This window comes from Pantherophis guttatus, chromosome 3, assembly GCF_059756535.1.
Source record: "Pantherophis guttatus breed Tessera chromosome 3, ASM5975653v1, whole genome shotgun sequence".
In the NCBI taxonomy this organism is placed as follows: domain Eukaryota; kingdom Metazoa; phylum Chordata; class Lepidosauria; order Squamata; family Colubridae; genus Pantherophis; species Pantherophis guttatus.
Genome location: NC_142065.1, coordinates 4,405,882 through 4,457,751, shown reverse-complemented (window position 1 = coordinate 4,457,751; position 51,870 = coordinate 4,405,882). Strand labels below are relative to the sequence as shown.

General features: G+C 43.5%; 1 protein-coding gene across 1 annotated transcript; it reads left to right on the top strand.

Moving 5' to 3' along the window:
- The first annotated feature begins 9,949 nt into the window (after positions 1-9,949).
- LOC117659384 (signal-regulatory protein beta-1-like) lies at positions 9,950-51,071 on the top strand. The gene is made up of 5 exons (XM_087888987.1): positions 9,950-10,038; positions 18,240-18,581; positions 33,188-33,508; positions 35,452-35,778; positions 50,715-51,071. The coding sequence occupies exons 1-5, from the start codon at positions 9,954-9,956 to the stop codon at positions 50,843-50,845; spliced, it is 1,206 nt and encodes a 401-aa protein (XP_087745113.1). The 5' UTR covers positions 9,950-9,953; the 3' UTR covers positions 50,846-51,071.
- Positions 51,072-51,870: the final 799 nt, after the last annotated feature.

The window sequence follows — 51,870 nt, the reverse complement described above, 5'->3', positions numbered from 1 at the left end:
CCAATTTAAAATGCTTTTAAAAGGCTCTGACGATCCCAGCTGTCTTGCCTGATCGTCAGAGGCTTTTGTTTTCTTCTAAAAGTTTTTTTTTTTTTTTTTGCTTTTAAAAGAAAAAAAAAGCCTCTGACCATCAGGCAACTCAGCTGGAATCATCAGAGCCTTTTAAAAGCATTTTTTCTACCAAAGGCTCTGGCGATCAGGCAATTCAGCTGGGATCGTCAGAGCCTTTTAAAATCATTTTTTCTACAACCTCTTCGGGTGATGAGGTTGTATAAAAAATGCTTTTCAAAAGCTCTGACGATCCTATGTTGTGTATAAATGCCCACCGTTGTCCATCCCCAGGCATGATAAGGGTTAACACCACATCCACTTAGATCCTCCCCTGACCCCTCCTTACCTCAGCTCCGCCTCCTAGGTACTTAAGACATGGTCCAGGCATCCAGAGGTCACTTCCATCACATACCTGTAATTGAAACATTGATTAATAAAGAGAATTGATTCACTGCATCCTGTGTTTGGAGTTATTGGGTAAGATCCTAGAAATAAGTCACAAGTTGGTAGCAGAGGATGGTTTACCCACAACTCACATAGATGGCAGAATCAGGAACCCAGACAGAGTCAGAGAAAAGAATGGCCACCAGAGCCTACACCAAGCAGATGAAAGAACTGCAGGCGCTCGAAGGTGCCACAGCGAGGATCGCCACAACCGAAGATGATGAAGACCACAACCCGAGTCCACTACTCAGAGACGAAGGGCCAAGAGAAGAAATCCACTACTGCGAAAGGGCAGAGCCACCGAGCAATGAAGAGTTCCAATCCACCATCCTGGAAATGATGGATGAGACTGCCAGCAAAGAGGAGCTCATCGTGAAACTCCGTAGCCTACTCAAAAGCAATAGAGCAGCGATGAGCATCCAGGAACAAAGAAAAGAAAAGAAATCCCCAGCCCAGCAAGGGGAAGGTACCCCCAAGCTGAAGCTCTGGACATGGAGGATTTCATTTCATGCCATCTTGGAATGGCCAACAGCCAATGGGAACCTGAGATTCAAACCGAATGGCACGAAACAATGGTAACCCCAACTTTGATGAGGAAGAACCCGAAAACAACACCGAAGCAAGATCGCAAGCCTGCGGGGGCTCGCCCATCGAGCCCGAAGTAAATGAAACAATCGAGAACCTGGCTGCAGCACTCGGCTCAGCACTCAAGCCTCCAGCAACCAGAAGGAAACAAACCGACGCTCAACAACCCCAAAAGAGCAGCAGGGTAGCCACCGGAACCCTTGCAACACCCCAGCAGAAACCACTGGGACAACGCACCCAAAAACTACAGCCAAGACCCGGCCGCCTGCAGGACTGAATAACCGCAGGAATCGCACTCGCCACCTGCCGCACCAACTTCCATAGGCCGCGGAATAAGGAGAAGAAACAACATCTCACCAGCCACGCGGCCTCCACCAGGCTTCCCGACCCATCCGGAGGTCCTCCAATGTCGCCCAGGGTCCGCCGCCTTCACCGCCTTCACCGCCGCCTTCGCCACACCCAAGATCCCCGAAGGTCCCCGACTTACATCTGCCGCCGCGCCGCCGAGCTCCAGGAATCCTCGACCTACGACCAGCTCGCTGCCCCAGCTGTTCCTGATCTTCGCCCAAGATGCAGGGGCCCAGCCATGACATCCAACGTCCAGGGAGGGCTATGGGCCCACCAGGAGCGAGCCCAGCCTCCCATCGGCAGGCCTAGGCCTAGGCCTGAGAGCAGCAGCAGAGAGCTCCTCACCCGACGACCTCCGGCGCGAAATGAGCTTCGCACATGTCCAGTCGCCACCTACAGGAAGAGAGAGGAACATAGAGATAAGTACAAAGAACATAGAGACAAATCCATTCAGACTAGCAACAAGCATTCCCCCAGCATATTGCGAGTTCCCTCACATAAAGGACCATGGACAGCACCAGACTGTAAGTAACATAATTTTTACTGCTGACAACCACAAGTTGAAATTAGATGTGTCTAACTTCTTGGAGTGGAATCATCAACTCCAAATTGTTTTTCTAAAGGAAAATATGTTGTATTTATTTGATGACCCACCAAAGAAACCATGGACTTTTGAGATTGACTGTTTACACCACAGGGCTTACTATCTGTTAATGTCTAGCTTGTCACCCAGCATTTACCCCAGTCTTGGCCGCCACTTAACCGTGGCAGAGATGCTACAGAAAATATTTAATTTGTTCTACAGCAAAAGTGCAGCCACAACAACCAAAATATCCAGGGAATTTTACTCAGCCAGGCATAAGGCAGGGACACCCATGGGGGAGCACATACTTAAGCTAAACGCCACCAGGGCAGAATTCATACAAAGGGGGGAAACCATATCTGATGATAGCATGAAAAGCATCATCATAAACTCTCTAGACCCCAGTTGGGAAAACTTTATTATGCAACTGGATAGTCTCAACATAGAGCACCTCTCTTTAGAGACATTATCCAACAGGCTGATAGTGGAGGACAGCCTAAGAAGGGACCGCTCATCAAGCTGTAGGGAGAACAGACCAATAAAAAGGGTAGACTTTCAGACCAGGGACCAAGACAAACCAGAATGCTTTAACTGCGGCTCTAGGAACCACTATAGGAGAGATTGCCCCAGAAACCAGAGGGACAGAGACTACAGCTATCGTAGGGAAAGACAGGGCCGCAAACCAGGACACTCAGATAGGCGCTCCCCAGAGAGCAGGTTCAGGCTCAGGGACTCACCCAACCCCAGGGATAGGAGAGGATATAGGGATAGCTCCAAGGATAGTCAGACTGGGTCACTATACGAACTTAGAGACCACCAACACTCACGTACCCAGACAAAAGGAAAGAACACATGGCTCATTGACTCAGGGGCCACCAACTACACCACCAATAACAGAAACATACTGAAGACATTCACGCCTAAGGAATACCACATCAATGTAGCCAATCAGAACAAGGTATTGGTGACAGGAGAAGGAAGCGCACACATAGATGGGATAGGGAAGATAGAGGGGGTGCTACTCATCCCTGAAATACCCCACAATATATTAGCCACGCTCAAACTCAGTAAAGACTTGGGCTTTGAGACAACCTTCAAGGAAGGGAAAGCATACATGACTAAAGGAAGGAAAAGCATAGGAAAAATCATCATAGAAGGGGGACTCACAAACTTAGTACCCCAAAAACACACAAACACAAACACTAACCCAGAAAGTAAGGAGAAAGAGACAAGTACGCCCACAGAAACTAGAGGGGGTGAGGGAGAACACACTGCAGAAGGCAAACCCACCTCAGACACAACACACAAAGAGAAACCACACATTGGCAAATCCATTCACGATGAGTGCGCCCACCTACTGCATAGAAAATTAGGCCACGCTAGTTTTCCAACGGTACAAAAAATGAATGAATGTTCAAATGGCTTACCATTAAAGAACTGTAAAAATTATTTGGAGTGTTCTGTGTGCAAATGCTCAAAGATCAAAACCAAACCAAGGCCCAAGAAGGCCTCCCGCACCACCAATTCAATATTCCAATTAGTTCACATGGACGTGGTGGGACCCATGAGACCCTCTATTAAATACAAGAAGAGGTTCTTCCTAACTATAGTCGATGACTATAGCCGTTACGGGTTTGTGTACACCCTCAATCACAAAAGTGAGGTGTTCCAAAAATTCAAAGAGTTCTACAAGAGGGTAGAAACTCAACATAACATAAAAATAAAACAAATTATGACAGATAGAGGCTCAGAGTTCCTATCAAGGGACTTCTCCAATTGGACAAAGAAACACAGGATACTACACTTCTCCTCTTCGCCTTTTTCGCCATTCCAGAACGGAGTAATAGAACGCAGGAACTGTGTGTTACAAACAATGGTGAGGTGCGTGCTAGAAGACGCAGGGGTAGGGCAACACTTCTGGGCAGAGGCACTCACATATTCAAATTACACACTGAACAGAATATGGTCAAGCGTAGTGAACAAAACTCCCTATGAGGTCATGTATAATAGGAAGCCCCAGATAGCTCACCTACACATATTTGGGGTAACTGCAGATGTACATATACTCAGACAGTTAAGGAGAAAAGGGGACAAAGTGTCGAGGAGACTAAGGTTCATGGGGTACGAGTCTGAAACCAAGGGGTACAGATTCATCGACAAGGACAACAGATTTGTCGTGTCCAGATCAGCTGTGTTCCACGAGAACACAAACTGGTCAAGAATACACCTCAACGAGGTACTACCCGGACAAGGAGCCAATGACAATGTTAGAACCAACAACAAACCAGACACAACCGAAAGCGAGACACACAAGAAACAAAAACCCAAACACAAAGGGGTAACCACCAAAGAATGGAAGGAGAACCACCCCATCATAAAGGTAAAAGTAGATGCACTCACAGAGAGGGAAGCCCAACACATGCACGACTCAGAAACAATGCCCAGCAGACCCATAAGACACAACAGAAACAAAATGCCAAAAAGATTCGATGATTACATACTTTTAATACACACAGGCACCACAACCTCCAACTCCTACGAGGACATTCTTAGGTTACCACGAGAGGAAAGGGCCAGATGGGAGGAGGCCATAGATAAGGAAATGAACAGCCTGAAAGAGTTAAATGTGTATACCCCATCCAGAGTACCAGAGAACAAGGTAGCCATCGGGACTAAATGGGTTTTCAAAATCAAAGAACTAGAGGACAATAAGAAACTGTACAAAGCTAGGCTAGTAGCACAAGGGTTCGCACAAAGGTACCCGGAGGACTACACAGATACGTACTCACCCACGGTCAGGGCAGAGAGTGTAAAAAGCGCCCTGGTAGTAGCCACAATCCTAGGACTAGAAGTCTACCAGTTCGACGTGCAGACAGCCTACCTCCACGCGAAGCTAGATAAAGAGATCTTTGTCAGGGCACCCCCGGGGAGAAACACACAAGGGGAGGACACGTGGTTATTGAACAAAAGTCTGTATGGTCTGAAACAGTCCGGTAAGAGGTGGTACGAGTGCCTAGCTAAGATCCTCAAGGACATGGGGTTCACAGCCACCTCCGCCGACCTATGCTTTTTCACCAAGAGGGAGGGCACATCCATAGAGTACGTACTCATCTACGTGGATGACGTTTTGTACTGTGGTCAGCATAAACAAAATTGTGACAAGTTTGCCAATCAGTTGGGGAAACATTTTGCCCTAAAGACTCTGGGAAAGGTGAACAAATACCTGAGTGTCCAGATTCATAGAACCCAGAAGGGATTCAGGATCTCCCAAAGGGAAAAAATATTGGACCTGTTAATTAAATGCAACATGAAGGAAGCCAAGCCATGTGATACGCCCATACACATTGACTTCCTGAAACACATGAACGAGGAAAGTGAGACTTTCAAGGACAATACCCTCTATAGGTCTGTTGTTGGGTCACTACTGTATATAGCTAATTGGACTAGGCCAGACATCCTCCTGGCAGTCAACCTGCTATCCAGACATGTCAGCGATCCAAGGATGTACCACTGGGAGGGTGTGAAATGTGTGCTCAGGTATCTAAAACACAGCATGGACGCATACCTGAACCTAGAGCCAGAGATGTCCAAAGAACCCATCCTAACCTCCTATGCCAACGCTGACTGGGCAGGCGACACAAAAAGTAGGAAGAGCAAATCCGGCTACGTGTTTCTCATCAACAGCTGCCCAGTACATTGGTACACCGGGAAACAAAACCTGGTAGCCACCTCCACAGCCGAGGCGGAATACATCTGTCTCTCCAAAGCAGCTAACAACCTGACATGGTTTGACGACCTGCTTACCAGCATCTGGACTGAACCGGCCTACCCGATAGTAATACATGAGGATAATAAGGCAGCCATAGACATATCCATGGCAGAAGCTGTAGGCCAAAGGTCCAGACACATAGACATTAAGCACAAGCATGTCTGAGAACTAACGAACATTGGTTTCATTAAGGCTGTACATTGTGAGACCGCCGAGCAAGCCGCAGACATCCTGACCAAACCTCTACCAAGTAAACAGCATGCTTACCTTACGTCTAAATTAGGGGTACAGGTGTGAAACACACAAGCAGGCCCAACTGTTGGGCATTTAGAGGGGGATTTGTTGTGTATAAATGCCCACCGTTGTCCATCCCCAGGCATGATAAGGGTTAACACCACATCCACCTAGATCCTCCCCTGACCCCTCCTTACCTCAGCTCCGCCTCCCAGGTACTTAAGACGTGGTCCAGGCATCCAGAGGTCACTTCCAGCCACATACCTGTAATTGAAACATTAATTAATAAAGGGAATTGATTCACTGCATCCTGTGTTTGGAGTTATTGGGTAAGATCCTAGAAATAAATCACATCCTAGCTGAACCGTGCGATCATCAGAGGCTTTTTTTTCTTTTTACTTTTAAAAGCATTTTTTTCGGGTGAAGAAAAAATGCTTTTAAAAGTAAAACAAAAAAAGCCTCTGATGATCCTGCGGCTCAGCTGGGCATGGGGGGGGGGGCAGGGATTTTTGCTACCGGTTCTCCGAACCACCAGCTGCCATCGCTACCGGATCAGGCAATCCGGTCCGAACCGGGAGCATTTCACCCCTGTCTTTGAGGCCTTTGACATGAGGAGAGGCCAGGCAAGGCACCCTTTGACGTGAGTGACGTCAAGTTGGTCATGCCCACCCAATCAAATGCCCATCCAGCCACGCCTACCCAGTTACATGCCCACCCAGCTATGCCCACCCAGTCACATGACCACCAAGCCACGACCACAGAACCAGTTGTTAAAAAATTTGAATCCCACCACTGCTTTGAACCATCTAACTACAAGCTGCGCCTCCCAGGTACTTAAGACGTGGTCCAGGCATCCAGAGGTCACTTCCAGCCACATACCTGTAATTGAAACATTGATTAATAAAGAGAATTGATTCACTGCATCCTGTGTTTGGAGTTATTGGGTAAGATCCTAGAAATAAATCACAGTGATCTGTCCCCGTCCCCACACACACACAAACACAGCCAGCCGAGGGTTAAGGAAACACTTTGGAACGCACCCAGGTCTTATCTCCAACTTGGCAGCGATAGACACACCGTCTGCCAAGTGACTTTATTTTCAAAGTAAAACAGAAAGATAAATACTCAAGAGTCCAAATGTCCAACACTATAAATCTTTCTCTCAGCAGTTCCGGACGAGGCTTTAGTGACTATCCAAGGTTTGCTTTGTTCGTCACAAAGATCCTTGACCACCACCCTCTATTATATAGTCTCTGGGGTGTGGTCAAGTGACTCAGTTCTAATCCCTAGCATGCCTCCTAAGCTGCTGCAAACGTTTATCACGCCTTCGGAGGCGTGCGTCCAGGAATGATGTTTCTTCATCACTCTGATCCGAACCAGCTGTCTCCTCTCCCTCGACCGGCACTTGAGACAATGCCAGAGGGGAGGGGCCTGGAGAGGGAGGCCTGGCTGACTCCTCTTCCTCATGCTCGGAGCTTTCTTCCTCCGATGGGACAGGCTCAGAGGGCGGGGCCACAACACACAGAGTCTTCCTTCGCTTCTCCCCAGCTACCTCCCCCACGGGCCAGCCATTCTTGCCTGCCTTCCCTGCAACCTTCCCAGCGGTCCCCATGGCCAGGCCCGCTTTCCTGCCTTCCCTACTCCCTTCCACGCGGCTCGCAGGCTCGCCATCTTTTCTTTACCTGCCGTTCACCTTTCCCTCATGCCGGCAGCTCCCTTTCTCATTTCCCTATTGAGCACAGCGCCAAGGATCCTCTTTGATAGGTCAAGCGCCTAAGGTTTACCCCCTTGCAGCCCGGGGCTGTGATGAAGTAGAGGAAAACATCGGGAGAGGCTTAGGGCTGAGAAAAACAAGCATTGCAAAAAAAGAGAGTTTTCATTAGTTTGCTCTTTGCAGCTTACCATCACAGAAGTTTGTGTGTGTGTGTGTGTTGGGTTGAATAAGCCGGATGGCAATAGCTGGTTTCATCCAAAGGAGTTTTTGTTTCAGGTGGGTCTCCTAGCCTTAGAAGGAGAGAGGGAAGGAGGGAGGGAAGGGAGAGAAAGAGAGAGAGAGAGAAAGGAAAGAAAGAGAGAGAGAGAAAAGGGAGAGACAAGAAAGAAAGAAAAAAGAAAAAAAGAAAAAAGAAAGAAAGAAAGAAAGAAAGAGAAAGAAAGAAAGAAAGAAAGAAAGAAAGAAAGAAAGAAAGAAAGAAAGAAAGAAAGAAAGAAAGAAAGAAAGAAGAGGGAGGGAGGGGAAAGTGAATGACATATAGTTGCATGGATGGATGGATGGATAGATAGATATATGAAGGGTGGGAGGAAGAAAGGGAGAGAGAGAGAGAGAGAAAGAAGAGGAAGGAAGGACCACAAACCCTGGCACTAGACATGGCTTCAGAAGACACTTTGAAACAGCACAGCTGTTTTAAATGGTTTTAAAAGAAAAAAAATTAGCCTCACCCACCCAGTCACATTACCCCCACCACCAAGCCACGTCCACAGAACCAGTAGTAACAAATTTTAGATTTCACCACTGACGTTTATGCTATTAAGTGAAATATCAAAATATCCCAACACAGTCAGGAAGTTTTAAGATTGATGTTGATTCCTCATTAAACAACTTCAGTTAAAATTGGAAGTTTATTTTTTTTTCACGCACAATAAACTTCCTGAAATAACCACTTATAAAAGTCTTATTCAAAAAGAGCAGAGAACAAAGCAAAGTCAAATGTCTATGGACCTTCTCAGTCATCCAGGTCATGGTTGCCCCAAAGGTGCTTTTTAAAGAACCTCTTCAGCTTCTTCGATGAGAAGAGAAACATCTTCAAAGAAAAAATGAGAAAGTCCAGTTGCCTCTTGAAAAAACACCTTTGGGAAAAGTAAAGTTCTCCAAAGAAATTTAAATGCTTAAATTTCAAAATTTCAAAAATCTAAAAAGCGGTTGCAGGCTTTCCTTATACTGGCACAATTTCATCTTTTTTCCCCCACTTGCCATTTTAGAATCACGGAGCCTTCAGTTTCAAACAAAACAAAACAAAACAAGAAGCTTGTAGGTCTGTCTGTTCTATAGATCTTTTCCTGCAACCAATGAACTTTAGGCTTAAGAGAGCTCCTACCACTCTGTGGTGGCCCAGTGGTTAGAGTGCAGTACTGCAGGCTACTTCTGCTGACTGCCGGCTGCCTGCAATTTGGCAGTTCGATTCTGACCAGATCAAGGTTGACTCAGCCTTTCATCCTTCCGAGGTGGATAAAATGAGGACCCAGATTGTTGGGGGCAAGAGGTTGACTTTGTAAACTGCTTAGAGAGGGCTGTAAAGCATTGTGAAGTGGTATATAAGTCTAAGGGCTAGTGCTATTACTATAAAGGGGCACGGTGGCTCTATGGTTAGAACCCGGGCTTGACGATCAACAAGCCCGAGTTCAAGACCCAAATACTGTGTGATGGGGTGAGCTCCCACCACTTGTTCCCGCTCCTGCTCACCAAGCAGTTCAAAAGCATATCAAAATGCAAGTAGATAAATAGGTACCACTTTGGGGAACCCATGCGGGGATGATAGGAGAGCCCCCATTGGGTGCTCCCAGGCAATGGTGACATCACCAACTTGGACATGCCTCTGAGTCCCATCAGCTGCCAAACATCTACTGCCTCCGACACAGTAGGCTCCTGGCTTTCTATAAATTGTCATATGCTAAATACTAATTCCAAACCCAGGTCCAACCGTTATTTGGCCAAACCTTCAACTCACTGGAGTCAACTAATCAGCCACAGAATGCAACTCCTGTGCATTTTTATGATCTCCTTTACTGAATATTGATCACTTCCTTAGTAACTCAAACTCGGGAAATGGTCCGAATTTACAAGGAGGAAATAAGAGTTCCTCTTTTGCTCCTTCTGCTGTAGGAAAGATCTGTTGGGCAAGACACAAAGTCACCCCAGATGTTTCTCCTACTGCTGTCGGCATGGCTGCCTTGAGGTCTTTCAAGAGAATCCCTGGTCCTCTTCATCAGCTGCTGCTGCTACTGTTGCTTCTTCCGCGGGATCTGGGTGAGTGCTGATAGTTGAGATCGGGCAGGTTCAATTTTCAGATTTAAAACTAGAGTAGAATCCAGTGCAAGAGGAATGTGAAGGCTGCTTCAAGTTTGCTGTGCTCTTCTGAAGAGTGCGATGACCAGATTCCCCTGAAAAGGCCAGTCCCATATGTTAAATTTGGGGGAGGAGAAGATTTCTTTCATTGGTTCCACCCCAAGTGGTTACGTGAGGAACAAGTGAGGAAGAATATCAGAGTTCTGGGATCAACTGGGACCACCTGGTTTGATCTGATCCTTGGGGTGGGGACTTCAAGATATTGGATCCACAGTCATTGTTTTCCAAGTCATCCTTCAGGCCGGCCCACACACAACTTTGTCAAAGGAGAATTATGAGCAGTGGCCGAGGCAGGGGAGAACAGACAGGAAGGCAGGATCATCAACAGATGTTGCTCATCCTTCGTTTGTTAGTAATTTGTTATTTTAACAAGTAATTTCCTTGTTACCTTCTTGGAGGGGGCTTTGTGATACCCAAAGCAGAACATCTAGCTTCAATCCCAATTTTGTTCCATAAAACATCAACCTTGAGAATTCTCAGGTTTCCTCTTTTTGCTATGTACTCAAAATGGACAGGGATTAATACCTTTATTATCTATCTTTCTCTAAATCCCCTTTAGGGAGGGAGGGGAAAGTAAATGACATATAGTTGCATGGATGGATGGATGGATGGATAGATAGATATATGAAGGGAGGGAGGGAGGAAGGAAGGGAGAGAGAGAGAGAGAGAGAAAGAAGAGGAAGGAAGGACCACAAATCCTGGCACTAGACATGGCTTCAGAAGACGCTTTGAAACAGCACAGCAATCTAGGGCTGGAAGGGATCTAGAAGGTCATCTAGTCCAACCTCCTGCTACAGCAGGAGATCCTTATGGAATCATAGAATAGCAGGGTTAGAAGGGACCTTGGAGGCCATCTAGTCCAACCCCCTGCTCCAGCAGGAAACCTTATATCGTCTGGATTATTTTGGTGCCTCTAACAGAGAGGAAAATTGCCAGAAAGGAGAAGGAGTTTATTAAGACAAGGCTGCCATGCAGGAGAAGGCAGAGACAATCCTTGACTTATGACCGTAATTGAGCCCAAAATTTTGGTTGCTAAGCAAGAGCGTTGTTAAGTGGGTTTCACCACATTTTACTCAATCCATGACCTCTCCTGGCTCTAACAGTCATGTGCAGGCTACGGAAGTAAATCTGAAGGCGTGTGTAATGTTCTAATGTACAGACGTTATAGTTCAATGTGTGACAGAAAGTGGACTCTGGATGTGTAATCCTATACATAGGATTAAATAGTGTATTTTGGATGTTCAGTAGTAATAAATAAATAGACAGGGAAATTGTATCTCTCTGAGCAGGAGTAAAATATAAAATTTGTTACTATTTGTGTGGGCATGGCTTGGCGGGGGGGTAATGTGACTGGGTGGGCAATTGAACATTTAAAAATATGTCACAAATACCATTGACTGGTGCTAATGGTTGATACGGGTTGCTGCCAGCCTCCCAGGGATCAACCAAGTAGCTTCTTAAAATATATAATGTTCTGAGTAGCGGAGTCTTTTGCAGTTCCGCTGGTGTTATTGCAGGAAGCTGCAATTTCTTGATGCGTTTTGTGAAATTCTTGGACATGGTACCAAGTGCCCTGATGACAATGGGTATCATTGTTACATGTTTCATCCATAATCGCATAGTTTCGATGGCCAGGTCGCGATATTTCATGATTTTTTCCAGTTCTTTTTCTTCGACTCTGGCGTCTCCTGGCACCACGATGTCAACAAATTGTACTTTTTGGTTTTCAACAATTGTGATATCTGACGGGTTGAGTTCCAAATGATGATCCATCTGTATTCGAAAGTCCCACAAGATCTTCATCTTCTCATTTTTGACAACTTTTTCCACTTTATGTTCCCATGACTTTTTGGATACAGGTAAATCGTATTTTTTACATTATGACCAGACTGGGTTTGGCATTTTTATCTACCTACTAGCTGAATACCCATGCTCCATTATGAAACTATGTGATCAGGCTTGATAAATCGACATTTACAGCTTGAAAATTAATGAGTGGTTATGATTGGCCTCTCCTCTCCCCATCTCTCCCTCAGCCTTGCTCCACAGAAGCCTCCCCTATCCTCTCCCCTTCTCCCCCTCAGCCTTGCCCCACAGAAGCCTATCCTATCCTATCCCCCTTCTCTCCCTAAGCCTTGCCCCACAGAAGCCTATCCTATCCTATCCCCCTTCTCTCCCTAAGCCTTGCCCCACAGAAGCCTATCCTATCCTCTCCCCATCTCTCCCTAAGCCTTGTCCCACAGAAGCCTATCCTATCCTCTCCCCTTCTCCCCCTCAGCCTTGCCCCACAGAAGCCTATCCTATCCTCTCCCCTTCTCCCCCTCAGCCTTGCCCCACAGAAGCCTATCCTTCCTATCCCCCTTCTCTCCCTCAGCCTTGCCCCACAGAAGTCTATCCTATCCTATCCCCCTTCTCTCCCTAAGCCTTGCCCCACAGAAACCTATCCTATCCTCTCCCCTTCTCTCCCTCAGCCTTGCCCCACAGAAGCCTCCCCTATCCTCTCCCCTTCTCACCCTCAGCCTTGCCCCACAGAAGCCTATCCTTCCTATCCCCCTTCTCTCCCTCAGCCTTGCCCCACAGAAGTCTATCCTATCCTATCCCCCTTCTCTCCCTCAGCCTTGCCCCACAGAAGCCTATCCTATCCTCTCCCCTTCTCCCCCTCAGCCTTGCCCCACAGAAGCCTATCCTTCCTATCCCCCTTCTCTCCCTCAGCCTTGCCCCACAGAAGTCTATCCTATCCTATCCCCCTTCTCTCCCTAAGCCTTGCCCCACAGAAACCTATCCTATCCTCTCCCCTTCTCTCCCTCAGCCTTGCCCCACAGAAGCCTCCCCTATCCTCTCCCCTTCTCACCCTCAGCCTTGCCCCACAGAAGCCTATCCTATCCAGGGGTGAAATCTAATTTTTTTTGCCACCGGTTCTGTGGGTGTGGTTTGGGGGGGCATGGCTTGTTGGTGGTCATGTGACTGGGTGGGCGTGGTCATTTTTTTTTACTTTTTAAAGCATTTTTAACTAGTAAAAATGCTTTAAATAGTAAAATAAAAAGTTTCCGATGATTGGCACATGATCAGCCTGACCCCCCTCGCCAAGCCAGATCCACCACCTCCTAGCCCCAAAGATTGCAAGCCTTTCTACCTTGGCCACCCCATATCGATTCAATATTTCTGATATGGCGTAGGGTTCCCGTTGTGTGACACACTGAAGCAAGTTAAACAACGGATTAAAAATATACATGGGCAAATGGACATGGCAACTCTTTCAACTAATCACTCCCTTAAGCTTCTGACAGCAGTTAAAACAACTTTCACCCTGGAAAAATATTTACATCTAGAAATGCCATCAGTGGAGAGAGAGCTATTTGTCAAGTTTAGATTTGAACTTTTAGATACCAACGTTAAATTCAGCCGTTACCGGAAAATCCCGTATGACGAAAGAACATGTATATGTGGGGCAAACGTTGTGGAGGATACGGCGAAGTAAGAAAGCAATATCTGTCCCCAATTATAAACAAATTTCCCCACTGGAATATAAGGCATAAATTATCATTTCTATTGAAGGCAGGCTCTCCTCCCCTGTAAGGGCTAATACTCGCTATCTTAAAAGGATGACAGCAATACGAGCCAGTTGTATTGAAAAGAATTTCATTGATTGTAAGAAAGATGAGCTGAGTTAGAGAGGAGCTATCTTATTTGGGTTATCTAGTTTTGGAAATTTAGTTATTGAACTTTGATATTGTTAAATTTTAATGTCATATATCATATTTTTAGACTGTTATTTCTGTAACTGTTTGTTATATCTTTTTCTTTCTTTCTTTTTTTTTTTTTTTTGAAAAGGCCTTTCAATAAAAGATACCTCGGCCACCCAGTCTGGGAGATGAGGAGGGAGCAGAGAGAGAAACAAATTGCTCAGCTGCTCCCCCTTTTCACTCACCCTGAGCTTCCTGTTGTGGATTTTCACGCCTTGCTTCATGTGCCCGGGATTGTCACCCTCCTCTTCTTCTTCCTCCTCTTCTCCAAGTGGAAAAATGCCAGGAGCAAGTGCAAAAAGAAGTGTTTGCTTGATCCTGGCGTTTTTCCATTTGTAAGGAAGCTTTTGTACCTTGTGAAGGCAAGTCGGGCTTCCTATAATAATAATAATAATAATAATAATAATAATAATAATAATAATAATAATGATGATGATACAGCAGCAAGAAAAAATCACAAAGTACTGGGACTTACAAATTGAAGTTGAGCGACTGTGGAAAAAGAAATCGTGTGTTGTCCCGATTGTAATTGGAGCCCTCGGAGCAATACCCAAAGGGCTACCCTGCTATTTAGAAATTCTAAATTTGCCAGACTTGAACATTTTGACTCTACAAAAAAGCACCTTACTCGGAACAGCTTACATCCTCCGACGATACCTTAACAGTTCCTAGGTCCTTGGTTAGGACTCGAGCTGCTGAGCTATTAACCAGCCACAAAGGCTGTGAATCTCACTAAAGATTAACCAATAAATAATAATACAGCAAGAAAAAATCACAAAGTACCGGGACTTACAAATTGAAGTTGAGCGACTGTGGAAAAAGAAATCGTGTGTTGTCCCGATTGTAATTGGAGCCCTCGGAGCAATACCCAAAGGGCTACCCCGCTATTTAGAAATTCTAAAATTGCCGGACTTGAACATTTTGAGTCTACAAAAAACCACCTTACTCGGAACAGCTTACATCCTCCGACGATACCTTCACAGTTCCTAGGTCCTTGGTTAGGACTCGAGCTGCTGAGCTATTAACCAGCCTCAAAGGCTGTGAATCTCACTAAAGATTAACTAATACATAATAATAATAATAATAATAATAATAATAATAATAATAATAATAATAATAATAATAATAATAATAATAATAATAATAATAATAATTTTATTTCTATACCGCCCTTCTCCCAAAGGACTCAGGGCGGTGTACAGCCTATTTAAAAACACAAACAAACAGCAATTTAAAATTTAAAATAATTAAATCAATTGGCTCAGATTTAAAACCCCCAAAAATTTAAATACCCCAATTTAAAACTATTATGTCGATAGTCCGGCCTGGCGGAACAACAGGGTCTTCAGTGCGCAGCGAAACACCCGGAGGTCGGAGATCTTACGTATTTCCGGGGGCAGTTCATTCCAAAGGGCAGGGGCTCCCACAGAGAAGGCCCTCCCCCTGGGTGTCGCCAGCCGACATAACTTGGCCGAGGGCACCCTGAGGAGACCCTCTCTGTGGGAGCGGACTGGTCAGTGGGAGGCTATTGGTGGCAGGAGACGGTCTCGGTGGTACCCGGGTCCTATGCCATGGAGCGCTTTAAAGGTGGTAACCAACACCTTGAATCGCACCCGGAAGACCACTGGGAGCCAGTGCAGCTCGCGCAGGAGGGGTGTCACATGGGCACAACAAATCTCACCAGTATCGCTGTGCACGTGGCTTGTGTGTGTGTGAATGTCGGGCATAGGCTGCTGTGAAGACCAGGAGCAAAGACACACACACACACACACAGGCTTTAAAAGACCTTTGAATGAAGGCGGGGGTGGATTGGAGGGGTGAATTCCCCAATTCTGGTTCAGTCGGCTGGGGATGGGACAGCAGGCACAGGCTGCTGCGAAAGACCAGGAGCAAAAAGACACACCTACACACACAAGCTGCGTGCACAGCAGTACTGGTGAGGTTTTTAGCGAGCAGCACAGGAAGCCAGACTTGCCTTCACGAAGGCTTCCTTACAAATGGAAAAACGTCAGGAGCAAGCAAGTGCTCCTTTTTGCGCTTGCTTCTGGCGTTTTTCCACTTGGAGAGGAGGAGGAGGAGGAGGAAGAAAAGATGAGGGTGACAATCCCGGGCATGTGAAGCAAGGCATGAAAATCCGCAGCAGGAAGCTCGGGGTGAGTGAAAAGGGGAAGCGGAACCGGTAAAAAAAATGCTTAAAAAGTAAAAAAAAAAAAAAAAAAAGTTCCCACAATCGCACATCGCTCAGCTGATCGTCAGAACTTTTTTTTTAACTTTTCAAGCATTTTTTTACTACCGGTTCTCTGGAAGTAAAAGCAGGAAGTAACGACAACTGGGTGGGTGGGCGGAGCCTCGGGTTGCAATTGCTACCGGTTCTCCGAACCACCAGCCATCATCGCTACTTACTCGCCCGAGCTGGTCCGAATCGGGAGCATTTCACCCCTGCTCCTATCCTATCCCCTTCTCTCCCTTAGTCTTGTGTTGTGACCTAGGCCCAAGGAGTTATTACCAGACACAATCAGTCCTAAACAAACATATTTTATTAGAACAGCTGAGAATTACTTCATTCTCATCTTAATCCAAATTATTTTCAAAACAAATTCTTCATAAACAAGCCTTCGGCCTTATCACCAACCTTTGTCTTACTTGGCACTCTGCCAAAGGCTTTTCTTGGCAAAAATTCAGAAGCAAGAGAAGCTGACAAGAAATAAAATGTAGCAACGTTGCTTTCCTACAAAGATCCCAAGAGCCTTTGCTGCTCTTTTAAGCCTTCTGGGAACAGCCAATCATCTCCTGGCCTTACTCCCGAGTTGTCCTTTTTGTTTTAGCTGCTCTTGCCTTCTGGCAGCTCTGCACATGCGTGCACTAGGAACAGGCTCCTTCCTCTGCCTCTCTGCTGACTGACTCTGGAGGCTCCGGAGTCCGCATATCACTCCCTGATGGCCCTGACCCCATCTCTGCCTCCAACGCAGGGCCCTCATCCGGGCCTTCCCCTGACTCCAGGACTGGCCCATTGTCCTCGCCAGCCTCCCCATTGTCTGACTTTGCTGCCAGCTCTGCAGGCTGTTGGCAGACCACAACACTTTGCCCCACAGAAGCTTCCCCTATCCTATCCCCTTCTCTCCCTCAGGCTTGCCCCACAGAAGCCTCCCCTATCCTATCCCCTGCTTGCTGCTGTGAAAGTAAAACTGAAACTGAACTTTGGAAAGTGAAACAGTATTTGCTGTGTGAGCAAGAAGGAGACAGGAAGGAGCCTGGCTGTGACTTTGTTCAACTGTTCTGCAGTAAAGCTGCTTGCTGCTGTGAAAGTAAAACTGAAACTCCTCTCCTCTGCTTGTGTTTTACATTTGGAACAGATTTCTTTTCAGGTGGGTAGGGTGAGTTGAACTCCTTAGCATCAGAGCATATTAATCATACTATAGGAAATACTAATGCTCTGATTATCATTTTGAACAATCCTTTCTTAGTGAGCATCTAGAAGCCAAGAGGAACATACATGGCAAATTTCACGTTTATAGGCTTTACGGTTCCGGACATTTTGTGATGATGCATGAGTGGTATTTCACTTTTATATATATAGATTGAGTCCTTACCAAGGACCTGGGATAGAGAAATCTGGATGTTTGACCGTGTTACAGATATCGTCACAGGATGGAAGCTGTTCCAAGTAAAGCTGCCTTCTGCAATTGACTGATGGCAAATTTGTCAATGCCGATGGTATTCAAGTGGTGCTCCAGTTGTTTTGCGATTGCACCCAAGGCGCCTATGACTACTGGTCCTACCCTTGCTTGCCTTTGCCACAGTCGTTCTATTTCTATTTGTAGGTCTTTGTATTTTGTTATCTTCTCCAGTTCTTTCCCTTCTATTCTGCTGTTTCCAGGCAGTGCCACATCCACTATTGTTATTTTATTTTATTTTATTTTATTTTATTTTATTTTATTTTATTTTATTTTATTTTATTTTATTTTATTTTATTTTATTTTATTATTTTATTTTATTTTATTTATTTTATTTATTATTTGTTTTGTTTTGTTTTGTTTTGTTTTGTTATTTATTTTATTTTATTTTATTTTATTTTATTTTTGAACATTTTAAAACTGCCTAGGAGCTGAAAGTTTGTACTAAAACACACTAGAAAGATACAAGTTGAATAAAAGCGAATAAAATGCAAAACTCGCCCACTGTATAAATGAGCCCTCTGCATTCAAGAATGGTCAGATCATAAGCCAGAAGGTTGGCATTCAGGAAATGCAAATAATTCTTCTGTCCGAAGGAGACCACCAATGGTCCTTTTGCCCCAGAAGAGTGGTAACCACTTTCTAGAGGAAACCCGGTTACAAAAGTGTCTCTTTTTTGTTTCAGTTGTTACAGGACAGAACGTAGAGGTAACCCAACTTCCGGAAACCGTATCGGTGAAAGCTGGAGAGGCCCTCACTCTAAGGTGTACATTGATTGGAGGAAATATACCCGGAGGCGTGCGGTGGTACAAAGGGCTGGACAGAAACCAGACCCCCATTTACAGCGATAAACAAGGATCTTCGAACAGGGGAATCAGGGTCATCCCAGGATCCATCACGGACTTCAGCATCAACATCCGAAACGTCCGTCTTGAAGATGCCGGGACCTACTATTGTGTGAAGTTCAGGGCAGGGAACCCAGAGAGAGAGCTGGCTTCGGGGAAAGGCACTCTGGTCTCCGTGATTGGTAGGTGGCCCTCTACATTTGATTTCTGGGGATGGAGGGAGATGTTTATTTATTTTTTATTTATTTTTATTTATTAAATTTCTATACCGCCCTATTCCCGAAGGACTCAGGGCGGTGAACAGCCACGAAATAAAACACATACATACAAAAAAATTAAAATCAAATAAAATGAATTAAATAAATTTGGCTGAATTTAAAATACCCTTAATTTAAAATACCCATATTTTAAAACACACTAAAATTTAAAATTTATACTTAAAAGGGAGAAGATTTGGCCAGGCCAGCTTGATGAAATAAAAGAGTCTTAAGCTCACAGCGGAAGGTGCGCCGATCCGGGATCCTCCGTATCTCTGGGGGGAGCTCGTTCCAGATCGTAGGTGCCCCCACAGAGAAGGCTCTCCCCCTAGGGGCCAACAGCCGACATTGTTTGGCTGACGGCACCTGGAGGAGCCCCTCTCTGTGGTCGGTGGGAGGCTATTGGTGGTAGCAGGCGGTCCCGTAAATAACCAGGTCCTAAGCCATGGAGCGCTTTAAAGGTGGTGACCAGAACCTTGAAGCGCACACGGAAGACCACCGGGAGCCAGTGCAGCTCATGCAGGAGAGGTGTTACATGGGAACTCCACGCCGCTCCCATAACCACCCACGCAGCCGCACTCTGCGCCAGTTGGAGCCTCTGAGTGTACCTCAAGGGGAGCCCCATGTAGAGAGCGTTACAATAGTCCAGACGAGAGGTGACGAGGGCATGAGTGACTGTGCGTAGGGAGTCCCGATCTAGAAAGGGACGCAACTGGCAAATCAGGCGAACCTGATGAAAAATCCTCCCGGTCACGGCCATCAAGTGCTCTTCTAAAGACAGCCGTGAATCCAGGAGGACGCCCAAGTTACGAGCCCTTTTCATGGGTCCAATGATTCACCCCCAATAGCCAGCGATGGCACCAGCTGACTATATCGGGACGTCGGAAACCACAGCCACTCAGTCTTGGATGGGTTGAGCCTGAGCCCGTTTCTCCCCATCCAAATCCATACGGCTTCCAGGCACTGGGACATCACTTCAAGGGCATCGTTGGGTTGGTCCGGGGTGGAGATGTACAGCTGGGTGTCGTCAGCGTACTGATGGTACTTCACCCCGAAACCACGGATGATCTCGCCCAGCAGCTTTACATAAATGTTGAACAAAAGGGGCGAGAGGACCGATCCCTGCAGCACCCCACATATAAGGGGCCTCGGGGTCGATCTCTGCCCCCCTGTCAACACAGACTGCGACCAGTCAGAGAGAAAGGAGGAGAACCACCATAAAGTGGTGCCTCCCACCCCCAACCCTTCCAACCGGTGCAGCATGATACCATGGTCGATGGTATCAAAAGCCGCTGAGAGATCTAACAGGACCAGGACAGAGGAGCAACCCCTGTCCCGAGCCCTCAAGAGATCATCAACCAACGCGACCAATGCCGTTTCCGTGCTGTACCCAGGCCTGAAACCCGACTGGAACGGATCCAGATACGACGCTTCATCCAGGTACTGCAGAAACTGTCGTGCAACCTCACTCTCAACAACCTTCGCCATGAAGCAAAGGTTGGAGACTGGACGATAATTAGCCAATACTGCCGGGTCCAGGGAAGGCTTCTTTTTTTTTTTTTTATTGAAAAAGTTTTTCAAATACAAATTTTCCCCCTTTTTCCCCCCCTCCTCCCTAACCCCCCTCCCCCTCCCCTTCCCCTTTGACTTCTTCATAATAAAACCCAAATTCATAACAGATTATATCATACTTTACCATCCACTTATTCCATCTCCATATGCTGACCCTTTCTTTCTAATAAAATTATCATATCCCCCTTATACTATACTATAATATACATTTCAAAGTGACATTCTATTATAACATTATCTAATAACTCCTAATTTAACATAATAATATTATTATATCTCCCAATTTAACGATTTCCGCTCATGATCTACCCTTTTACTACCCCCCAAACAATATAACAATATAACATTTCAGAACATACTTCCACTATAAGACTATACAATAAATCCTAATTTAACATTTAATTTAATTTAATTTAATTTAATTTCCAATTTATATACCGCCCTTCTCCCTGAGGACTCAGGGCGGTGTACAGCCAAGATAAAAAACATAGAATACAAATATTAAAACATTTAAAAATATATATAAATTTTGGCCCAAATTTAAGAATCACAGACTAATTAAAAGAATTTAAAAATTTCTTCTAAGCCAACCCGGCTTGCTGAAAAAGATGGGTTTTCAGGGAACGACGGAAGGCATTGAGGTCCTGGATTCTTCTTATCTCCGGGGGCAACTGATTCCAGAGGGTGGGAGCCCCCGCAGAGAAGGCCCTCCCCCTGGGGGCCACCAGCCTACATTGTTTGGCTGATGGCACCCTGAGGAGGCCCTCTCTGTGGGAGCGCACGGGTCGATGGGAGGTCGTTGGTAGCAGCAGGCGGTCTCGAAGATAGCTAGGCCCTATGCCATGGAGCGCTTTAAAGGTGATGACCAACACCTTGAAGCGCACCCGGAAGACCACCGGGAGCCAGTGCAGCTCGCGCAGGAGCGGTGTTATATGGGAGCGCCATGTTGCTCCCATCACTACCCGCGCTGCTGCATTCTGGACCAGCTGGAGCCTCCGGGTGCTCTTCAAGGGGAGCCCCATGTAGAGAGCGTTGCAGTAGTCAAGGCGAGAGGTGACGAGGGCGTGAGTGACTGTGCACAAGGAATCCCGATCAAGAAAGGGCCGCAACTGGCGAATCAGGCGAACCTGATAAAAGGTCCCCCTGGTAACAGCCGTCAGATGTTCCTCCAAAGACAGCTGCATATCCAGGAGGACTCCCAGATTGCGAGCCCTTTCAGTGGGGGCCAAAGACTCGCCCCCAATAGTCAGCGATGGAGTCAACTGACTATATCGGGATGCCGGGAGCCACAGCCACTCAGTCTTGGAAGGGTTGAGCTTGAGCCTGTTCCTCCCCATCCAGATCCGCACAGCCTCCAGGCACTGGGACATCACTTCAAGGGCATCGTTGGGGTGGCCTGGGGTGGAGATGTACAGCTGGGTGTCATCAGCGTACTGGTGGTATCTCACCCCAAAGCCACGGATGATCTCACCCAGCGGCTTCACATAAATGTTGAACAGAAGGGGCGAGAGGACCGATCCCTGCGGCACTCCACAGATGAGAGGCCTCGAGGTCGACCTCTGCCCCCCTGCCAACACAAACTGCGACCGGTCGGAGAGAAAGGAGGAGAACCACCGCAACACGGTGCCTCCCACCCCCAACTCTTCCAGCCGGTGCAGCATGATACCATGGTCGATGGTATCAAAAGCCGCTGAGAGATCTAACAGGACCAGAACAGAGGAGCAGCCCCTGTCCCGAGCCCTCCAGAGATCATCCACCAACGCGACCAATGCCGTTTCCGTGCTGTGCCCAGACCTGAAACCCGACTGGAACGGATCTAGATAGGATGTTTCCTCCAGGAATTGCAGAAACTGTTGCGCGACCACACTCTCAACAACCTTCGCAATGAAGCGAAGGTTGGAGACAGGACGATAGTTGGCCAATATTGCTGGATCCAGGGACGGCTTCTTGAGGAGAGGCCTCACCACCGCCTCTTTCAGGGCAGCGGGGAAGTGACCCTCACTCAACGAAGCATTAATGACGCCCTGGAGCCAGCCTCGTGTAACCTCCCGGGAAGCCAGTACCAACCAGGAGGGACACGGGTCCAGTAAACATGTGGCTGCACTAAGTCTCCCCAAAATCCTGTCCACATCATCGGGAGTCACAGCGTCAAACTCCTCCCAGATAACATTCTCAAGACTGTTCCTCGTCACCCTGCCTTGATCTACCCAGTCATAGTCCAGATCCCCCCGGATCTGAGCGATTTTGTCATACAGGTATTGTCCGAAATCCTCCGCCCTGCCTTCTAAGGGATCCTCCCGCACTCCCAGATGGAGCAGGGCGCGGGTCACCCTAAACAGGGCAGCCGGACGATTCCCTGATGACGCAATAGAGGCGGAAAAGAAGTTAGACTTTGCCGTCTTTATCGCCACTAGGTAGGCCTTAATATGCGACCTTACCAGTGTTTGATCAGATTCAGCGAGACTGGCCCTCCAACCGCTCTCCAGGCGTCTTTTCCGGCGCTTCATTTCCCTCAGCTCCTCAGTAAACCAAGGAGCCGCACGGGATCGGCATCGGGTCAGAGGCCGCAAAGGCACAACTCGGTCCAAGGCCCCACCAGCCGCCCGATCCCAGGCGGCTACCAGGTCCTCGGCCGAGTCATGTGCTAGATCCTCAGGAAATGGCCCAAGCTCCGTCTGGAACCTATCAGGATCCATCAGGCGCCTGGGGCGGATCCATCTAATTGGATCCGCCTCCCTGCGGCGAGGGGTTGCGGTTCGAAGATCTAGGCGAAGGAGTGAGTGGTCAGTCCATGACAAGGGTTCCATGTCTATATCCCCTATAACAAGACCACTCAACCACTGGCCAGAGACAAAAATCAAATCCAGAGTGTGACCTCCCCCGTGAGTAGGGCCATGAACTAACTGGGTCAGGTCCATGGCCGTCATGGAAGCCATGAACTCCCGAGCCACCTCCGACGTTTCACCGACGGATGGCAAGTTGAAATCACCCATGACTAAAAGCCTGGGTGTATCTACTGCCACCGTGGCTATCGCGTCGAGTAGCTCAGGTAGGGCTGTTGCCACGCGGCAGGGAGCCAGGTACGTAAGCAGCAAGCCCATCTGAACCCCACGGCCCCACCTCACAAGGAGGGACTCACATCCGGCTATCTGAGGCACAGTGGTCTCCCTCGGACCCAGATCCTCGTTAATAATAACCGCCACCCCCCCGCCCCTCCCCTGGGCCCTCGGCTGATGGAATGCTCTGAAGCCTGGTGGGCACATTTCAACCAGAGGGACGCCACCCTCCGGGCCCAACCAGGTCTCCGTAATACCCGCCAGGTCCGCTCCTCCCTCTTGTATAAGATCGTGAATGAGGGGGGCCTTATTGACCACGGACCTGGCATTGCACAGCATCAGCCGAAGGCCCAGCTCCTGAGTATCTAAGCCACCTAGTATCCGAGCAGAGCCTTGGGGACCGGGGCAAGCAATTGCTTTCAGACAGCAAGTGCGAGCCCCCAGCACCTGATGTGGTCCCCTGCTCCCGCCATATCTGCCCCTCCCATTCACCGTGCCGATGGTACAGCCCTCATAGATATCGTCCCCCATCCCTTTCCCAATCCCTCATCTGGTGCCCCCCGGATCGTTACCCTGTGCCGGGCACGGCTCTGACCCTGGTGGATTTCCCCCCCCCCATCCGCCATAGTCGTCTTCCCAGTATCTTTAAAAGAATAATTACAAACCCCCCCCCAGAACCCCTTAAAATCTTTAAAAATTTCCCTAAAAAGCCCCATAAATTCTTCCTTGCTCCATGCCATCTCTCCGGACTCCAAAGTCCGTCATCGAGATAGGCCCTCGATAATGTGGGGGGCCAAACCTGCGAGAGGGGAGAATCTCACAGGGCGAGGAGTTCCGACACCGAATACATATAGCTATCAGGGGAAACAGTCCAAGGGTGGGGGACCGCTGATGTTATAAGCGTAGGGAAAATTCCAGTCCATGGTCAGGCTGCCAAGCTCCACTGTCCTCTCACGACAGTGGCAAGGAGGTGCATATCATTCGACCCCGAAAGTTTCCAGGGTGGCCATCTCTCACCAGGCCAATCCATGGAGACTTTGGTAGAAAGCTCAAGGGTGAGGATAGCCATATTCCGCCTCCTCAGGCCTCATGTCCATAGAACCAGTATCCCTCCTGGGATTAGCAGCATCAGGGAATCCAATATCCAGCTCAAAGGAGGTTTAAGTTCGTAAATGTTCGTCAAAGAAGTTCTACATGGTAGGGAATCCAGACAGGCCAGATGGAAATGGGGAAAAATTAGGAGTAGTTCAGCAGGCCAAGATGGATGGGAAGCTATGATCGTAATAGGCCAATAGGCCAAAACTCAGTCCGAAGGAAGGAGGGGGGGGGAGATTCAAACCGCATAAGTTTGTAGTCATTTTCCGGCCCCAATAACTCTCAACCTTCCATTCTAGAGGATGAAGCTCCCCAATTTCATCCCCCCCCCATCCAGCTCACCCTGGGGGGGGGGGTCTCTAGGTCTCCCTGGAGGTAACCCTTCCCTCAAGGGTCATATACTCTCCAGTCACCCCAAAATCAGACCTAAAACCACTGCAGAAGAGTCCTGGGCCGTCCGTTTGGAAGTCTGTAGGCCCTCGGGAGCCGCCCCAACCTTAGGCGCCCCCGTCACGACCACCGCTGCGGCCTCCGCAGTCCCCATCGCCATCGTCGCCATCGGCCCCCCCACGGACGTCCCCAGCCGCCCCCTGCCTCCAAAGATCCACCTCGAGGCATCCAGGGGCGTGGGGAACCTCCGTAGGGGCCTCACAGCGCCGACGTCGTCCAGGAGCTGCCGCCGCCGCCATGACTGCCATGATTTATTCAGTTCAGCTACCCATTTCCTTCCCCCCTCCATCATTATGTCTCTTAGCTCAGATCTTTTACATATATTCACATCTAAACATAATATCCCTTTTTTTTAAACTAAACAATCAATAACCTAACCTATCTCCACCCACTTTCCTACAAAACTACCGTAATTGTTCTTAATATCTTTATTCTTCTGCCCACTCCACTAAAAAAATATTCCCTTTTGTAAATAAAATCCTAAAAAAAAAAACTGTTTGGGGGGAAAAAAAGTTTGCTGGCAGGATGGCGTGACTAATAAAGCCTGATAGACAAGAAGGGGGGGGTGCTCCCCCACTCACAACTGTTTGAACAAGCTCTGAGCTTACAGACTCTGCAGAATGGTTTTAATTTAAAAGAATTTATTCAGGAGGAAATGGCAAAATATCATGAGACTGTGAACCAGAAATTTGAAAAATTAAGGCAGGAAATTAAAGAAATGATACAACTAAAGTATGATAACTTGCAACAAAAGATTGTAACAGTGACTAATGGTTTTTCAGAAGTTGTTGTAAAGTTGGATACAAATATCAAATTGCTAGAGTCTAAAATGGAGAAAATTGATGATAAGATTTATAATTTGGACAATAAAATATTAAGAATTGAAAAGGATTTAATAAATACTCAAGACAATAGTTTAGAAGTAAAGTCTAAAGAGGAAGCTGGTCACGAGACTTATAATGCAGAAGATATAAAGCAAGGAATTGAAAGAGAAGTTGTAATGATGCAATACAGGCTTACAGAATTTGCGATCAGAATCAGAGGCTTACAGGAAAATAACAGTGATGATCTAAGAAAAGCATCTGCTCAAGTTCTGGCTGGGATCTTAAAGGTTCATCCTGAGGAGGTATTCTGTAAAATTGATAAGGCTTATAGAGTAAATTCTTGGATTGCAAAGCAAAGGCAACTGCCTAGAGATGTGGTGATTTATTTTACAGATACAGAAATAAGAAATGATATTGTGCAAAAATCCTTTAATTCTAATTTACAACTGTTTGGGAGAAAAATTTGGATATATAAAGAATTGCCGCCTAAGATGTTAAGAGATAGAAAGAAATTTGGACTTTTGGTGACTGAGCTAAGAAAACAAAATATTTCATTCAGGTGGGATGTCCCAGTGGGTATAATATTGAGATATCAAGGAGTAAGATATCAGTTAAATACTGTTGAAAAAGCGGAAGAATTTTACTACAAGGTCCTTAAAAAGCAAAATCAACAAGAGACAGAAACTCAAGAAAAGCAGAAGGAGATGGAAGTAATGAAAAAACAACAAGTTATAGAGGTCTCCACAGATGAGCCGCTTTTGGATTCTCTCTTAGAGGTCTCAGCTGGATTATTTAATATAAGAGAGGCAGTTCCGGACCCTAACGCAATGATTTATCAAGCCACAAACCAGCATGGAAGTCAATCAGTCGATATACAATCTACAGAACCAGAAAGATTTCAGCCACAAAAACAAAACCAACAAGATCAAGTTATAGATCAGCATGAAAACCAAATAGTCGATACACAATCTACAGAAAGGAATTTAGGATGGAGATCCAACCCACAAAAAGTCAAGAAAAGAAGAAGTAGGTCTCACAAAAACAAAAACTTTTAAACTAAACAACAGAGTAATGCCAGTTACTTATGAGAGGACTGAATATACGAAAAGATAATGGGCAAAGTATTGGTTTATTTTATCCTGAGGAGAGTGACAGATCTCTGCAGTGCTGAATTTTTTTGGGATGTGAAAAAGGCCTTAAATCGAATGGTTGGAAATATCTTGTTTGTTTTTTGGATTTCCTGATAAATATATTACGTGTATGCTGAGTTACATGGCAAGAGATCTACTGGATTGGGGCACGCAGAAGATCTGGTTGTTACCCTATTATGGTGGTTGGAATTAATAATCTGGATAAAAGACACCTCTATAGACATTATATGGAATATAAATATAAAGTCACTCGGGTGGTTGTTGTGTTCTTTTTTTTTCTTTTTGCAATATGAAGATATTTGTTACTGATGGGGACAGATGGTAATTGAAGATACTGAAAATACTGTTGGAATTAGAATGCGATGTTACCCTAACATGGGCGATGGAGTTTATCATCCAGTTGAAAGACATTACAGAAGATATTATATGGATTACAAGCCTAAAGTTTGTTTTTTTTTCAGGGAAGGCTTCTTGAGGAGGGGCCTTACCACCGCCTCCTTCAGGGTGGCGGGGAAGACACCCTCACCCAGTGAAGCATTTATAATCCCCTGGAGCCAGCCTCGCGTCACCTCCCGGGAAGCCAGCACTAACCAGGAGGGACACGGGTCCAACAAGCATGTGGTCGCGTTCAATCTACCCAGAATCCTGTCCACATCATCTGGGGTCACAGGATCAAACTCATCCCAGATAACAGTCTCAAGCCCTGCCTCAGTCACCCTTGCTGGATCTACCCAGTCAGAGTCCAGACCTGCCCGAATCTGAGTGATTTTGTCATGCAGATACTGAACAAAATCCTCGGCTCTTCCCTCCAAGGGGTCCTCCTGCGCTTCCTGGTGGAGCAGGGAGCGGATCACCCTAAACAGGGTGGCTGGGCGATTATCTGATGACGCAATAAGAGCAGCAAAGTGAGTACATTTTGCTGCTTTTATCGCCACTAGGTAATTCCTAATATGAGATCTTACCAGTGTTCGGTCCAATTCAGATGTTGGATCGCCCGGTCGCCGTTCGGTTACCCCGCCCACTCCCAATCTATTGCTGCCTCCGGAGTCCCAGCTGGTGGCTAGAGGGAAAAAAAACTTTAAATTCTTGCCGCGGGGCTTCAAAGAGCTAGCTGCAAAGAGGTAAATTCCTGGAGCAGATTTTTTCCCCTCTATCTATGCTGAAAAGCGAAATTGAAACTAAAGAAGGGTCTTTATTGCAACGTGACAAAATGAGGCAGAGAGATTTCTTTTTCTTTTTCCTCACCAAAAAAGGTAAGTGCAAAACTGCAAACAATGGGAAATTTAGGGAAAAAGAGGAGAGTTCAAGATTTTAAAACACAAAAGAAAAAAAGCTCTATTTAACTAGGGAATTGTAATAATTGAGATACTATTAATTGTATACTGTGTTGAAAGCAGAAATGGTTAAGTTGTGGTTTGGAGGAATATATGGGGGAAATTATTTGGTTTATTATTATTGGTAAATATAATTAATTGATTTGTAAGAAATTGGATTGCATGGAAATAATTGGAATATTCATGTTCATATTGATTAATATACAAAAAAGATAGTTATATAACTAATTGATTTATATTAAAATGTTGAATTTGTATTAAACAACTAATATTACATAATTAACCAATGTGAGGATGGATATAAAAATAGATGACAATGGGAAGGGGTATAATATAGAATAGAAGGGAAAATTGAATTTGATTAAGATTAGAGATGAGGATGAAGGGTAGTATTGTTTTTTTACAAAAATAGATGAGGAATAAATATGGCAAAAAGGAAATATAGAAATTGTAAATTTAATTGAAATGACTAAATACTGTGTTGGAAGAAATATCCTTCTGGGTTCTGCTCCAAGTGGGGAAAAAGACACTGGAAACATGGAGACTGCTTGGAAAGATGGTTTAATGGTGGACAGGATCACATGGCTTGATGGGACCCATTGTGTTAGTTTCTGTTGCTATTGTGTTGCAAATGTCCTTTGACAAAGGATTGACTTTCTGCCTCTGGCCCATTAACAAAGGGTGGGGGGCAGGAAGGTGGGAGCTGCTTTGTCTGTAAAATATGCTTCTCCATTTCTCATCCAGGGAAATATAATATTCTGCCTTTTTAATATTTCCCAAAATATTTCATTCTTCTAGGAAAGGGGTGGGTGCTAACCTCCTACAACTGTTTAAATTTGTGAACCGGCCAAATACTCTGTTCAAAGAAAATACGTTGTATGTTTGTATGTGTGTTTCTAATTATTGCTATTTATTGCTATTTGTTCTCTTTTATTCTTTAAAGTTTAACAATTCATTCTTTATCTTAATATCTTAATATTTGTTTGGGGTTGGCTTTCTTCCCTTTCATCTTTTTTACTGTACAGCAATCTTTCTCCTCAAAGCTACCACCTCTGTCTTTTCTTTCTTATTTACTTTCTCTTCCCCCCCTCTTCTTCTTCTCCGTACTTCCTCTTTCTCCTTCTCCTCCTCTCTTCCTCCCTCTCTTACCTTCACTCCTCCTCTAATTTCCCTTCCCTTCCTTCATCCCTCTCTATTGCTGTATCCTTTTATGCATATGGACTACTCAGAGGGCTGAAAAAGTTATTTTTGACTGGTCCTCGCACTTTTGACCAGTCCTCGAACTTACGACTGTCCTCACAATTTATGTTTTTGCCCTATCTTGTCACCATGGTGAAGAGAAGCAGTTGTGAAATGAGTGACACAGTTGTTAAGAATGGTACAATGGGCATAAATGATGACCAGTCATAACTGCGAAGACCGGTCAAAAGTGCGAGGACCTGTCAGAAATCACATTTTTCAGCCCTCTGGGTAGTCCTTTTGTGCACAGGGACTACTCAGAGGGATAAAAAAGTTATTTTTGACTAGTCCTCGCACTTTTGACCAGTCCTCGAATTTACAACTGTCCTCACATTTTACGTTTTTTGCCCTATCTTATACCATGTTGAAGAGAAGCAGTTGTGAAATGAGTGACATGGTTGTTAAGAATGCTGCACAGGCATAAATGTGAGGATGGTCATAAGTGTGAGGACCAGTCAAAAGTGCGAGAACCTGTCAGAAATGACTTTTTTCAGCCCTCTGAGTAGTCCCTATACACATAGCCATGGCCAACCGGTCACATTACCAGCTAGCCACCCAGTCACATGACCTCCAAGCCACACCCACAAAATAAGCCACGCCCACAGAACTGGTAGTAAAAAAAAATAGAACCCACCCCTGGTTGGAGGTCACCGCAACATGAGGAACTGTATTAAAGGGTCGCAGCATTAGGAAGGTTGAGAACTACTGATCTAATTGGTTCCGCCTCCCTGCAGCGGGTGCCGCGGTTCGAAGGTCAAGGCGAAGGAGAGAGTGATCCGACCATGACAAGGTCTCGATGACTATATCCCCTATCTCGAGATCACTCAACCACTGTCCAGAGACAAAAACCAAGTCCAGTGTGTTTCCCCCGATGTTCGTAGGGCCATGAATTAGTTGGGTCAGGTCCATGGCCGTCATGGAAGCCATGAACTCCCGAGCCACCTCAGACGCCTCACCCACAGATGGCAGGTTAAAATCCCCCATGACCATAAGTCTGGGGGTATCAACCGCCACCGCAGCGATAACATTGATTAGCTCGGGCAGGGCTGCTGCCATGTGGCAGGGAGCCAGGTACGTGATCAGCAAACCCATCTGAACCCCGTGGCCCCACTTCACAAGAAGGGACTCACAACCGGCCGTCTGAGGAACAGTGGTCTCCCTCGGCCTAAGGCCTTCTCTAATAATAACCGCTACTCCCCCGCCCCTCCCCTGTGACCTTGGCTGATGGAATGCGTGGAAGCCTGATGGGCACATTTCTACCAGAGGGACCCCTCCCTCTGGGCCCAACCAGGTCTCCGTAATACCCACCAGGTCTGCTCCCCCCTCATGAACAAGATCACAGATGAGGGGGGCTTTATTTACTACGGACCTGGCGTTGCACAGCATCAGACGAAGGCCTGGGCCCTGAAGGTCTGTACTACCTGGAGAACGAGTGGAGCCTTGGGGGCCGGAGCACCCTACCGCTTGGAGACAGCGGGTGCGTCCTCCCTTAACATGATATGGCCCCCTGCTCCCGCCATATCTACCCCTCCCACTCACAGTACCGATGGTAAAAACACAGTCTGGACAAGCTCGACCCCCTCCGGATCCCCCCCCCACCGAACGTCATGGCCTGGCCTGACCCTCCCCTTGGTGGGTTATCCCCCAAACCCACAACCCTAATTCCAATCCCACCCCCCTCCCCCCTCCCCAGACCCCTTAAAAGATTAGACAAAGACAATTTTAAAAAACCCCGCAGCCCCCTCTTTGCGGCATGCCACCTCTTGGGGTTCCAAAGCCTGTCATCGAGGTAGACCCTCGATAGAATGGAGGGCAAAGCCTGCGAGAGGGGGGAGTCTCGCAGACCAAGAAGCTCCGCTGCTGAGTACATTGACCATAACGGGTAGCACGACCGTATTCTGAGGGTCTATAAAAAAGGGACCAGGGAGAAGACAAAGGAATGGGGGATCTCAAAGACATATTCACAGGACCGAGTCCACTGTCCCCTCACAACAGAGGACATAGTCCAAAACCAAGACGACCACAATCCAAGGGGGAAATAGATCCAACCACCCTCTCACGGTGGTTAGGTCAGCTGGTCAGCCCCCTCATGTGGTGAGATGGCAGTGATGAACCGATGCGTATAGACAGCATCTGGGGGTCAGGTCCAAAAATCGCCCTCTCACGGCGGTTAGTCCGATGGTCAAGTCCCCACCGCTGGCAAAGTGCATATATGTAAAAACCTCCCGGTTCAGCCCCCAGGAGGCTCCGACACCCGGCCACCCTCTCACGGTGGTCGAACAGATGTCTAGCCCCCCTCAGCCAACGGGATGTAGCCATGTACCAGCCTCCCATTCAGATGGAAATAGCCCTCTCCAGAGTCAGGGAAGGTTCAAAATAGTGATAGAACATAGCACCAGTGAGTCCCACAGGCTGACAGTTGGTCCAGATGGGCCCAGTCCTAAAAGGGGAACGCTGGAGGAGAGAGAAATGAGGCAGAAATGGGGCAGTTGTCTCGAGCCCCCGGCCCCCGCACAACCACAAATTGAGGCCTCCCAAGGCCTGGGAAAAAGTCACTCCAGGTCCTTTCCGCCCCAACCGTGGTTGCAGGTCTCCCAGTCCTGTTGATTCGTTGCCCCCCCAACTCCAACTCCAAGGGGGGGGTCACCAGCACTTTCTGACCGCCAGCCAGCCTCCACTGCAACCGCCATCGCCGCTGCCACCACGCCATCGTCGCCAACACCGAAAGAACCTGGCGACGTCCCAGAGATCTTCGGGGTGGGGGGGCAGCATGTCTTGCAGCTCTTCGGGCAACCCCCCCCCCAGGCTTAGAAACTCGCCGTGTGGCGGGCGCCCCCGGCACAACGCCGCTCCGATTATCCAATGGTCTCCGGCTGTGAAAAATGCTGCCGATGCCCAGCTGAGAAGCCTGTCACTCCCAACATCGCGCCTTCCTCCCTGCTCAGTCACGGAGGGAAAGAAGACCCTCTCCGTGCTGGCAGGGAGCTCCCCTGACTGGTCCTGGGGTCATGGATCTTCAAAACGACCCCCGAAGGACCCAAAAGGTAGGTCGGCGCCCCATCCTCAGATCGCGATCCCAGCGGAAGCCGCCATCTTGGAAATGCACAAAAGTTAGATGTCCCCAGTCAAAAGAGAGACATGTGGGAAGCTGAGTCTCTCTGTCCAAGATAAATCTTGGAGACTCCTGTATTGAAAATATTTACAGACCCCTCACATCCTGGACATAAATTGTTTCAACTCCTACCCTCAAAATGACTCTATAGAGCTCTGCACACCAGAACAACTAGACACAAGAACATTTTTTTCCCAAATGCCATCACTCTGCTAAACAACTCATTCCCACAACACTGTCAAACTATTCACTAAGTCTGCATTACTATTAATCTTCTCATCGTTCCTATCACCCATCTCCTCCCACTTATGACTGTATGTCTGTAAGTTTGTTGCTTGGATCCTTACGATTTATATTGATATTGTTTCCTGATTGCTTATTTGCCGACTATGACTATCATTAAGTGTTGTACCTTACGATTCTTGACGAACGTATCTTCTCTTTTATGTACACTGAGAGCATATGCACCAAAGATAAATTCCTTGTGTGTCCAATCACACTTGGCCAATAAAGTATTCTATTCTATTCTATTCTATTCTATTCTATTCTATTCTATTCTATTCTATTCTATTCTATTCTATTCTACTCTACTCTACTCTACTCTACTCTACTCTACTCTACTCTATTCTATGCAATTCTATTTTATTGTCTCTGAGAAACATCAACTGATATCTCTCTCTCTCTACTTTCTCCCTCAGCCAAGCCATCCCAGCCCTTGATTCATGGCCCCACAAGAAGAATCACGGTGGGGTCTCTGGCCTCCTTCAACTGCTCCTCAGATGGATTCTCCCCCCGAGAGATCACAATCAGCTGGTTGAAGGATGGGAAAGAGAAACAGGTTGACGAGATTAGCAACCTGGACTCTGATGGAACAGAGAGCATGTCATACAAAGTGGAGAGCAGTTTGATAATCCCACTGGAGCAAGGAGACGTGAAATCTCAGCTGACCTGCCAGATCCAACACAGATCATTGGACAGTCCTCTCCAGCAGACCTTCGCACTTCGTGATGTCATAAGTGGTAGGTGAACCTTGGGTTGCAGAGAGGGATGAGGCCATGAGGTCCCAACCTAGTAGAGGGCCCTTCATGTAGAAGGAATACCACCAGGAAGAATAAAATTCTCGACCCATGGATGCCCATCAAGACCAGTCATGCTTTCTCAACTGAAGCTCCCTCACAGGGCTGTGGTTCTGGGGAACAGGTTTTTAGAATGTCCTTCTACTGTGTTTCCTCCAAAATATGGCCTACCCTGAAAACAAGCCCTAGTCCAATTTTCACGTCTGCACCTAATATAAGCCCTACCCCTTCCAAATTAAGCCCTAATTAAATCCCGTCCGCCGTCTGGTTGTACAAGGTGGGGTGAGGCGTATGCATAAAAATCAAGCTGATGGCTCAGCAGACTGATAGCATTGTGATTAACACCAGCTGTCTGCAATTACTGTAAGTTCGAATCTCCCCAGGCTCAAGGTTGACTCAGCCTTCCATCCTTTCTAAGGTTGGTAAATTGAGGATCCAGTTGTGGGGGCAGTAAGCCGACTTTGTATAAATATACAAAAAGTATGAAGGCTATTGCTTAATGCATTGTAAGCCGCCCTGAGTCTCCGGAGAAGGGCGGCATATAAATCAAATTTAAAAAAAAAAAGCTAGGGCAGGGGTGGGGGACTGGAGCTGCCCCACGTGCCCTGCACACACTTACCTTAGGACCACCGCAGCCAGGCCTCCCACGTCCTGACACCTGTTGCGCTGCTGCCTGGCTTCTGTGGCCACTTATGGCCACTTGTGACTGGATGTCACATGGTGCATCACGCCAGTGTCACCGCTCACGGCAGAACGCTGCTTGGCACATCACACCAGTTCATGCATGTAATGGCACAGCACACCATGCAGCCTCCTGCCATGAGCAGCCGAACTGGTGTGATGAGCCTTGCGGGTCATGCCATGAGCCGTGGCACCGGTATGACAGGCCATGCGGTGTCCTGCCATACGTGGCGGCACCAACCTTAATGGTCCTAAGGTAAACGGGTAAGACATCCCCTGAAAATAAGACCTGGTGCTTATTTTGAGGCCCAAAATAAAATAAGATCGGGTCTTATTTTTGGGAAAACACAGTATCTCTGGCTCTTTCCCCAGAGACTTACCGTATTTTTTGGAGTATAAGATGCACCTTAGTTTTTGGGGAGGAAAATAAGAAAAAAGATGATTGGCGGATGGATCGGCCTCCCAGAATACCCCCAATCAGCTGTTTTCAGAGGTGAATTTTAGCAACAGGTTTGTTGGTTATGAGCTCCGTGCCTTGTTTTTTTTTTTTCTGCATTCTGAAACTTTTGAAATTCCGTTTCAGAAAGAACTTTTTTTTCTGCCTCTGAAAGTCTACAAAACAGAGCTTCAGAAAAAAAAAGGCTTTTTTTTCTGAAGCTCTGTTTGGAGGCTTTTTTTCTGAAGCTCTGTTTGGAGGCTTTTTTTCTGAAGCTTTTTTCAGAGGTTTTTATTCTGAAGGGCTATCTGTACTCTGTTCAATCTCCTTTCTTTGGTATTGGTATATAGATTAACCTCTTCCGATCTGTTGGTTATTGTTTCATTCTCCAGATTTGTTGGCATAGTTTGGTTAGAACCTTTACTGATTCTTCTTTTGTTGCTTGCCATATTATTTTAGATAAAAACCTTTCAGAGGCTTTTTTTCTGAAGTTTCTTTCAGAGGCTTCTTTCTGCCTCTGAAATCTCTGTTTGCGAGGCTGGGTGGGGCTACATTCGGAGTATAAGACGCACCCAGATTTTCACCCTCTTTTTTGGGGGGGGGGGAAGGTGGGTCTTATACTCCGAAAAATACGGTAATTGTCCTGGAATGATTTCCCCAATGCCACAATGGGAGAGCAGAATCACTTTGGACTTCCACCCCATTTTCCTTGGAGGAAGCAGGAGTCCGAAGCTCTTTTGATTGATCGTCTTTGGCTTTCTTTGCTCAGTTCCTCCCAAGGTGCATCTTGAGATCAACCCACCTTCTCCCATCCAGCTGAACTCCTCAGTGACGGTCACTTGCAATGCAGAAAGCTTTTATCCAGAGGACGCAAAAGTGGAGTTGTTTCCCAAGGATGCCCCAAGCAGAAAAGGAACGGTTGCACCAAGTATCTTGAATCCCGATGGGACCTTTTCCCTCAAAAGCAACCTAGAGATGATGGCCACCAAAGACAGGGAGTTCTCCATGTTCCTTTGTCAGGTCCAGCATGATTCCCAGCCTCTGGTCAACAAAACCACCACGCTCTTCATTACACAGGAACTTGAAGGAAGTAAGTGTCTTTTGCTTTCTTCTGAGAATTTGCTGATTTACAGTTTGCAGCTTTTCCATTTGTTTTTCAGGTCGTTTTTTAAAAAGATTTGATTGTATTACTCCTTAATATATCATGATTTAAATAGTCTTTCTTTAATATACTTAAGGTTTTGAAATAGGGGAGCTTCAGAAGGAAGGGCCTTTCATATACGGAGCCCCTTCCCAGGAATATTTGTGTTTTCTGTTGCATTTTCTCTTCCTGTCGCATGAGCCTTGGTGGCGCAGTGGTTAGAGTGCAGTATTCCAGACTACTTTTGCTGATCACCAGCTGCCAGCAGTTTGGCAGATCGAATCTCATCAGGCTCAAGGTTGACTCAGCCTTCCATCCTTCCGAGGTCCGTAAAATGAGGACCCAGATTGTTGTGGGGGGGGGGGGGACAATCTGCTGAAGAGGTTGTAAAAAAAATGCTTTCAAAAGGCTCTGACGATCCTAGCTGAACCGTGCGATCAGCAGAGGCTTTTTTTTTTTCTTTTTACTTTTAAAAGCATTTTTTCGGGCGAAGAAAAAATGTTTTTAAAAGTAAAAAGAAAAAACCCTCTGATGATCGCATGGCTCAGCTGGGCATGGGGGGGCAGGGATTTTTGCTACCAGTTCTCCGAACCACCCACCACCATCGCTACCAGATTGGGTGATCCGGTCCGAACCTGGGAGCATTTCAACCCTGGTCTAAGTGTTAGTGCTATTGCTGTCAATATGCTGGACTGCAATCCCATCAAAGAATCAAGATGTTAGAAAAGGTTCTTCTCTGGAGATCTTGTCCACTGAACCATTTTGGAACGAGGTCAGAGTTATAAAGATAGGAGAAAACAAGAGAAAGAAGGAAGTGTGGATTTTTTTGGAAGCAAATTATGGATTTAGAAAGAAGCAATATTCATTCTAAGTAGTGAAGACTGCAGAATGAGTCAGTTTCCAATAGGAAAGGGTTTATAAATATCAGTCTTTTCTTTTTTAAAAAAAATCAGGTATCATTTCTTTTCCTTGTGGGATGTAAGCAAAAATAGGTTTTGAATGGGATGAAGACAAGTTTTGTAAGATGCCTTGAAATGAAGAGGTCGGGTTTTTTAAAAAGAGAGAGAGAGAGAGAAGAAAATCAATATGTTGCACATCTGTGTAAAAAAAAAAATTTTTTTTTAATTTACATCTACATCTAAGATGTGATGGTGATGTGATTAGAATGCAGTATTGTAGGCTAACTCTGTTCACTGCCAGGAGTTCAATTCTGACCGGCTCAAGGTTGACTCAGATCCCACAGTTGTTTTTGTCATCATCCATAAGAGCCTCAATGGCGCAGTGGTTAGAGTGCAGTACTACAGGCGACTTCTGCTGACTGCCGGCTGCCTGCAATTTGGCAGTTCAAATCTCACCAGACTCAAGGTGAGATTTGAACTCACCAATTCAAATCTCACCTTGAGTCTGGTGAGATTTGTCTTCCATCCTTCCGAGGTGGATAAAATGAGGACCCAGATTGTCAGGGGCAATATGCTGATTCTGTAAACCGCTTAGAGAGGGCTGTAAAGCATTGTGAAGCGGTATATAAGTCTAAGGGCTATTGCTATCTGTAGATGGAATGAAGATAGCTGATCTCCTGTAGTGAAATTGATAAAAAATATAGGGGAGTTAAAAGTATCTGCCATTTTCATGTTTTTTTATCGTAGCGTGATGAAACCCTTAAATAGGTATTATTATTATTATTATTATTATTATTATTATTATTATTATTATTATTATTATTGTTAGATATAAATGCCTTATTCTCCAATGTGTAAATATTATGTATATAGAACACCAAGGGTTAACTTATTTATTATTTCCTAATGTATTCATGACTCACCACTCCCACTTATAGCTCCACCCATTGTATATATAAGGAGCTACCTTCCCCTTTTTGCTTGCTTCTATCTGTGAATATTCAGTGAATATAGAATGCCTATTGTAAATAAAAGGATATATGTTTAAACCTTTAACATTTAATGATATTATTGAGTCAGATCCTAAATATTGCAACAATCTGGTAGCAGAGGATGGTTAATTGACTCAATAAAGAAAAAGAATTAAAATGTCCAAAAGAGATAGACCCAACACCAGGGCCTACAGCAAAGAAATGGAAACAGAACAAGAAATAACCAACGAATCGACAAATGCAATTTCAAGAGAAAACGAAGAATACAATACTGAAGATGAAGAAGTAATAAATGAGAATGATGACCAGGAGGAAATCGAAATAGAGAATAACGAACTCAGGTCAGAAATATTAAAATTATTAAAAAGCCAAAAGAATTATGAAAGCCTCATCGCGAACCTCCAAGAAATGCTGAAGACCAGCGGAGCAGCGAGAGAAAAAAACATCACTAATGAGAAATCTAAAGAACTAAAAATAGTGAGTAATATGATTACAGAAGAGATCGTTAAAAAGAAAAAGAAATGTGATCCCACGCGAAATTTTGAACGGCAGCCATCTTGGTTTCAACAGGCCTCCAAGGTGAGCGAAGCAGAGCCAATTAAAATGCTCAGTTCAAAATTTCTGGCACGAAATGCGTTATCAGACAGCGAAGATGAGAAGGAGGATTCAAAATCCTCAGAAAAATCAGAATCGGAGAGTGAAGACGATTCAACAAAGTCCCAAATAAAATCTGCAATGAAAACGCTTTTTGCTGCATTTGGACCAAAACTAAAAATCATCAAAGAATCACCAAAGAAGCAAACGAACAAACTGATGCTTCGAGATCTGCATGCCTCCACCCCAACTTCGAGAACGATGACACCAGAACCCAGAGAGCCTTGCCGATTCCGCCCTACTCCTAAGACCGAAGCAAGTGACAGCGCTCACAAAAGAAGGAGAAGAGTAGCAGCCACTGTCACCAGGACTCCAAAGACCGAGCCAGAGACCGACTCGTCTGAAGAGGAGCAGAACGAACGAGCCAGCCAGGAGAGAACCTTCCACGACGACACCAAAGAAGAAATGGACAACGCGCATGCGCGAAACCTTGCTGATGATCCGGGAAAATTTGAACTAATGAGAGAACCGCGCAGACTCGTCGCAGACATCCCCACGCCGTTTTGCAATTTTCTACACTTGCGAGACCACGGACTGCCTCAGGTTGTAAGTAACGGACAAAATAATGTGGGGAACCTACCCAGTGACTTCCCAAAGCTAAGGGTTGACGGTATTAATTTGCAAGAATGGTATCAGCAGCTCCAGGTCGTTTTCATGAAAGAGAATCTGTTATTCTTTATCACTAGTCCCCCAAGAAGACCTTGGACTTTAAAAATAGACTGTTTACACCATAGAGCTTTTTTCTTAATAATAGCTAGTGTATCTCCTGCAATGTATTATAGCATCAAACCTAACCTGACTGTTTCAGAAATTATTCAATGCATGTTTAATTTGTTTCACAGTGACAGTGTAGCTACTACCACAAGAATGTCTAAAGATTTCTTTTCATCTAGAGTGAAACCAGGGGTTTCTATAAGTGAGCATTTAATATCTTTAAACAAAATAAGAGCTGAACTACATTTAAGGGGGGAAGTAATTTCAGATCAAACAATGAAAAGTGTTATTATTAACTCACTTGATTCATCATGGGACAATTTTATGTCACATTTAGACACTATTAACCTAGGATATCTATCCATAGAAAGTCTATCCAACAAATTGATAGCAGAAGATAATTCAAGAAAAAATCGTTCTAGCAATCACACAGAACACAAACCTCTTAGAAAAGTAGCTTTCCAAGAAAAATATAATGAGCCATATAAATGCTTTAATTGTGGATCCAAGGAACATCGTAGTAGAGATTGCCCCAGATTCTCAAAAGAAAAACATAGATCAGAACACATGAACAGACACAATTATAGACATTCTTCCATAGATAGACGTAGATATAGAAGCCCACCAAATTATAGAGAAAATAGAGGGGGCAGAGAAAATTCAAGAGATAGAAAATCTGGTTCACTGAATGGACTAAATAAACAAAACAACACAAAACCACAACAAAATGAGAACAATAATTGGCTTATTGATTCTGGAGCAACAAATCACACTACTAATAACAAAAATATATTGTCTTCTTTTGCAGAAGATAAATTTGTGATAAAGGTAGCTAACCAAGATAAGGTTCAAGTATTAGGCAGAGGGAATGTAACTTTGCCTGGTCTAGGAAAAATAGAGGGGGTATTGTTAATACCTGAAATACCTCATAACATATTAAGTGCCATAAAACTAAGTAGAGACTCTGACATTAATATAACTTTCTCAAAAGGAAAAGCAACTTTGGAGAAAAATAAAAGTAATATAGGTACTGTAATGATTAAGGGAGGGCTACCTTACCTAATAACAAAGGAAGAATGGTTACACAATATAGATTCAAATGTAGAAGACTGTGTAGAAATAGATGATGAAAATGTTAGCAACAGTGACAATGATGAATGTAAAATATCTAGTGATCATACTGATACACACAATGTAGAAAAACCAAAAATAGGTAAGCCAATCCATGATGAGTGTGCTCATATCTTACATAGGAAGTTAGGACATGCAAGCTTTCCTGTAGTACAAAAAATGACTGAACACGCAGAAGGTGTCAAAATAAAAAATTGTGAAAACTATTTGGAATGCTCAGTATGTAAATCTACAAAACTGAAAACTAGTCCCAGACCAAGAAAATCCACTAGATCAACTAACAAAATTTTTGACTTAGTACATATGGACCTAGTAGGCCCACTAACTCCATCAATTAATTATAGGAAACGTTACTTTCTGACAATAGTGGATGATTATAGTCGTTATGGGTTTGTTTATACACTGAAACACAAAGATGAAACTTTTCAAAAATTTAAGGAATTCTATAAACGCATAGAAACGCAACATAATATCAGAATAAAACAAATTATGACAGATAGGGGATGTGAATTCATGTCCAAAGAATTCTCCCAATGGTTGAAAGATAGGGGAATGCTACACTATACGTCCAGTCCATTTTCTGCGTTCCAAAATGGAATTGCAGAGAGAAAGAATTCCACGTTACAAACCATGATTAGATGCACATTAGAGGATGCCGGCTTAAGCAAACAATTTTGGTCAGAAGCCCTACATTATTCAAATTACACACAAAATAGAACCTGGTCCAGTGTTATAAATAAAACACCATACGAAATAATGTATAATAGAAAACCAAAATTAGCACATATGCACATCTTTGGAGTCACTGCAGACGTACACATACCTAAACAGTTGAGAAGAAAGGGAGAAAATGTATCCAGAAGACTTAGATTCATGGGATACGAAACTGGTACTAAAGGATATAGATTCATTGATAGCAACAATAAATTTATAGTTTCCAGAACGGCCGTGTTCCATGAACAGGCCAACTGGTCTAAACTACATCTTAATGAAGTATTCCCAAATAAACATAAAGAAACAAGATATCATGAGGAAGGAACTGTAGATAAACAAAATATCAGCAAACAAAACAAAACAAAAACCTGGACAAATAGTAAACACAAAATAAAGACTGATACACTAACAAAAAAGGAGGCAAGATATATGCATGATAACAATAGCAAACCTGAAAGAATTATTAGGAACAACAGGAATAAGATGCCAAATAAATATAAAGATTACGTAATGCATATGGATGGTGAACCCATAACACCTAATACATACGAAGAAGTACTAAAACTTCCTCGTGAAGAAAAAGAAAAATGGGAACTAGCCATGGAAAAAGAAATGAAAAGTTTACGAGGATTAAATGTATTTACACCTACAACTGCACCTAAGGATAAAACAATTATTGGTACCAGGTGGATATATAAAATTAAAAATTTGGAAGAAGGTAATACCCTGTACAAAGCTAGGTTAGTTGCCCAAGGTTATGCACAAAAATATCCAGAGGACTACACTGACACATATTCTCCCACAGTAAGGACAGAGAGTGTCAAAACAGCTCTAGTGGTAGCATCAGCACTCAATCTTGATGTATTCCAATATGACATACAGACTGCGTATCTACACGCAAAGCTAGACAAGGAAATTTATGTAAGGGCCCCTCACAGCCAATACACCAATAAAAATGAAATTTGGTTATTAAACAAAAGTCTATACGGATTAAAACAATCCGGTAAAAGATGGTATGATTGTCTAGTAGAAGTACTTAAAACCATGGATTTCAATGCTACCTCCGCTGATAACTGTTTTTTTGTCAAAAAAAGTAATGATCATATTGAATTTGTATTAATTTATGTTGATGACATTTTATATATTGGAAAGCATAAAGAAAAAAGGGAAACTTTTGTAAACAAATTGAATGAACATTTCTCACTGAAATCATTAGGGAAAGTGAACAAATATCTTGGTGTACAAATTAACAAAACTAGAAAAGGATTCAAACTTAACCAAAAAGATAAGATTATAGAACTTTTGAATAAATGTAACTTAACCAATGCTAATGTTAGATGTAAATGCCTTATTCTCTAATGTGTAAATAGTGTATATAAGAACATCAAGAGTTAATTTATTCTATGGTCCCTAATGTATTCATGACTCATAACCCATCTTCATGACTCCACCCCCTATGTATATAAGGAGCTCCTTTCCACAAGCTCCCTGCTTCTATCTATGAATATTCAGCGAATATAGAATGCCTTTGTGTAAATAAAAGGAGTTATATTTGAACTCTTAATTCTTTAATAATTTATTGAGTCTGATCCAGAAAATATCGCAACAATCTGGTAGCAGAGGATGGTTGGATTGACTCAATAAGAACTTAAACATGTCTAAAAAAGATAGGCCCAACACCAGGGCATACAGCAAAGAAATGGAAGAAGATCAAGAAATAATAGATGAACAAAAAGAAAAGGAATTGAAAAGCAGTCCTCTCGGGTCTGAGATATTAAAACTGCTAAGACTCAAAGCAAAAATCAAAAACGTCATAAAAAGCGAAGGAATGACAAAAGGAAAAGAAATTCACACAAATGAAAATAAGGACTCGAAAACGGTGAGCGATTTACCTACAAATAAAATTACAACGAAAGAGAGAAACACTGATCCCGCGCAAAATTTTGAATGGCAGCCATCTTGTTCTCAACAAACTTCCAAGATGAGCGAAACTGAACCAATCAAAGGACAAAATTCAAAATCTCTGGCGCGAAAAGATCCTCTCGATGCTGAAAACGAAAAGGAAAGACTTTATAACTCAGAAAAACCAGACACGGAAATTGAAGAAACACCAACAGAGATACAAATAGAATCAGCAATAAAAACACTCTTTACTATATTTGGGCCAAAATTAAAAATCACCAGGGAATCGCCGAAGAAGCAAGCGAACAAATCGATGCCTCGAGACCTGCACGCCTCCACCCCAACTTCAAGAGCGACGACGCCAGAGCCCAGGGAACCTTGCCGATTCCTTTCTACTCCAAAAACAGAAGCAAGCGACATATCCAGAAAGAGAAAGAAAAGGGCGATCGCAGTTACCAGGACACCAAAAACCGAGCCAGAGACCGACTCATCGGGAGAGGAGCCGAACGAGCAAGCGGCAATGGAGAGAACCTTTCACGACGGAGTCAAGGGCAGAATGAGCAGTGCGCATGCGCGAAGTCAGGAAAACAATCCGGGAAGATTTGAATTCGTAAAGAAACCACACAGACTCGTTGCTGACATCCCTACACCATTCTGCGAATTTCTACACTTGCAAGACCACGAACTGCCTCAGATTGTAAGTAATGGTCAAAATAACACAGGAGACTTGCCTAGTGACTTCCCAAAGTTAAGAATTGATGGTATTAATCTACAAGAATGGTACCAGCAGCTTCAAGTTATTTTCATGAAAGAGAACTTATTATTTTTTATCACTAATCCTCCAAGAAGACCTTGGACTTTAAAAATAGATAGGTTACACCATAGAGCCTTTTTTCTAATAATAGCCAGCATATCTCCTGCAATGTATTATAGCATCAAATCTAATCTGACTGTTTCAGAAATTGTTCAATATATGTTTAATTTATTCCACAGTGACAGTGTAGCCACTACAACAAGGATGTCCAAGGAATTCTTTTCATCTAGAGTAAAACCAGGGGTTTCTATAAGTGAGCATTTAATATGCTTAAACAAAATAAGGGCTGAACTGCATTTAAGGGGAGAAGTTATTTCAGACCAAACAATGAAAAGTGTTATTATTAACTCTCTTGACCCATCATGGGACAATTTCATGTCACATCTTGATACCATTAACTTAGGATATTTGTCAATAGAAAGTTTATCCAACAAATTGATAGCTGAAGACAATTCGAGAAAAAATCGATCTAACAATCACTCAGAACTTAGACCTGTTAGGGAAGTAGCTTTCCAAGAAAAATATAATGAAACATATAGATGCCATAATTGTGGGTCCAAAGAACATAACAGAAGAGATTGTCCCAGATTCTCAAAAGAAAGGCACAGACCAGAATACATGAACAAACACAATCATAGACAGTCTTCTATAGAAAGGCATAGATATAGAAGCCCACCAAATTATAGAGAAAATAGAGGGGGCAGAGAAAACTTAAGAGATAAAAAATCTAGTTCACTAAATGGATTAAATAAACATGACAATACAAAATCCCAACAAAATGAAAATAACAATTGGCTCATCGATTCTGGGGCTACAAATCATACCACTAACAATAAAGATATACTGTCTTCTTTTACAGAAGATAAATTTGTAATAAAAGTAGCCAATCAAGAAAAGGTTCAAGTACTAGGCAGAGGAAATGTGATTTTATCTGGTTTAGGAAAAATAGAGGGGGTATTGTTAATACCCGAAATACCTCATAACATATTGAGTGCCATAAAACTAAGTAAAGACTCTGATATCAATATAACTTTCTCAAAGGGAGAAGCATTCCTAGAGAAAAATAAAAATAAAATAGGCACTGTGATAATTAAAGGGGGCTTGCCCTACCTCATAACAAAAGAAGAATGGTTACATAATATTGATTCAAATGTTAAAGAATGTATGGAAATAGATGATGAAAATGTTAGCAATAGTGACAATGATGATTGTATGATACCACATGATCAGAATGACGTACCCAACATAAAGAAACCAAAGATAGGTAAACCAATCCATGATGAGTGTGCTCACATCTTACATAGGAAGTTAGGCCATGCCAGTTTTCCTGTAGTACAAAAAATGACTGAACACGCAGAAGGTGTCAAAATAAAAAATTGTGAAAATTATTTGGAATGCTCAGTATGCAAGTCTACAAAACTAAAAACTAGCCCTAGACCAAAAAAATCTGCCAGATCAACTAACAAAATTTTTGATTTAGTACACATGGACCTAGTAGGACCACTTACTCCATCAATCACATATAGGAAACGTTATTTTCTAACAATAGTGGATGATTATAGTCATTATGGTTTTGTTTACACATTGAAACATAAAGATGAGACTTTTCAAAAATTTAAGGAATTTTATAAGCGCATAGAAACACAGCATAATATTAGAATAAAGCAAATTATGACAGATAGAGGATGTGAATTTATGTCTAGAGAATTCTCTCAATGGCTAAAGGATAGAGGAATGCTACATTACACTTCCAGTCCATTTTCTGCATTCCAGAACGGAATTGCAGAGAGGAAAAATTCCACACTACAAACTATGATTAGATGTACATTAGAGGATGCTGGCTTAAGTAAACAATTTTGGTCAGAGGCATTACACTATTCAAATTATACACAAAATAGAACCTGGTCCAGTATTATAAATAAAACACCATACGAAGTAATGTATAATAGAAAACCAAAATTAGCACATATGCATATTTTTGGGGTCACTGCAGACGTACACATACCCAAACAATTGAGAAGAAAGGGAGAAAATGTATCCAGGAGACTTAGATTCATGGGATACGAAACTGGTACAAAAGGATATAGATTCATTGATGGCAATAATAAATTTATAGTTTCCAGAACAGCCGTGTTCCATGAACAGGCCAACTGGTCTAAATTACATTTAAATGAAATATTTCCTAATCAACACATAGAAACAAAATATCACAAGGAAGGAACTGTAGATAAACAAAGTACAAATAAACATGAAAATAAGACCAAAACCTGGACAAATAGCCAATACAAAATAAAAACTGATACACTAACAAAAAAGGAAGCAAGATACATGCATGACAACAATAGTAAACCAGAAAGAACAATTAGGAACAACAGGAACAAAATGCCAGACAAATATAAAGATTACGTAATGAATGTAAATAATGAACCAATAACACCCAATACATACGAAGAAGTACTAAAACTTCCTCGTGAAGAAAAAGAGAAATGGGAACTAGCCATGAAAAAGGAAATGGAAAGTTTAAAAGGATTAAATGTATTCACTCCCACAATCGCACCTAAAGACAAAACTGTTATTGGTACTAGGTGGATATATAAAATTAAAAATTTGGAAGGAGGCAATAATCTGTACAAAGCTAGATTAGTTGCCCAAGGCTACGCACAAAAATACCCAGAGGACTATACAGACACATATTCTCCTACTGTGAGGACAGAGAGTGTCAAAACAGCTTTGGTGGTAGCATCAGCACTTAACCTTGATGTATTTCAATATGATATACAAACTGCATACCTACATGCAGAGTTAGATAAAGAAATCTATGTAAGGGCCCCTCATAGCCAATACACAAATAAAAATGAAACTTGGTTGTTAAACAAAAGCTTATATGGATTGAAACAATCCGGTAAAAGATGGTATGATTGTTTGGTAAAGGTGCTCAAGACTATGGGTTTTAGCGCCACATCTGCTGATAATTGTTTTTTTGTCAAAAGGGATAATGACTGTATAGAATTTGTATTAATTTATGTAGACGATATTTTATATATTGGAAAACACAAAGAAAGTAGAGAAATCTTTGTGAACAAGTTGAATGAACACTTTTCCCTAAAGTCTTTGGGTAAGGTAAATAAATATCTTGGTGTACAGATCAGCAAAACAAAAAAGGGTTTCCAACTTACTCAAAAAGATAAAATTGTAGAACTTCTAAACAAATGTAATTTAAATAATGCTAAGACATGTGATACTCCCATGCAGACTGACTTCCTCAGAAATACTGATGAATCATCTCCTGAATTTAAGGACAACACATTTTATAGATCAATCATAGGTTCACTTCTTTACATATCTAATTGGACTAGGCCAGATATAGCTTTACCACTTAATTTACTGTCCAGATATGTCAGTAAACCAACAATGTATCATTGGGAAGCTGTCAAAAGGATTTTGAGATACCTGAAGGGCACTTTAGATTTTTGTCTTATGTTAGAACCAAATGATAACAAGGAACCAAAACTCATATGTTATGCAGATGCGGATTGGGCAGGAGACACATCTTGCAGAAAAAGTACATCAGGTTATATTTTCTTTTTAAATGATTGTCCAATTTATTGGTATACCGGCAAACAAGAACTGGTATCTACTTCAACTACAGAAGCAGAATATGTCTGTTTATCCAAATCTGCTAATAACCTCGTGTGGTTTAATGACTTAATTTCAGAAGTTTGGAAGAAACCCATTTTACCTTTTATCATAAATGAGGATAACAAAGCAGCTATTGAAATCTCCAGATCTGATGCTATTGGACAAAGGTCCAGACATATAGATATTAAGTTTAAACATGTAAGACAATTATCCCAAGACGGTTTTATAAAAGCTGTGCATTGTGATACTTCTGAACAGATAGCTGATATTTTAACAAAGCCTTTACCATCCAAACAACATAAATATTTAACTTCTAAATTGCATGTATTATATTGTCCTGAATCTGAATGTAATTGATATTGTATAAATAATCGGCATTTAGAGGGGGATTTGTTAGATGTAAATGCCTTATTCTCTAATGTGTAAATAGTGTATATAAGAACATCAAGAGTTAATTTATTCTATGGTCCCTAATGTATTCATGACTCATAACCCATCTTCATGACTCCACCCCCTATGTATATAAGGAGCTCCTTTCCACAAGCTCCCTGCTTCTATCTATGAATATTCAGCGAATATAGAATGCCTTTGTGTAAATAAAAGGAGTTATATTTGAACTCTTAATTCTTTAATAATTTATTGAGTCTGATCCAGAAAATATCGCAACAGCTAAACCCTGCGATACTCCTATGCAAACTGATTTTCTCAGAAATACTGATGAATCACCTCCTGAATTTAAGGACAATACGTTTTATAGGTCAATCATAGGTTCACTTCTTTATATATCAAATTGGACTAGACCAGATATAGCCTTACCACTTAATTTACTGTCTAGATATGTCAGCAAACCAACTATGTATCACTGGGAAGCTGTCAAAAGAATTTTAAGATATCTGAAAAATACATTAGATTTTTGTCTAATATTAGAACCTAGTGTTAACGATGAACCAAGAATTGTATGTTACGCTGATGCGGATTGGGCCGGAGACACATCCTGTAGAAAAAGTACATCAGGTTATATTTTCTTTTTAAACAACTGTCCAGTTTATTGGTATACCGGCAAACAAGAACTAGTAGCCACTTCAACAACAGAAGCAGAATATGTTTGCTTATCCAAAGCTGCAAATAATCTCGTATGGTTTAATGATTTGATTTCAGATGTTTGGAAAAAGCCTACTTTACCTTTTGTTATGAATGAAGACAACAAAGCAGCTATAGAAATATCTAGATCAGATGCCATTGGACAAAGATCCAAACACATAGATATAAAGTTTAAACATGTAAGACAATTGTCTCAGGACGGATTTATAAAAGCAATACACTGTGATACTTCAGAACAAGTGGCTGACATATTGACAAAGCCTTTACCTTCTAAGCAGCATAAATATTTAACTTCCAAACTGAATGTATTATATTGTCCCGAATCTGAATGTAATTGGTGTTGTATAACTAATCGGCATTTAGAGGGGGATTTGTTAGATATAAATGCCTTATTCTCCAATGTGTAAATATTATGTATATAGAACACCAAGGGTTAACTTATTTATTATTTCCTAATGTATTCATGACTCACCACTCCCACTTATAGCTCCACCCATTGTATATATAAGGAGCTACCTTCCCCTTTTTGCTTGCTTCTATCTGTGAATATTCAGTGAATATAGAATGCCTATTGTAAATAAAAGGATATATGTTTAAACCTTTAACATTTAATGATATTATTGAGTCAGATCCTAAATATTGCAACAATTATTATTAATTCAATTTATATACCGCCCTTCTCCTATTGGACTCAGGGCGGTGCACAGCCAAGGATAAAAAACATACCAATACAAAATTTAAAACCAATTAAAAGAATTATACAGCTTTGGCCCACAGTTTAAAACAATCCAATTAAAACCCAATTTACACTTACAAGCTAGGAAGCTAAAAAGAGCTAAAGGGGGGGGGGTGTTCACGCCAGCCCTGCTTGATGGAAAAGAAAAGTTTTTAGGGCACGGCAAAAGGCCCGGAGATCTGGTATCCTTCGTATCTCCGGGGGCAGATCGTTCCAGAGGGCAGGTGCTGCCACAGAGAAGGCCCTCCCCCTGGGGGTCGCCAGCTGACATTGCCTGGCTGACGGCACCCTGAGGAGTCCCTCTCTGTGGGAGTGTACTGGTCGGTGGGAGGCTATCGGTGGCAGAAGGCGGTCTCGCAAATACCCAGGTCCGATGCCATGGAGCGCTCTAAAGGTGGTAACCAACACCTTGAAGCGCACCCGGAAGACCACTGGAAGCCAATGCAGCTCACGCAGGAGAGGCATCACATGGGAGTGCCCTCTTGCTCCCATAATCCCCTGCGCGGCCGCATTCTGCACCAGTTGGAGCCTCCAGGTGCTCCTCAAGGGGAGCCCCATGTAGAGAGCATTGCAGTAGTCCAGGCGGGAAGTGACGAGCGCCTGAGTGACTGTGCGTAAGGAGTCCCGATCCAGAAAGGGACGCAACTGGCGAATCAGGCGGACCTGATGAAAAGCCCCCCTGGCCACGGCGGTCATATGCTCTTCCAAAGACAGCCGTGTATCCAGGAGGACGCCCAAGTTGCGAGCGCTCTCCGTGGGGGCCAATGATGGAGCAAGCTTTATTTTATTGTTTTATTTTGTTTTTAAAATTTATTGGCCGCCCATTTTATCCAAGCTAAGATTATGATGAAATCAAAGCAATCCACTGTTTTTTGTTTATAATATATTGCCTTAATCAAATTAATATTTTTTTCACCAAAGTCCATATATTTCAATTGTAATAGCATAAATTGCCAATTTACATTGTCAAATGCTTTCTGTGCATCTAAAAAGATCAATGCCATTTGTTTTTCCCAGTGTACTTTATAATCAGTAGTGGGTTTCAATTTCGGCTGTTATTGGCTCACTCGTGGGCATGCGCAGAGATATCTGGGTGGGTGGGTGGAGCCTCTCTCTGCCACTACCGGTTCAGCCAATCCGGGGCGAACCAGTAGCCACCCACCACTATTCATAATACTCCAAAGTATTCAAAATAATTATCAAATGTTGTTTGTCAAAAATGTTGTTTTTGACATGTCTTTTAGGTAAAAATCCATTCTGGTCTGAGTGGATAAATTCATTCAGGAATCTTTTTAGTCTCTCTGCTATTATTGAAGTATATATTTTGTAATCTGCATTTACAAAATGGTTGATCTCATGCAGTGGAGTTGATAAAACATGTAAGGGAGTGAAAACTGTCTGCCACCTCATGTATTTGACTGTATTCTGATGAGACCCTTGATGCCAATCTGGAATCTGTATGATGGAGCAGGCTTTATTTTATTTTATTATTTTGTTTTGTTTTGTTTGTAAAATTAATTGGCCACCCACCTTAACCAAGCTAAGATTATGATTAAATCAAAACAATCCACTGGTTTTTTTTTTTTTCTCCACAGACCCACCATCACCATTGCAACTATCCCCCTATGTTCTGTACATTGCATTTTTCCTGGGCAAAGTGGCTGCTGTACTTCTCATCTCTTCCTTTTTCCTAATAAAGAAGATCGGACGCAGCTGTCAGAACTGAAGAAGCTTCTTGGATGAGAAGCAAAACTTCTCCAAGGAAAAACTAAATCCAGTCGCCTTTTTCAAAAAGCTCCTTTGGGACAACCATGTCCTGGATGGCTGAGAAACTCCATAGACATTGGATGCAACCATGAAAAAATATCATTCTGGAAAATCCCAGGAAGCCCAACAATCTGGAATTTCAAGTTAGGAATTCCTGTTCCCGATAGATTTTCAGGATGAGAAACAATATGGTTAATGGATCGATAATAATGTTATTAAAATGCTTCACTCTCTCAAACATATAACATAAGCTTGTAAAATCAACATGGAGATTTAAAAAAAAATCAGCCTCGTATTGTTTTGCCATGTCCATGATCTATTTTAAAATGGATTGTCACAAATGTGCTTTTCCTTTTTTTTTCCCCCCCTTGAAGACGTTTTGCCTCTCATCCAAAAAGCTTCTTCAGTTCTGGCTGAACTGAAGAAGCTTCTTGGATGAGAAGCAAAACTTCTTCAAGGAAAAACAAAATCCAGTCGCCTTTTTCAAAAAGCACCTTTGGGACAACCATGTCCTAGATGACAGAGAATCTACATATACATAAATGCTGATTGCTTATTTTTTTTAAAAAAACTAGAAAACTAAAATAATTGTTCTTTCAAAACGCATTTAAATGATTTTGGAAAGAAATGAAAATATTTGCTTACAGAGGTTATAAAGGAGCAAATACAAAAATCATTTAATATGGGACTGTAGATACATGCTTTTGAAATATGAAGAAGTGATATGAAGAATGTTAAATATCCAGGTTCCATATTTGTGTCTGTACTATTTCTATAGGCCTAATTTTTTAAGTGTTTTAATTGTTTTGTTTATCGTTTTTAATTAATGGGGCCAAATTTTTATATATATTTTTAACTGTATTTTAATATTTGTATTTGATGTTTTTACTTGGCTGTTCACCGCCCTGAGTCCTCAGGGAGAAGGGCGGTATACAAATTCAAAATAAAATAAAATAAATAAATAAAACGTTTGGCTGGAATTAT

What these genes read in the sequence shown, in the direction of transcription:
- LOC117659384 (XM_087888987.1), top strand. Translation starts at nt 9,954, where the DNA reads ATGGCTGCCTTGAGGTCTTTCAAGAGAATCCCTGGTCCTCTTCATCAG. An exon ending in CACTCTGGTCTCCGTGATTG is followed by an intron (nt 18,582 to 33,187) that starts GTAGGTGGCCCT and finishes TTTCTCCCTCAG; the next exon opens with CCAAGCCATCCCAGCCCTTG. An exon ending in ACTTCGTGATGTCATAAGTG is followed by an intron (nt 33,509 to 35,451) that starts GTAGGTGAACCT and finishes TTCTTTGCTCAG; the next exon opens with TTCCTCCCAAGGTGCATCTT.